Below are 72,089 nucleotides of genomic sequence, written 5' to 3' on the forward strand. Positions count from 1 at the left end.
GATATAAGCATAACATTAAAATACTCTGTCAGTGACATTAAAATAAACCAAGATGGGAATCTAATAAAACCAGTAGTTGAGTTTTACATACTTGTAACAGTTAAAAAATATATAAACGCTAAAATAAATATGACACTTTGAAAAACTTTTAAAAACGCCCAAAGTTTACTTGTGAAGAGGAATGTGGGAAGCATTGCAGCTGACCTTATGGGGATTTTTAAAAATGAAGTCGCTCTCTGATTATCAGTCCTGTCAGAACCTACATTAGAGTGTTATTTTGAGTATAAAACACAAGGGAATTGCTCAGAAGAATGCCCGGCATTTTATGTTTACTATTGTCATTAGTCATCAGGAAATACCACAGTGAGATAAAACTCCATACCTACTAACATGGCTGAAATAGGTGCTGGCAAAGATGTAGAACAACTGTAATTCTCATATATTCTAGGTGAGACTGTAAAATAGTACAACTATTTTGGAAAACTGATATACAATTAAACATATATTTATACTATGAACCAGCATAGCAACTAACAGGCATATACCCAAGAGTGGAGAATGTATACTATCACAAAAAGATTTGTAAACTAATATTCACAGCATTTCTATTCATAATAGCTAAAAACTGGAAACTACACAAACGACCACTGACAGTAGAATGAATATGTGTATGTTGTTATACTTTTACCTTGTCATAATTCTCAGTAATATATGGTATAATGTACTGATGCATGCAACAACACAGACAAATTAAAAAAAAAAACACATTATCTTGGGTGAATTCTTCAAAAAAAGCAAAATATTGTTTAATAATGAGGCCAGATAAAAAATATTTTATAATTCAATTCATATGGAGTTATAGAATAGAAAAAATGAAGCTATGATGATAAAAATCAGATCAGTGGTTATCCAGAAGCCAGGGCATTGAAAACAAAAGATAAGAAGAAGCTTTGAATAATTATAGAGGTAATTTTTATATTGATTGACATTGTGGTTCCACAGGCATATAAATTTGTCAAAATTCATCAGATTCTATTCTTAATATCTGCTTGTTTTAACTTATGTAAATTATGCTTCAGCAAATTAATTTTAAAATATATGAATACAACCCAGATGGAATGGATAAACATATATTCATATGATGAAATATTTCTTGGATGAAAAAATGAATGCACTATTGGTTCATGCAACAACATAGATAAATGTGACAAACACTGTGTTAAGTATAAAAATCCAGATAAAACAGAGCACATGGAAAGGCACCTCGGTAGCTCAGTGGGTTATGCATCTGCCTTCAGCTCAGGTATGGAGCCCCATGACTGGCTCCCTGCTTGATGGGGAGCCGCTTCTGCCATTCCCCCTGCTTGTGCTCTCTGTCAAATAAGTAAATAAAATCTCTAAAAATATATTAAAATAAAATAGAGCACATGGTGTATCCTTGCATCTGTATGAATTTCTAAAACTAGCAAACTAAGGTAAGGTGCTAAAAGTCTGAATAGTTACTGCAATGGGGTGGTATTAGGAGACTGGATAGAAAGGAGAAAAACAATCTCTGAGGTGATGACAAAGCTTGTCAAGTGTACAATTAAATTTGTAATTTGTTGATTTTCTTTCATGTTAATTATATTTCAGTAATAAACAAGAACGTATATGACTATGCATGTATATCAGAAATCCGGCCATTTGGCTGTTATTTCACTTTTTAAATATATTCTGGTATTTTTGGTGATATTAAATGCCTTGTATACAGGAAGAAAAAAATACAATAAAAATATTAAATAATCAAACTATGTTTGGGGTAGTCCTAAAGTAGTATGTAAATTAACCAATATTTCAACATGAAATTCAAGTTCTCTGACAATAAATTTAAAATTGTGAAGAGTAGAGAGGAAAAAACTCCTTTAGTCAAAGAAAACATGTATGATTCAAATTTTTCATGGAAATATATAAATAATAAAAAAGAAAATTTTCTTTCCTGATAACCAAATATATTGGTTTACTATCTCACGGAAATCAAAAGAAACCAAAATATAGTGCACCACACTTGCTTGATGTTTTCAGACTTTGCTTCACGAAGGCAACCTATTGTTTCATATATCAAGATCTAATCATGCAGCTCAGTGGCCTGCATCTGCGCCCTTACTGCTTGAGAGTGAATTTTGCCCATAACTATAACTAAAGGCTAAATTGGAACTCAACTCAATCTATCATCTGTTTAACTTTTTTTTTCACTCATGACGACATAAAAATCACTAGGCAGATAATGTCAAATTCTTCTGTAGTAGACTCCTGTGCCACTCTCTTCCATTTTATATGGTGGTGCTACAAACATGTTTACAAACCAACAATTTCCTTTCAACCTAACGTAACATTTTCTTTTTCTCTAATTTGTTATTATATTCACATTTTAGGGAGGAAGAAAGAAATCAATTAAAATTTAAGTTGGAAAACCCTAGCTTGCCTCACAGAGGAGTGTGAACAAGGCCAAATGTCTGTGAGTCCCATCTCTCCTTCCTGCTTCTTATCAATTGTATTCCACAATTTGAGACTCCCTTGTTATACTCTAATTTGTTGCCATCACCCGTTCATAATTATATGTTATATTATAATACTATACATACAACTATATGTGTAATATATATACATATAATTAACAAGTGTAAGACACTCAGTGGATCCAATAGGCTTTTCTGGACACCGGATTGAGAAATCTTTCTGAAGTAGGCCTCCTACTTGGTTTTACATACCACAGGCACTAATGTTTTGTTAGGTTCCAGATTTCTCTGTAGACCATTATATGAAGTAGACTTTTACTCAAGTTTTATGAAATTGGAAGGATTTATTAAGCACAACAAAATTTAAGAATAAATATCCAGAATAATAAATGATGCAGATTGTGGTTCTACTCTGTTTCTAGATTACTAAACAACAACAAAAAGCTATCATATGAAAACTGTTAAGGAACTAAAGGAAGTTTTGATAATAAAACCAGAGAACCAGGAATATTTTCCTCCCCCTGCTGCCCTAAATATAATGAAGTATTTTGTTCTTATAAAGTTGAAAAAGCTTTCAGCCATTTCATATAAGCAGAAAGAGAAGGTCGCCTTGCAACAGATCTTTGTTCTTTAGACACCTTTGGGAAGCTCTTAGTTTACATAAATTTAAATAAAATCTACATTTTGTGTAAAAAAATTATCAATAAACAGCATAACTACATTCTGTCTTGATATTAATATCCAAGGATCTGAAGGGGAAAGACCTATTTATTTAAGAAACCCAGAGATCTTCTTGGTCATAAAAGTGAGCAAGGAAGCAAACCAAACTCAATTTCCCTTTCCCTACGGTTCAAAGTTCTGGAAATCTGTCAGATGGATCTGGGTATTCCTGACCAACGGATCATATACTATAACCATTAATTGGCTGAGCATGAGAAAAGAAAGAGTCAGAATTGGTGATGTAAGCCTAACAAAAGGTAATAAAGGCCCTTACACAGCTGATGTGATCTGGGAATGATGTGTGGACCCTGAAGCTCCAAGTTGGGGATTATAGTGGTCTAAGGAGGGACCTTTGCTACCTACTACTGTTGCTTCTCTTATTGAACCCTGATAGATAGATTGGACACTGAAAATAAGTTCAGAGGAATAGACTCCTAAGGATGATCTCTCTGAACTGGTGCTGGGATTTATGGAATGAGTTCTCTGATCTGATTGGATATAAAAGCACTAATGACTCTGCTTCCAATGGTAAAGGAGACACTGATATGTTCCATGGCAAATGGTTACTCAAATTATCATGTTAGGATGCTTGTAATCAAACATCTACAGAGGCAAGGCTCTGGGTGATTATGCATTTGTTCCCATATAAAATTTTCATAAAAACCAACATAAAATGCAGATGATTAGTTGTTTCTAACTCTGCTAGAGAGTTTGAGGAAAGAAAATGATGAGCTTGGAGCATTAAATTCCTAGTTCATGGCCTTGAATAGGGGATGTGAAAACTTTCGTGACTTCCCTGAAAGAAAGTTTTATTCCTATAGCCACAGGGCCAATATTTCTGAAAACCAAAATCTAATCCAATAATTCTAAAAACCAAAACAAGTAAGCATACTTACTCTTTTGTTAAAGTAGGACATTGATTAGGAAGCAATGAGATTTTAACAATGAGAATAGGATTAGAGGACAAAGTCCAATGAATGGACAACCTGATGTTGGTGGAGAAAACTGCTCCACTGTGAACACATACGTTTCTGGAAAAAGAAAACAGGACTCAAAAGATCCCTGAAGGCAGAGCTCAGAATCATGGAGAATTACTCTCAAGCCCTGAGACCTTACAAGCAATTTCCAGCATTACTCAGCATGGATTTCAGAAATTCTATGGACCAGTGGTTCACCCAAATCTCCCTTTCCCTCATTTTGAACAGTAATGTCTATAGTCATTATCCTATATCTGAACCACGTTAGGGGTGTACACAGAGCCCATAACTCATGTATTCACTTTCACAGATCAAAAGAATTGTTCAAAGAGCTGTACTGAAGGAGACTACACCTGAGGAGACTCATCACATCTAGACCTAATTTGAAGTACAAGATTGTGAACATTGAGCCGACGCTTTAATAGAATAAGACTTTGAGGGGCCTTGGGAGGGAGAGAGTGTATTTTGTACATGGGAGGGATATGAACCATTGGAGGCAACATCTGAGCTGGCCCCCAGACATCTCTATGTCCAGGTATTCATTCTTCTGTATAATCTGCTCTCCTTGTGTATGGGCTGGTTGTAGTGATCTATTTCTAGTAAATAATATATAAGTGACAATATATCACATCTGAGATTGAATTATGAACATCTGAGATTCATTCTTCCTCACTCCCTCCTAGATCATTTGTTCTTCACTGTGTCACGAAGTAACCTACAGAAAAGCCCACGTGGAAAGGCCAATGGTCAGAGATGATATGATGCCCTCAACCCAACAGCCCACAGTGAAGTGAATTCTGCCAAAAATACTGCAAGTGGATCTGTAATCAGTCAGGTCTTCAGGTTACAATACAGGCCCAGCTCACAGTTTAACTACAAAGTCATGAGACACCTTGAGTCAGAATCAGCTTTCTCAGCTCATTCTGAACTTATGACCCATAGGAATTATGAGATAATTGATGTTTATAGTTTCAAGCAGTTTAATTCTGGGGTAATTTGTATAACAATATATATTTCTAAAGCAGTATTTCTAAAATGAATAAACAGAATTATAAAAGCTATAGGCTGTGGTTCTGATAGCAGTCTCTCAAGTTTGCTACAAGGCAACTGAAAAAGTAAACTTAGCAGCCTTCTTAAGAAAAGGTATCTTTTCTGTTCGGCTTTCCATCATATATGTTGCTCATTTTCACAGATTCTCTTTTGTGGATCTAAACATTCTTTTATTTCTCCATATCATCAGTATAAGAATTATACTTACTTGTTTTAATGTCCTTACTATGAAGTTCTTAGCTTTTGCATGTTCAATGCCACAAGTACATCTTAAGCACTGAGTCTTTATCAGTTGATTTTCAATGCTGCGTCTATTTCTAAAGTGTTTTACAAAATGCCAGCTCTCTGTCTACTTGTTAACCTTGGAAATAACCATACCCTGTTTGCCTGGCCCTGCAAGTCCTTCTGTAGCTTCTGTAATCAGTCTCCTTGAATTCATATTTTTCTTAGTCAGTTGTATCAGCTCTGCATGCTGGGGCAAATGTGAGTTTTTATTCTTACTCTCATGATAAGTAGTAGTAAAAGGAAGGAGAAAATATGCCTACAATCCTATATAGCTATGCAATAGCTCTTTTACTAAAAATGTATTTGGGACTGAACACATCTACAGATTGTAGTCCAATCTATGCCTTTAGTTCCAGCATAATTGTTAGCACTTCCTTTTACTCTAGAAAGCATCCAGATATAAATGACAACTTTTGAAAACTGCATTTATAATTCAAATTGTCCAATCTACCAAGGTCGTGTTCAGTTGTGATAAGGAATGCCATTCTGTCATCAGAATACTGTAGTTAAAATCCTAATGCCACCTTTTTTCAGCTTTTGCTCTTAGGCATATTATCTATCTGCTCTTCATCTCCAAAATAGAAAAAAAAGGAACTTATGGGTTTTTCACAAGTATTTAATAAGTTAATACATGTAAAATCCTAAGAGAACTAGCTGTACTATAGTAATTACTCATTAAACATGAGTATTCTCATGGTTAGCTTTCCTTGTTAACTTGATTAATCACGAAGTGCTCAGATACTGGTCAACTATTATTCAAAGTGTTTCTGTAAGGGTGTATTTAGAGGAGATTAGCATTGAAATTGGTAAACTGAGTAAAGAGTACTGTCCTCTTTAATGTGGGTGGGCCTCACCCAATCAGTAAAAGGCCTGTATAGAATAAATAAGCTGACCGCACACTGAGTAGGAGAGAATTGCTCCTGCCTGACTACATTCAAACTGGGACATTGGGTTTTTTTCTTGCCTTTAGACTTGAACTGAAAGATCAGTACTTCCTGAGCCTTGAGGCTACAGGCCTTTAGACTGGAACTATACCATCAGCTTTCCTAGGATTTCACCCTATAAATCTTGGGATCTGTCAGCCTCCATAACTGTATGAGCCAATTCCTTATAATAAATAAGGAAACAAACAGATATCCTATTGGTTCTGTTTCTCTGGAGAACCCTGACTAATACAACTACTAAATAAATTATGATAAAATTAGTTAATAATCACTTATGTATGCTAAAGATGATACCTTCTTCAACTTTTCCACTTGTAGTGTTTATTTGTTTGCTTGTTTGTTTAAGGAGGATTTAACACTGATCCTGAGCAAATAAAATTACAAAATGTATTTTTAAATTACATTAAATTAGAAAGACCTGAATACTATCCTTCAGAGAGTGGGTTCTCACAGTTTTGATATCATGATGAAGATGATGAGTATGAGTATGATTATGGAAATCAGAACAACTACTACACTCATCATGTACCTTAATACACAGCTACAGGGGCACCTGGGTGGCTCAGTGGGTTAAAGCCTCTGCCTTCGGCTCAGGTCATGATCCCAGGGTCCTGGGATCTAGTCCTGCATCAGGCTCCCTGCTCAGCGGGGAGCCTGCTTCTTCCTCTCTCTCTGCCTGCCTCTCTGCCTACTTGTGACCTCTGTCTGTCAGATAAATAAATAAAATATTTTTAAAAAAATACACAGCTACGAAGATTCGTATCCAGCTTGAGGGGGGCAATATTGAAAAAATTCACAGAAAAAATGCATTCCTTATCAATAAAATACAAATTATTCAAATTAAGGTAATAATGAAGCACAATTTAGCCTACAGAACAGCAAAGTGTTACATTTTCTTTTCAAATAACAATAACTGATTTTCAGTAGTATCCCATGAAATAGGTAGTTTCTTACGTTTAAACCAATTATAACCTTAGATTTAACTTTAAAGAGTTAAAGTTTAACTTTAATTTTAACTTTAAATTTAACTTTAAAGAGCTGAACTGGGAAAATAAGCACACAGGCACACCCAAAAACAAACAAACAAACAAAAAATTACTCTAGTCTTTTTAAAAAGGGTGAATAATTGAAAAAGCAATGATTATTAGAATTCTATCACATTATTTTAATAGAATGTTATGCAAATATTAAGATTATGTTCATGAAAATTTTCTAGTGGCATACCAAAATGTTAAATGACAAAAAATCAGGATGTAATATGATAGCAACCAGATTTTATTTTTTAATTATAGAAGTAGGAAATAATGTTAATTTTATTTCTGGAAAAGAAAAGAAAAGTATCCTTTAAATTTGCAAGATGATGTCTTTTAAATTTTTAAATATATTTTCCCAAATTTTCACCAATAAGCAGTAATACCTTAATTATATGAGGAAGAGGAAAAACAGCAAATATTATAAGCAAAATAAAAAAAAACAAAAATTTGCTCTGTTCATTTGTTCTATATTTTTGTGTTCAGCAGTATGCCCATAAGAAACTTATGGTCTAGGGGGAGCTGGGTGGCTCAGTCAGTTAAGCATTCAACTCTTCATTTTGGCTACTGTCATGATCTCATGATCATGAGGTCAAGCCCTGCTTTGGCTCCCTGCTCATCATGGAGACTGCTTGAGATTCTCTCTCTCCTTGTCCCTCTGCCTCTCTCCTCACTTGCCTGCGCATGTGCACACTCTCTATTCCTCTCTCCCAAATTAATAAATAAAATTTTCAACAACAACAATAAAAAAAGAAACAGAGTCTAATTGACAAATTAAATAAAATATCTCCTGTCACTCTGAGTGCCAATTTTGCAAACATAAACTTTTCACCCTCAGGAGTGAAGTAGGAAGTTTATCCCTTGCGTAGCAGCATCCATAATATGAACACTGGGGGAACTATAACTTGAATAAATGTATTAAAGTCCTAAATTATTATAAATGCATTATTTCTTCATGTCCACAGTATTGTGCCATTTCATTAAGCTTTAATATTATTAATGTTAATAACAATAATAGTGTTATTTTAAAAATTAAATTAATAAAAGTACAAGTTCCAACAATTCCAGTCCACTGTAATTTTCTAAGTGAAAGTAGTCCAGTAAAATCACCCATTAAGGACAACCATTATTAATAAATCATGTTTTTTCTTCTAAATGTCTCTCTAGGTATCATTGTTGGTCTGTCTGCATCTCCCTCTTTCTATCAGTTTCTATATTGGATTATGCTATGAAACTATATGACTTACTCATTAAAATATATATGCTGGGGCACCTGGCTGGTTTAGTCAGTTAAGCATCTGCCTTCTGCTCAAGTCATGGTCCTGGAGTCCCAGGATTGAGCCCTCCATCAAGATTCCTGCTCAGTGAGAGGCCTGCTTTTCCCTCTCCCACTCCCCCTGCTTGTGTTCTCTCTCTTTCTATCTCTCTCCCTCTATCAAATAAAATATTTAACAAATATAAATTATATATATTATATGTATATAATATATATCTTTTAAAGATTTATATATAAATTATATATATATATATATATATAAAGATATATATATCTTTATATATGTTCTGGACCTTCTGGATCTTTTATATATATGCAAATATATGTATATTTACATATATAATATATATATACACACACAGATACACACATGCACACATATACACATACATAATGGAATATTATTGTCTATATATATACATATATATGTATAAATACATATATACACACACACACATATATATACATGTATATATCTTCTTTATCCACTCATCTATCGATAGACACTCGGGCTGCTTCCGTAATTTGGCTATTGTAAATAATGCTGCAATAAACACATAGGGTGCATGTGTCCCCTTGAATTAATGTTTTTGCATATTTTGGGTAAATAACCAGCAGTTCTATTACTGGATTGCAGGGTAGTTCCATTTTTAACATTTTGAGGAAACTCTATGCTGCTTTTTACAGTGGCTACACTGATTTGTACTCTCACCAACAGTGCATGAAGTTTCCTATTTCCCCACAATCTCTCCAACACTTGTCTTGTGTTTTCTGTTTGTTTTTAATTTTGCTAAGAAAAGATGTGAAGATGATTTTGTCTTCTTGTTTTCCTGGTATTTCAACATTTCAGTTGAGCTTCACTACATCTATGTATTAATATATATATACATTAGAGATTTGAATTTGACAGCATATAACAGAGAATCCCCAGTACAGTTAAATAAACAAATGAGGAATTTAGTGATTAATTTCTTTTCCATAACAAATCAGGAAATAAACTGGTTTATGCAGCAGGTTCCTCTTTCAGCTAGAAAGATAAAAGCATGGGGTGGCATCCGAGGAAAGTGAACCTGTCTCCAAATGGCCAACACTTCTACTTATATATCTGATTGGCAAGAACACTCATATGATTAACTGCATGCTAGAAAAAAACCTATATTGCTGGGATTGGATCATTAAAAGTGATTCACATGACCACCCAGAAGAAGAGGAGACCTGTAGAGAAAGTACCAATTTTCTTAGAGTATCTAAGTGGTTGTGAACAGAATGTTGGGAGAAATATGGACAGGAAAGGCCATTCTGATGAGGTCTCAGATAGAAATGAGGAACATGTTATTGGAAACTGTAGGAAAAGTGATCCTTATAAAGTGGCAAAGAACTTGACTGAATTGTCTTTATATCCTAGTGTTTCATGGAAGGCAGAACTTGGACCAATTGGATTTTCAGCTGGTTATTTCTTTTTTTTTTAATTATTATTTTTTTAATTTCTTTTCAGCATAACAGTATTCATTGTTTTTGCACCACACCCAGTGCTCCATGCAATACGTGCCCTCCCCAATACCCACCACCTGGTTCCCCCAACCTCCCACCCCCTGCCCCTTCAAAACCCTCAGGTCGTTTTTCAGGGTCCATAGTCTCTCATGGTTCACCTCCCCTTCCAATTTCCCTCAGCTGGTCATTTCTAAACAGTGCTGAAAGTAAGGCTGAATTCTCTCGAATACCTATAGTAAAATGTGAGAACTGAAATGACTTAACAAGGTTTTTGTTAATCAAAAGGAAAGCTACAATTTAAAATTTGAAAAATTCTTATCCTATCCATATTGCAAAAATGAGAAAGCATGTTCTAAAGAGAATAGTAAGGGTATGGCCAAGCAATTCTTTGATGAGGAGAGTAATATCTGTGGAACCATGGAACTATGGAACTGATTGGCCACCCCAACAGAAAAACAACAAATGTGAACTGAAGGGGTAGCAGATAGGCAGGACCTAGAAGGCTATGGGACTTTTAGATTTTTTAGGATAAGGACCACTGAGTTATTTAGATGACATATTCTTCAAGATGAGGAAAGAGGGACTTCCAAAGGTGATTCAAGAATTATCAATAGCTGCCTCTTCAGTTTCAAACAACCAGATGACCCATAGCCAAAGTCTTGGAGCCAGTGCCATCCAGAGCCAAGGGATCAGGACCCTAGCCCAGCAGAAACATGTAGTTGGATCCACCCCCACAATCTCAGACTAGTAGACACTGGCCTGTGATTCCAACCAGGAACAATGCCATGGAAGCTGGAATGCCCTAATGTGTTCAAAGGCAGAAGCCCCACCCTAGTAGGTCCAGAAGGTAAGACCTCCACCCCAGAGAGCAGAGCTTCAAAACTATTCTTGAGCCTTAAGATTTAATGTTGTCTTGTTCAGTTTTGGGCTTTCTTGGGACCTATTTCCTCTTCCCTCTCTCCTATTATGTTCTGTCCTATGCCTGCCCTACAGTTGTATTTTGAAAGAACATAACTTGCTTGATTTCACAGGTTTACACGTGGAAGGGAATTTGCCTCAGAATGAATCATACCTTAAATCTCACTTATATCTGATTTATGTACTATTTAGATGAGACTTTGGATTTTAGATTTTTAAGTTGATGATAGAACAAGTTAAGACTTTTGGGAAAGCTGGGATGGAATGAATTTATTTTCATTTCAAAAGGACATGAATTTTGAGAAGCCAGAGGGGGAATGCTATGGTCTAAATGTTTGTGCCCTCACTCCCCAAATTTTGTATTGTGAAATCTTAATCCCCAAAGGTGATGATACTGGTAAGTCAGAACTTTGGGAGGTGATTAGGTCACAAGGGTGCAGCTCCCTCTATAAGAGTACCCTTATAAGAGAGATCCCACAGAGATCCCTTGTCCCCTCCACCATGTGAGGATACAATGAGAATTCTGCATGGTAAAGGGGACCCTCTCCCAACCATACTTGCACCCTGATCTCAGACTTCCAGCCTCCAGAACTGTGAGCAAAAAATTTTTGTGGTTTGTAAGCCACTCGGCCTGTGGTATTTTATTATAGCAGCCCTAACAGACTAAGACACTGCCCTGAACAAAACTGAGCTTTTGTTACAGAAAATGGAGAGAATTGAAATTAGATAGGTTATTAAGCTGTGTCACATTAGGCTTTTATACTTCTTTTTTTTTTTCTAAATCATCTCTTTATTTTTTTGTCCATTTTTCCATTCAGCTGCTCTATTTTTTTTTCTGTTGAGATTATTACATAGTTTGATACAATGGTGTGTGGTAAATACTTAACAATTAGATCTCCTTATAAAACAAAAGGATCTAATTCTAATTCATAGTATTTGTCAATATTTGTGGTATAAATACTCTAATTATGGCCAATTTTAAGCTATAAAAATCATACCATTGAATGGGAAGTTGGAAAGAGATGAGTAGTAACACACCAATTGGCTCTTACAAGCTATAAGCCTGTCTGTGATGTATCTATGCCTGTGTGTGAGAGTGCATATAGACTAGAACAATCCTATTAATTATAGTTTGTGTTCATATACTGGCCATTTGTATTTACAGGTTTTTAAAATTTTGACAAGTATTGATAGATGAGTGTTAAGATCTCTTCACTACTACTGAATTATATAATTCTGGCATCTTTACATGATATATTAAATGGGATTTTATTTTGCCTTGTGAATGATAATTACAATTTTTAAGTTTTCTTTAAGCAGTTTAAGTTCATAGCAAAATCTGGGAAAATATGTAAATATCTGGGTACAATCTGAATTCAATACTGCATATCTGATTGTCTGACAGTATGCTGGATATAGGCAAAAATCCTTCCTGACATGGTAATTATAATATGTAATGGTTAATCTGCCCAAATAGCCCCATTCTGAAAATAAGTTTGTATATAAGAAGGAGTCAGCATATAATTTTGAAAGTAAACCCACAAAATAAACACCAATTTTTCTGATAACACAAAATCTTTACATAAAAGCCACTGCGCCTAAGCAGAAAATGATGTGGAATTTTTTATATATATTTTATGTGGCTGAAAGAAAATACTTGTGTATTTGTTTCAATCAGGGTTTTTATTCCTAGATAAAATTCTGGATGTTTTGGCTAACCCTTAGATGGATGTGGATAAGTTACATTAGATTATAATTTAAGTGAGAAAAGTATACAGTCAGTAGCTTCATTAAAAAAAAAGAATGAGCACTGAGAATCTTAATTAAATAAAATTCATTTACTATTTTCATTAAATGTAACCTTTCCTTTTATATCAAGTGTGCAATCAATCTTTATTGAGTATATATGGAAGTACAGTATTGAGCATTTATATACAATAATGAAACAACAACATGCAAGACTTAACAAGGTCTGTATTTTTCTTCTTAAATGCATCTATCTTTGGGGTATAGCTCTTCTTCATGGTCTTCAGAGACCATGATTTAACTACAATTAAACAGCTACTCTTAGAATAATGCATAAAATTTTTAAGAAAAAAAAAGACTTTTATGCAGAATTCATTGATGAAAAAGCAATAGTTGTCAATATATGGTTTTTTTTTTTTAAGATTTTATTTATTTATTTGACAGAGAGAGATCACAAGTAGATGGAGAGGCAGGCAGAGAGAGAGAGAGAGGGAAGCAGGCTCCCTGCTGAGCAGAGAGCCCGATGCGGGCCTCGATCCCAGGACCCTGAGATCATGACCTGAGCCAAAGGCAGCGGCTTAACCCACTGAGCCACCCAGGCGCCCTGTCAATATATGGTTTTAACAGTTTGAATATCATGAAGGAATCCTTGTCCTTGTTTTTGTTTTTTTTTTTATAATAAAAATAAATGGACAAAAAGACAATCTGTATGCATGTCAACTTGGTGTAAATTTGCAATCTTTGATTTTTTTATAAAATGCTTCATGGATACCAACAGAAAATAATTTTCTTTTCACTTCTGAGATGAACCGGTAAGAAATAGAAATGATGGTAAGTTCTTGTTGTTTACAATTCTGTGTTATCTAATAGAGAGACTGCATCAATAAGCTTGACCACCATAGCATACATAGAAATTCTAACCTAGACTACAACAAAAAAATAAACTAAAACTTACTTTTGCTTCTTCAACTGAAGTCTAACCTTTCACCGTTTATTATGTAGAATTCAAAGAAGATATTGGGACAATAAAGTGTTACACTTCCTACCACCAACAACAATAAAATTACTTTCAGAATTCAAAAAATATTCATTTTATTTATATTTGATTCCACTTAAGAATGGTAACAAATGAGATCTCAATTAAATAATACTTCTTGTGTCAAAACAAATAAATTGTGAACAATAAATTTATTTTGTTAAAAAAATCTATAAATCCAAATCCATAATCTATAAATCCAAATCTATAAATCCATTAAATTAATAATGTTGGCTTAATAAAATAATTAACATATGAAGGTACTTATTTCTAAAATTTTAAAATGGTATTCAGTGAGCAGTCTAAAGTGCATATTATCAAATATTTTCCAAATATCTAAGTGATATACCAAAGAAAACTCAAAGAAATATCAAAAAATAGTCTAGAAGTAAATATTTACCAGAATCTGGGAGAAGTTCTATTAATCACTAACTGATACATTGGACCGCAGAAAACACTGATGGTCATGCAAAAAAGTAAAATGAAATAAAATAAAATATAAAAGCAAAACTAAAGAACTAGTTATGAAGGTTTTCAGTACTTCCTCAGTTATCTATCCTTAGAATAGAGGAAGTAATTTTACCCTACTATACTTAATTTTCAATATTCTGATGATGATAAACCAATTTTTATTTCTTCTTGAAATTTTTGAAGTATAGCACATATAGAAAAGTTCTATATTATATGCATATGTCCCGATGACTTTTTACAAATTGAATTCACCCATACAACCAGCACTCCTATCAAGAAGCAAAATGCTGATAACACTCCAAAAGTCCCTCTCCTACACTTTTACTCACTATTGCCTAAAGGGTAATAATTATCCTACTTTTAACACCATATATTAGATTGGTTAATTTTTTTTAACATTTTATATTTGGAAATACACATAAATTTTTTTTTTTTCCATTCAACTTCACATCATGAAATTCATCCATGGTGTTGAGTATTGCTGTAGTTCATTCACTTTCAATACTCTGTAGTACTCTAATGGATAAAACAGATGACAATTGATTCATATATTCTACATTTGGTAGTTGCCAATATTTTGCTCTTATCTCTGGGACTGTTACTCAAATGTCATTTGGATATATATTTGCATTTCTGTTGGGAATATACGTAGAAATGGAACCACTGGTTCATAGGTTATGGGTATGCTGCTCTTCAATAGATATTGCCAAAACATTTTCCTAAATGATAGAAGAAATTACTGTATAACATGTTTCTTCTCCATTTGGATATTCTTTTGTAAAGTGTTTTTCAAGTCTTTGACATAAACAATGTATATTTTTATATTTTTAATAAAAATGTGTTTAAAATGTAAAGAAATGTGGTTAAAATGTAAAGAATGAAATATTGTATAGTATTTTTTAAACTTCTTCAGCAGTAATTTTTGCCACAAGTTTATTGTATATCTTTCTAGATATAACCTACACAAATATAAAGTTGTGACAAAATTATTTGTCTACATGTATGCATATGTGTATATGTTTATAATATGCATAAAACCTATTTTCAAAAAAGCAAATGATAGGATTTGTGCTTCTGGGATGATGGAGTTATTCTTCCCACCAAGTATACCTAAAGACCCCTAGACATAAGAACACATACATATATTTATACATGTTTTATATATACATACATAAATATATTTATATTTCTTATATATGTTATGTTTATGTTTCTTTCTGTACATATAACAAACATAAGATTTAGAAAAGCAGAGACAGGCAGACCAAATAGGTAACTTGGGACCCAAGGAATGACATAGTGGTGAGTTTACTGGATTTTTTTTCCTTCATTCACCCCAGACTAAATAATGGAAAAGCCAGGGAACTAGAACACCAGCAGGGACACACAGAAATATCCCCCAAGGAAAATCTCTCTAGGCAGAGGGCCAGGAAAGGAGCAATTTAGCAAGACTGAAAACTTTCAAGTAACTAGTCTACTCCAGCCAAATACCACAGAAAAATTGTGGCCTCACCACCATCTCTACCAGCAAAGAGAATCTAGACTTTCACCCTTGCCAAGCTGTCATGAGGCAACTCCTGTACCCCACCCCACTACCAGTGTGGTATCAGAGAAGCCCCAGTGACAGCCAGGATTTCCATCCCATAGGAAGTAACAAGCTGTCACCTCCTCCCACCAGAGGGGTGTCAAAAGACATCTGCTAAAAAAAGATTTAAATAACATCTAGAGTCTTAATAATACTCAAAATGCCCAGGCATTAATAAAAAAGTACTCATCATACTAAGGACCAGGAAGATCTAAAACTGACTGAGAAAAAGACTATCAAAAGACATCAATATAGAGATGACATAAATGTTAGAAATATCTGACAAGTATTTTAAAGTAACCATTATAAAAATGCTTCAATGAGAAAATAAAAACACAATTGAAACATGGAAAAAAAAAACAGAAATCCTCAGCATAAGAAATGGAAAGTCTCAACAAAGAAATTAAAAAAAAATAAAGAAAGAAAGAATCAAACTGAAGTTGGAGATTAAAAATATGATAACAAAAATAAAATAAATTGGGCTCAATATCAGAATGGAGAGGACAAAAGAATGAAATAATGAACTTGAAGATAGAGTAATAGAAATTGTCCAATCTGGAAAACAAAGAAAAAATAAAATGGGGAGAAGAAGAAAAAGAACAGTCTCAATAATAAGTGGGACCATAGTAAAAAATTTAACCATTGTGTTATAGGTGTCTGAGAAGGAAAAGATAAAGAGAGTGGAAAAGTATTTGAAGAAATAATCCCCAAATTTGGTATAAATAGCCCCACATAAACCTACAATTTCAAGAATTTCGGGGTGCCTGGGTGGCTCAGTGGGTTAAGCCTCTGCCTTCGGCTAAGGTCATGATCTCAGGGTCCTGAGATCGAGCCCTGCATCAGGCTCTCTGCTCAGTGGGGAACTTGCTTCCCTCTCTCTCTCTCTGCTTGCCTCTCTGCCTATTTGTGATGTCTCTCTGTCAAATAAATAAATAAAATCTTAAAAAAAAAGAAAAAAAAAGAATTTCAGCAAATCCCAGGCAGGATAATCCCTAAGAAATTTATGCCAAGACATAACAGTCAAATTCTGAAATCTAAAGTCAAAGAAAAAATTATTAAAGCAGTCAAATAAATTGATATATTACCTATAGAAGAAAAACAATTCAAATGACGGTGTATATTTCATCAGAAACCATGCAGAAGTGGGGGGAAGGTATAATACAAATCAAGTGCTGAAAGAAAAGAAATGTTAACCTGTAATTCTATATGCAGAAAATAGATCATTCCAAAATAAAGGAGAAATCAAGACCTTCTCAGATGAATGCAAACTAAGAGAATTTGGTACTGGCAGGCTTACCCAAAAGAATAACTAAGAGTTCTCTGGAAATGATAAAAGTAGAAAACACAGAACAACAGAAAAGAAGAAAGAAAATTTAAGGTAAGAGTTTGATAAAATACAAGGAAACACTTTCTCTTCTTATTTGCTGGCTGAAGAAAAAGTTATTAATAATGTGTAATGTCCTCAATATACGTACAAGGAATATTTAGGTAGCTATATTTTAAGTGGGGAGGGATATAATGAGCAGTAGGTTTCTGTAATTCACTCTAACTAGTAAACTGTTGACATAGGTACACTTTGATATATATGTTATAAATATAATGTTTTACTTAAAGCAATCTCTAAAGATACTATACGCTCTAAATGGTGTATAGATACAATAGATACCCTCCAGTTCTATCCACATCTATGTAAATGGTAGGTATTCATCTTTTCTGATGGCTGTGTAATACTCCATTACTAAGTGAAATAAGTAAATTAGAGAAAGACAATTATCATATGGTATTACTCATATATGGAATATAAGAAATAGGGCAGAGGATCATAGGGGAAGGGAGGGAAAACAGAATAGGAAGAAATCAGAGAGGGAGAGAAACCATGAAAGACTCTTGACTCCCAGAAACAAAGTGAAGGTTGTGGAAAGGGAGGTGGGTTAGGGGATGGGGTAACTGGGTGATGGGCATTAAGGAGGGCACGTGATGTGATAAGCACTGTTATACAGGGCTAATGAATCATTGAACACTATACCAAAAACTAATGATATACTATATGTTGGCTAATTGCATTTAAATAAAATAAAAAATAAATAAAAAATAAATACAAATAAAACACTATAGATAAATCAAAATGGAATTCCTCAGAATATTTGTATAAATTACAGGAAGGCAAGAAAAAGAAAAAGGAACAACAGTGAAAAAAGAAAAAATAACAGTAGTAGACAACCCCTGACATATCAATAATAACATTAAATATCAGCCTTCTAAATATACCAATTAAGGGGCACCTGGGTGGATCAGTGGATTAAGCAACAGAATCTTGGTTTTGGCTCTGTTGCAATGTCAGGGTCATTAAATGGAGCCCCATGACTGGTTCTGCACTCAGTACTGAGTCACTTGTCCCTTTCCCTCCATCTCTGCCCACCCCCCTTGCTTGCATAGGCAGACACGTGTGCTCTCTCTCTTTTAAATAAATAAATAAACAAATAAATTAAATACATCAATTAGAAGACAGGTTGGCAGACTGAGCAAAAAGTTAACCCAATCATATGCACTCTAACAGAAACCTCAAATATAATGATAAACTTAGGTTGAAAATAAAAGGAAAGAAAATGTCATATGCAAAAGATCAATCCAAAAAATTAGGGATGGCTACATTAATATCAGATAAAATCAGGTTCAGAGCAAAGAAAATTATTAATGACAGAGTGACATTCTGCAATGTTAAAAGGGCCATCTACTAAGAAGATATGGAAACCTTAAATGCACATATATCAAACAATATGCAAAATATCATAAGCATATACTGATAGATCTGAAAGAAGGAATAAAACAAATGCACAATTATAAATGAAGACTTCAACACCCTTTTCTCAATGAATGATAGAGCAAGTAGAAAATCACAAAGGACAGGAAATACAATACTGTTAACCAACAAGATTCTAAACCATATTTATAGAAGAGTCCATTCCAAAACAAGAGAATATACATGTTATTTTCCTTTATTCCAGCATGGAACATATGCCAAGGATGACTATATTCTGTACCATACAACAAAACAAGTTTAGGTATTTTTCTCTGACCACAATGGAATCAAACAAAATCAAGAACAAAAAGATAACAGAAAAAAAAATCTTCAGGGGCGCCTGGGTGGCTCAGTGGGTTAAGCCGCTGCCTTCGGCTCAGGTCATGATCCCAGGTCCTGGGTTCGAGCCCCACATCGGGCTCTCTGCTCAGCAGGGAGCCTGCTTCCTCCTCTCTCTCTGCCTGCCTCTCTGCCTACTTGTGATTTCTCTCTGTCAAATAAATAAATAAAATCTTAAAAAAAAAATCTTCAAATACATTGAAACTAACTTTTTAAAAAATCATGGGTTCAAGAAGTATGATCAAAAAATAATGCATTGAGCTCTGAAGCTAGAACTCAATTACAAGAGGAAATTTGGAAAGAACCCAAATACATGGAGACTAAACAGCATCCTTCTAAAGAATGAATGGGTCAACCAGGAAATTAAAGAAGAATTGAAAAAATTTATGGAAACAAATGATAATGAAAACACAATGGTTCAGAATCTGTGGGACACAACAAAGGCAGTCCTGAGAGGAAAATATATAGCGATACAAGCCTTTCTCAAGAAACAAGAAAGGTCTCAGGTACACAACCTAACCCTACACCTAAAGGAGCTGGAGAAAGAACAAGAAAGAAACCCTAAACCCAGCAGGAGAAGAGAAATCATAAAGATCAGAGCAGAAATCAATGAAATAGAAACCAAAAAAACAACAGAACAAATCAATGAAACTAGGAGCTGGTTCTTTGAAAGAATTAATAAGATTGATAAACCCCTGGCCAGACTGATCAAAAAGAAAAGAGAAAGGACCCAAGTAAATAAAATCATAAATGAAAGAGGAGAGATCACAACGAACACCCAAGAAATACAGACAATTATAAGAACATACTATGAGCAACTCTACGCCAACAAATTTGACAATCTGGAAGAAATGGATGCATTCCTAGAGACATATAAACTACCACAACTGAACCAGGAAGAAATGGAAAGCCTGAACAGACCCATAACCAGTAAGGAGATTGAAACAGTCATCAAAAATCTCCAAACAAACAAAAGCCCAGGGCCAGACGGCTTCCCGGGGGAATTCTACCAAAGATTTAAAGAAGAACTAATTCCTATTCTCCTGAAACTGCTTCAAAAAATAGAAATAGAAGGAAAACTTCCAAACTCATTTTATGAGGCCAGCATCACCTTGATCCCAAAACCAGACAAGGATCCCATCAAAAAAGAGAACTACAGACCAATATCCTTGATGAACACAGATGCAAAAATTCTCGCCAAATTACTAGCCAATAGGATTCAACAGTACATTAAAAGGATTATTCACCACGACCAAGTGGGATTTATTCCAGGGCTACAAGTTTGGTTCAACATCCGCAAATCAATCAATGTGATACAACACATTAATAAAAGAAAGAACAAGAACCATATGATACTCTCCATAGATGCTGAAAAAGCATTTGACAAAGTAGAGCATCCCTTCCTGATCAAAACTCTTCAAAGTGTAGGGATAGATGGCACATACCTCAATATTATCAAAGCCATCTATGAAAAACCCACCGCAAATATCATTCTCAATGGAGAAAAACTGAAAGCTTTTCCGCTAAGGTCAGGAACACGGCAGGGATGTCCGTTATCACCAATGCTATTCAACATAGTACTAGAAGTCCTAGCCTCAGCAATCAGACAACAAAAGGAAATTAAAGGCATCCAAATCGGCAAAGAAGAAGTCAAACTATCACTCTTTGCAGATGATATGATACTATATGTGGAAAACCCAAAAGACTCCACTCCAAAACTGCTAGAACTTGTACAAGAATTCAGTCAAGTGTCCGGATATAAAATCAATGCACAGAAATCAGTTGCATTTCTCTACACCAACAACAAGACAGAAGAAAGAGAAATTAAGGAGTCCATCCCATTTACAATTGCACCCAAAACTATAAGATACCTAGGAATAAACCTAACCAAAGAGACTAAGAATCTATACACAGAAAACTATAAAGTACTCATGAAAGAAATTGAGGAAGACACAAAGAAATGGAAAAATGTTCCATGCTCCTGGATTGGAAGAATAAATATTGTGAAAATGTCTATGCTACCTAAAGCAATCTACACATTTAATGCAATTCCTATCAAAGTACCATCCATTTTTTTCAAGGAAATGGAACAAAGAATCCTAAAATTTATATGGGACCAGAAAAGACCTCGAATAGCCAAAGGAATATTGAAAAAGAAAGCCAAAGTTGGTGGCATCACAATTCCAGACTTCAAGCTCTATTACAAAGCTGTCATCATCAAGACAGCATGGTACTGGCACAAAATCAGACACATAATTCAATGGAACAGAATAGAGAGCCCAGAAATAGACCGTCAACTCTGTGGTCAACTCATCTTCGACAAAGCAGGAAAGAATGTCCAATGGAAAAAAGACAGCCTCTTCAATAAATGGTGTTGGGGAAATTGGACAGCCACCTGCAGAAAAATAAAATTGGATCATTTCCTTACACCACACACGAAAATAGACTCAAAATGGATGAAGGATCTCAATGTGAGAAAGGAATCCATCAAAATCCTTGAGGAGAACACAGGCAGCAACCTCTTCGACGTCAGCCGCAGCAACATCTTCCTAGGAACATCACCAAAGGCAAGGGAAGCAAGGGTAAAAATGAACTATTGGGATTTTATCAAGATCAAAAGCTTTTGCACAGCAAAGGAAACAGTTAACAAAACCAAAAGACCACTGACAGAATGGGAGAAGATATTTGCAAATGACATATCAGATAAAGGGCTAGTGTCCAAAATCTATAAAGAACATAGCAAACTCAACACCCAAAGAACAAATAATCCAATCAAGAAATGGGCAGAGGACATGAACAGACATTTCTGCAAAGAAGACATCCAGATGGCCAACAGACACATGAAAAAGTGCTCCATATCACTCGGCATCAGGGAAATACAAATCAAAACCACAATGAGATACCACCTCACACCAGTCAGAATGGCTAAAATTAACAAGTCAGGAAATGACAGATGCTGGCGAGGATGCGGAGAAAGGGGAACCCTCCTACACTGTTGGTGGGAATGCAAGCTGGTGCAACCACTCTGGAAAACAGCGTGGAGGTTCCTCAAAATGTTGAAAATAGAACTACCCTATGACCCAGCAATTGCACTGCTGGGTATTTACCCTAAAGATACAAACATAGTGATCCGAAGGGGAACGTGCACCCGAATGTTTATAGCAGCAATGTCTACAATAGCCAAACTATGGAAAGAACCTAGATGTCCATCAACAGACGAATGGATAAAGAAGATGTGGTATATATACACAATGGAATACTATGCAGCCATCAAAAGAAATGAAATCTTGCCATTTGCGACGACGTGGATGGAACTAGAGGGTATCATGCTTAGCGAAATAAGTCAATCGGAGAAAGACAACTATCATATGATCTCCCTGATATGAGGGAGAGGAGATCCAACATGGGGGGTTAAGGGGGTAGGAGAAGAATAAATGTAACAAGATGGGATTGGGAGGGAGACAAACCTTAAGGGACTCTTAATCTCACAAAACAAACTGAGGGTTGATGGGGGGAGGGGGTTTGGGAGAGGGGAGGTTATGGATATTGGGGAGGGTATGTGCTATGGTGAGTGCTGTGAAGTGTGTAATCCTGGCGATTCGCAGACCTGTACCCCTGGGGATAAAAATATATGTTTATAAAAAATAAAATTAAAAAAAAATAATGCATTGAATTAAATGAAAGTAAAAGTAACGTATATCACAATTTATGAGAAGCAGCTAAGTAGGGGCACCTGGGTGGCTTAGTTGGTAAAGTATCTGCCTTCAGCCCAGGTCATGATCCCAAAGTCCTGGGATCATGTATCAATCAGGCTGCTTTTTTCCCTCTGCCTCTGCCTGCTGCTCCATGCCTGTGTACTCTCTCATTCTGTCAAATAAATAAATAAAATCTTAATTTAAAAAAAAGAAGCAGCCAAGCAGTGTTAAAATGAAATTCATAGCACTAAATGTTTATATTAGAAAAAAAGGTTAAATCTCAAGTCAGTAATATAATCTCTCAGCTCAAGAACCTAAAAAGAAGAGTAAGACATTCCCAAAACAAACAAAAGAAAGAAAATATTACAGCAGATGTCAATAAAATTCAAAACAGAAACAATATGGCAAATTAATTTTTAAAACCTGAGCTAGTTTTTTGAAAGATCAATAAAATTGACATATGTATAAAATCTGACAAAGAAAATAGAAATAAGACACCTATTACTAATATCAGGAATAAAAAAGATATACCTCAGACTCTGTAGACATCAAAAGGATAATAAGGAAATAGTATCAAAAATTCTACATACACAAATTTAACAAATTAGATGAAAAAAAACAGTTTTTCAAAAAGCATAAATTACCACAACTCATCCAATTTAAAATAGAAAATTTGATTAGCTCTATAAGCCAAGTATACTTAAATTATTATTTTAAATCCCTCAATAAAGAAATCTCTAGTCCCAGATGGTTTAATTAGAGAATCTACCAAATGTTTAATGAAGAAATAATACTAATTTACACAGTTTCATCCAGAAAATAGAAAAATAATTTTTTAAATAGAAAAAAGAAAAAGTTTCTATTTCTAGAAATAGAAATTCATTCCAATTCATCCTGTGCAATTCCCAATTCATCCTATGCAGCCAGTATTACATAGATACTAAAACCAGACCAAGATAGTACAAAAATATAAATGTAATATAGAATGAAGTCTATACATTCTTTTTGGATTTTGGGGAGAGAGGTCTTTTTAAAAAGTTTTTATTTGAAGATAAAACAGTAAAATCCACAAGAAATTATTAATAGCACGTGTTTACACTTTATCCTGAATCAAATACGTTTGAAGAATGATTCACAGCTATAGGAAATCTAGAACAAAATCAAATATTTTATCACATCAGGTTAAAAAGTTGGTGAGGACTTTTTATCTTACTGAAAAGAATTTTTCAAAAATGTTTCTGTACAAATAAACTGCACTTCACCAGCTGACCAAAGATGCCAAGAGTGGCACATCCCTGCACAGTCCCCAGCAGTGCCCAGCAGAAGCTGCTCCCTCCTGGCCTCATACCCACTGATGGTGATGTGGGATGGGGGTGGGCAAAGGGAAAAATGGAGGAATGGGAGGCATGGCTGGGGCTTGCTCTCCACACTCTGGATCTGAACCACCCACCCACACAAGCACTGGTGTTGGGTTCCTCTAAGTGAAAAACACAAGCAGAGACGCTTGGCGTACATGCTTTCCAGGGGCATCATTCCATAATCTGAAGATGCCTCATATCAGTCAGTTTCCTTGGAACCTTTGTTTCTGCAGGTACAGCAAATGGCTAACATTTGGGGGAAATTTTTCAACTCAAACAACTGAAATAACTGAATTAAGGGCCAGCACATTTTAGAGGAATCAGGTTTCAAATTCTCACTGGGCTCCTCTTAGATCAACATGCCCTTCTCTAAAACTAAACATGTGGAGTAAAAATGAAAGCCCTGTGTAAACTTAGGAATGAAAAAAGTTTTGCTTTTCTGTTTTTCACCAGTACCTGGCCTGAGCTTTACCATCCACTGCACAAGGGCAGATATAGGCAGGCAGAGCTGGCCGGCCCCAAGCCTATCCTGGGCTGCCAAGGTGCTCACCCAGGGCCTCTCCCCCACAGGCCCCGACTGGTTTCAGTAGAAACTCAGATCTGACTATGGGGAGGTGTGAAATATCGGTGCCTTCAAATGTCAGGAATTCTTATCCAGGCCTGGAGGGTCTTGTGTTTCTCACTTCACTGTCAAGGGTAGTAAGCTCGTGGCCATGTTGGCAGGGGCATCGCCTGGTGGGAATCCTGCATCTACATTAGAGCGGTTTCCAGGTGGGCCTGGGCCTCCCAGACCAAAAAGCATGACATTCGTCAGTAAACATGTTATAGTCTTCCTTCTCTTTTGTCACTCCCCAAAGATGAAAACTGCATGAGAACTGAGGTGTCCCTACCATCTGTCACTGCCAATAAGCCAGAAAGGTCCCAACAGCCAATAAGGTGGCCAAGCATGGCTACTGGCCACGGAGCACCTACTTGTACTTGTCCCAGGCCTTAATGCAGCTCTTGTTCCTACAGTAGTTAGAAGGGTCATCCAGGGCCATGCCCATACCCTTATACTAGTCCCACTTGTCCTGGGCATCCTTCCTCCCCCTTGATAGGGTCCTGGATCCCTTGCTCTTTCACACCAAGGCTGCCAGATCCACTCCAGCCCATTTTCACCAGTATCTGATACTTTTTTCTCTTCCCTGACCTTTATATCAAGTACAGAAGGTACTGAAGTAGAACCCAAGAGGAAGGTGAGATGGTGCTCCTGGACTGAGACCTAGTTCTCTTTCCAGGACTTGGAGTGCAAATAGTAGCAGGAGCCTGAATAGCTTCAGGGGGAGCAAGACCAGTTGTGGCTCCTGGAGCAGAAGTCAGAATAGGAGTGAAAGCAGAAGTGTGATCTTGACCTGGAGTACGAGCTGAATGACTTGGATGACTTGAATGCCAAAATTCTTAACAAACTTCTATCAAATAGAATCTAGTACCATATTAAAAAATGATATACAATGAAAAGTATTCCAAGGCTATTAGACTGGTTCAATAATTAAAAACCAATCTATGTAATCTATTATATTAACAAGCTAAAATGGAAAAGTCACATGATCATATCCATTGATACTATAAAAGCTTCTGACATGGTTTAATACACATTCATAACAAAAACTTCCATAAACTAGAAATAGAAGAGTTTTTACTCAACTTGAAAAAGAGCATCTACAAAAAATCCTATAGCTTACATTATAATTAAAGCCTCAGTAATTTCTCTGACATCAGTCACAGCAACATTTTATAGATTATCTCTCCTAAGGCAAGGGAAACAAAATAAAAAACAAACAATTGTTACTGTATCAAAATAAAAAGCTTCTGCACAGCAAAGGAAACCATCAAAAAAATGAAAAGACAACTACTGGATGGAAGAAAATATTTGCAAGTGACATATCTGATAAAAGGTTAGTATCCAAAATACATAAAGAACTTACACAGCACAACATCAGAAAAACAAATAATCCAATTAAAAATGCGCAGAAGACATGAACAGACATTTCTCGAAAGAAGACATATGGATGGCCAACAGACACACAAAAAGGTCCTCAATATCACTAATAATCAGAGAACTGAAAATCAAAACCTCAACAAGATATCAACTTACACCTGTCAGAATGGCTAAAATCAAAAACATAAGAAACAACTGTTGGCAAGCATATGGAGAAAAAGGAACTCTGGGCTATTGGTGGGAATGTAAACTGATGCAGCCACTGTGGAAAACTGTATGGCGGTTCCTCAAAAAATTAAAAATATCTAGTAACTCCACTACTGGTTATTTACTCAAAGAATATGAAAACACTGATTCAAAAAAATACATATATTTATTGCAGCATTATTTACAATACCCAAATTATGGAAGTAGCCCAAGTATCTATCAATAGATGAATGGATAAAGAAGAGGTGATACATATATAAGTGGAATATTAGCCATAAAAAAAGAGAAGGAAATTTTGCCATTTTAAACAACATGGATGGATCTAGAGGATATAATACTAGGTGAAGTCAATCATAGAAAGAAAGATATCATATGATTTCATTTATATGTAGAATTTAAGAAACAAAACAGATGAAGAAAGAAAAAAGAGACAAACCAAGAAACAGACTCTTTACTATAGAAAACAGACCAATGGTTACCAGAGGGGAGGTCAGTAGAGGGATAGGTAAAGTAGATAAAGGGGACCAACAGTATACTTGTTGTGATAAAAGGAATAGAATTCTTGATTCACTATACCATACACCTGAAACAAATGTAACACTGTATTTTAATTACACTGAATTAAAACGAAATGAAGTAAAGAAAAAGCATGTTAACAAATTTACCACTGGATTTTTTTCTCTCTAGTTTTCTTGAAGTGAAAAATGCAGACACAGTGGCACAGAGATAGGTAGATAAATAGGTAGATGATACCTAAATAATAGATTATGATAGATAAATGCAAATATATGGGGGATATTATATATACATATGTGTGTGATATGTATATATGGATATACATCTATCTATCTATCTATATATATACACATATATATTTCCAAGATGTTATAAAGTATTTGGAAATTTTTCATGATTTCCCAAAAACTGAGTTTATCTGGGGAAAAAAAAGTGCTGTGCCAGACAAAGTGGTTTATTGAAAGGTCTCTAAGGATATAGAAATAAAAGTATAAGGATATAGAAATAAGAAAAATTTATCAATTCCAAGTTAAATTAGAGATTCATATATTTTCTTCTCATGATTCATATTTTTTCTCATTTTTCTTACGGTATTTATCCTTGCCTTACAATGTCTGAGAGGATCTTCATTATATTGCTCTTTTTATGTCTTTTGGTAAACAGGCACTTGGTGCCTCATACTGTTTTCTTTGTGTAATGGATCAGTTTAAATTGGCCTTACAGCAAAGGTTGTAACAAAGGTTACAGCAAAATGATGTTTAAGATACTCTGTAAAACTCATTAACTCAATTCTATCAATAACTCTTAAAATGTTTATTTCTAATTCTCACTGTTTTTTCTAGTTCTATTCTCTTCTAATATTTTACATTATTTTTTAATTTAATATCTCTATTCCATTGAGAAAAACTTACATTCTTCTACATTACTTCAATTTTTTTTAATGGGCTTCTTAAATCTAGTTTTGTTTTTCTTTTTGCTATTTATTTTCTTTCCCTAGTGTTATAGTGTTTAACTTCCAAAGCTATTATCCATTCAAATTTATCACCATCCCAGAATAGTGTCATGTAGATTATCATCCTTCTTTAGTTAGCTTTTCCTTTGAACAGAATTTTTTTCAATTTTAGTAACTAACATGTTAATTATTAAAATGTGTTACATTTTCTTGACTCCTACTATCCCTTCCTTTCCTTGCTAACAATTAAAGGGCACTATTAATTTTTATATATTCAACTACAACTCTTCTCAACATTTATAAAAAACTAGAAATAAGTCATATAGTCAATGTCAAATAACCTTTTATTTTCTCCTTTTCTTTTATGCTAAATTTGTATTTCTTTGCTTTGCAAGCAATTGAAAATTATTTCCAGTTGGGTCATAAATATTTGGAATATTTTATTTATGCACTCCTTTTAAGTCCTTTTTTGGAATAAATGTAAGTGTGTGTGTGTGTGTGTGTGTGTGTGTGTGTGTGTGTAGGAGAGGGAGAGGGAGGAAATCTCCCTATGTGTCTCAGCCTGTGCTTATATTTTTTTTAAGCTGTTTACTAGTTTTATTATGTTATAAACATAGTATAGTGACTGCAGTGTTAATTATTAGAATTTTGAAGGTTATTTTAACCTAAAGTAATTTTTTAAATGTTATACCTACATGTGTTCAAAGTAAAAATTTAAAAAGTTCAGATATTATTGAGACATATTAGGATACAACTGAGAAAGCAGAAGAAAATTCTTAGTTTTAAATGTTTACATTTCTAAAAAGGAAAAAGAGCATAAATTAATTAAACACTCAATTCAAAAAATTAGAAAAATAAAATGAACCTAAGAATATTTGATGAAAGGAATCAATAAAGAAAAATGCAAACATTAAGAAACTGGTAGAAAAAAAGAAAGAAAGAAAGAAACTGGAAGACAGAAAAAAAATTATAGAAATAATCCATAAAACAAAGTGCTGGTTGCATACAACAAAAGGAGATCATAGGATAGATAAATTACTAGTTCGTTTAATCAAAAGACAAAAAGCACAAACATGGAAAATAAAAAGAGGTACACATTTTAATTTATATGAGAAAAAAAGCAATCTTAAATTTTTCCATTCCTCAATTCAGAATGAAAATGAGATGGCAATCTACTGAAAATAAACTTACTATATTCTGTAACTTCCAGAATTTCAAATAACCAGTCTATACTAAAACTGAGTATGTTATATAACTCAAACATTTTCTGCATTGTTTATTTATACTCAAGGTCCAAGGCAAATCATAAAATTGAGATTAGAAAGACAGCCCTGGGAATTATAATAAAGTGCAGATCACAGAACGCTAAAGTTAAGAGCACTGATTTTGCAGAATGTTTAAGAGTCATGGAATTCAACCAAGCGATATCAAGGAAACAATGAAACTGATTATGGGCAGCATCAACCTCCTCACACTGAGCTTGCTTCTGTTTAGATAGGCTTAGTTCGAGCTCTTTGGTATCCTGAATTTGTCATTGTTTCGACTAGAAACAATATTTAGTTTCATGAAAATATAGAATAAATCACTTTATGACTGAGGACAGGGTTCAGACTGACCTTAGCATGGTCTCCAGAAACCCTCTGGTTCAGGAGTGAACAATCAGGATTCTGTCGGTGCTGTGAGTAACATAACTGTAAGTATTGTAGCATGAAGTATTCCAAAACCAATTGTTGAAGCCATCTCATAGTCCAAACAATCTAAATAAACCTAGTTTGTAATCATGCTGCCCATTTCTCTTCATCATTCATCAATGGAGAGATTTGGAATTCAATTTTACTGAGTCCCTCAACTAAAAATAATAAAAACAAAGGTAACAAGAAAACCCTGAGAAATATTGATAAATATCTAGGGGAAGCTTTACAGTAGCAGAGCATAGATGGCATTATGGCAGTACCCTGGGAACCCCAGAACCTGACCCTCTGTCCTATTTCCCTCAGAGTCATCATGGAGTGCTGTCATCGGAGCAGGTAGGCAATGGAAAGAGACACAGAATAGAGAGCCAATTCAGACCCCCCTCCCCCCCCAGTCATCACAGCACTATACATGTGTGCCCACAAACATAAACAAAATAAATGCATATAATATCTCACTCCTTATTGAAAAATTATCAGGTCTAAAAAATGGCAATGTGAATGAAAAACAATGTATAAGAAAATGTAAATTATGTATATCACACATGCACAGATTTACTTTAATTTTTTTATTTTTTATTATTGATGGCACAGAACTAGAAAATTAGACAGGAAGAATTATTTGAAAAAGTTTTTAAAGTTGGTCTATTTTGATAAGGCTCAAAGAAAACAAGGATTATTTAGAGACCGCTCATTCTCAGAAATTAGTACCTCATTACTGAGATATGCATTGATTCTTTGAGGAAAAAAGAGAAAACCCACAAATTACGTATATTTAAAAGTTGATTTATAGAAAATATTAAAACTGGGGTGAGTTACTGGTATAATTTATTGTCAACCTACTAATTCAACCACATTTAACTTGAGATAATGTCTATATCAAAGTTTAGATAAGAATCTGTGTTTTGCAATGCCTCAGTGTAATTATTTAGTTTTAATTTTTAACCTATTATTTTTTTAGTTCTGTTTAAATAAAAATTGGCCCTTAAAAACAGCGTCTAGGGGCTCCTGGGTGGCTCAGTGGGTTGAGCCGCTGCCTTCGGCTCAGGTCATGATCTTGGAGTCCTGGTATCGAGTCCCACATCTGGCTCTCTGCTCAGCAGGGAGCCTGCTTCCTCCTGTGTCTCTGCCTGCCTCTCTGCCTGCTTGTGATCTCTCTCTGTCAAATAAATAAATAAAATCTTTAAAAAAAAAATAGCATCTAATATATTCAAGTCTGCATATGTCAGTTGGAGGAAACTGTTTTTATTAAGTGTCAAACTGTTTTTTGAATAATACATGGGATACTACAATTTTACTGAATTAATAATGAAAAAATGAATTTTGGAAAGTTTTCCTATGTATCTCACTAATCCTTGTGACAGCTTCATTTAATTGTTGCTGTCCATCTCTCATTTTCACTTCCCTTTATACGGTGATTGTGAAAGTACAGACTCAGTTCATTGTCTTCACCTGTAAATGAAATGTGTCACTCATGTTCACATTTTATTGGTCAAAGCAAGTCATAAGTCATATCTAATCTTAAGGGAACAGGTGATGTAATTCTACCAGGTAACCAAGTAGAGAAGAACCAGACATTGAAGAACCAGACATTGACGAACGTAGTAATAGTTCAAACTCTGGTAACCAAATATGAGGAAACTTTCCTACCTTCACACATTATGCGTTCTACTCCTACCCAAAGTATAAAACCCCAAAAGTTATTCTAATATTGCAATCATCTTCAGTGCCCAGAATTCTTCGATGAAGAGTGATAGTCTGTCTCTCAGTTAAATATGGCAATTTTTGATTCATTGTCTTATGAACTCTAATGGTAAATTACCTGACCCATGTGCAGTCAATAATCAATATTTCAATGCGGTTGGTTAATCACAATAAACATTCCCACTCAGAGAGGGAGAGACACGTGACATATATCAATGACTGTGATAGATAATTTTATGTGGCAACTTGACAGAACCAAGGGTTCCTAGCATTTGGTCAAACATCATCCTGGGTGTGTCTGTAAGGGAGTTTCTAGATGAGATTAACATTTGAATCTATGGGCTAATTAAAACCAATTTGCCCCCTCCATAATGTGGGCAGGCCCTAATTAGTTGAAGGCCTAAAAAGAACAAAAGGCTGAACATCCCACACATGAGGAGAAATTTCCTCCAACCTGACTGTCTTGAGCTGGTTGTATTAGGCTTTTATTCCTTGAGTTGGTTTTTAATAGGTTTTATTCCTGCCTTTGTAAAACACTGGTTTTTCCTTGGTATTGAGCCTATAGGACTTCGTCCAGAACTACACCATTGGTTTTCCTGGATCCCTCACTTGTTAACTGTAGATCACAAGATTTGTCAGCCTCCACTATCATGTGAGCACATTTCTATTTCTATTTCTATTTCTATTTCTATTTTTCTACTTAAAGTGGAGTTTTTAGAGAAACCCAAAGACACTAGGGGAGACCAAAAACAAACGAACAAAAAAGAAATTGGAATTTAAAAAAAAAAAAGACATTGGAAATCTCTGGCAACTACAGGTATAGCAACCATTAAACACAGTACAATCCCTACCAAGATTAACATAAAATTTCACATTAAAGTCCTTTTACCTCAGTTGTAATGATCAAATGCAATATATCTGGTTTTCAACAAAAAATTGTGAGGCATGAATAAAGCAAGAGAAAACACAATATGAAAAGACAAAAAAATTAAAACCAAATTCGGATATGATGCATGCTTTATAATATCAGACAGGAAATTTAAAGTAACTATAATTAATATGTAATTGACTCCAACAGGAAAAGTGGAAATATAAAAGATCACATAAATTACCCAATGTAGAGAAAGATAAAAACTCTAAGAATGTATAAAAATTGTAGAAATGCAAAATATTATAGCAGAATTAAATAATTCCTTTGATGAGCTCAACAACAAACTGGACATGGCTAAGGAAAGAATCAAATGACTTGAAGATATATTAATACAAACTTCCCAAATTAAAAATCCAATAAGGGAAAAAAGTAAAGAAAAGGCAGTTGCAAAAGGTATAACATAATAGGACTATCAAAAGGAAAAGAAAAAGAACATATTACAGAAGAAATACTTGAAGTAATAATAACAGAATTTTCCTAAATTAATGACTGACACCAAACTAAAGATCGTGGAAGAGCCAAAAACAAAAAGCAGAATAAATATGGGGAAAAAAATATCCAGGTAAGCCTGATGTGTTCAAACTGAAGAAAATCAAACACAAAGGAAAAACCTTGAAAGAAGCCAGAAGAAAAAAGTACCTCACCTATAGAAGAACAAAAATGAAAACTAGATCATACTTGTCTTTGGAAACCATGCAAGAAAGAAGAAAGAGAAGGGAAATACTTAAAGTGTTGGGAAAAAAAAAAAAAAAACACCAACCTAGAATTCTGACTAAATTAAATTCTCTTCAAAAGACATGGTTTTTCTTTTTTTTTTTTTTTTAAAGATTTTATTTATTTATTTGACAGAGAGAAATCACAAGTAGGCAGAGAGGCAGGCAGAGAGAGAGGAGGAAGCAGGCTCCCTGCTGAGCAGAAAGCCCGATGTGGGGCTCGAACCCAGGACCTGGGATCATGACCTGAGCCGAAGGCAGCGGCTTAACCCACTGAGCCACCCAGGCGCCCCAAGACATGGTTTTTCAAATAAACAAAAAACTAAGGGAATTTGTTGCTAGTAGACCTGCATTGTAAGACACATTAAAATAAGTTTTTCAGAGAGAAATAATATTGTTACAATACCAATCTTTCCAACTTGATCCATAGATTCAGTGCACTCCCAATAAAAATCCCAACAAGTTACTTTGTGGAAATCAACAGAGTGATTCTAAAGTTTATATGGAAAGGCAAAGATCCAGGATGTCTAACACAATACTGAAGAAAAAGAATAATCAGAAGGCGGTCATTACACAACTTCAAGACTTATTTTAAAGCTACAGTAATCAAGGCACGGCAGTATTGGTGAAAGAGTAAGCAGATCAATGGGACAGAATAGATAACCCAGAAAGAGACCTACATAAACACAGTTGACTGAAAAAAGGAACAAAGGCAAAGGCAATAAAAAATAGTTTTTTCAACAAATGGTGCTATAACTGGATATCCATGAACAAAAGATGAATCTAGACAATAACCTTACACCTTTCACAAAAATTGACTCAAAATGGGTCATAGATCTCAATGTAAAACACAAAACTATAGAACTTCCAGAAGATAACATAAGAGAAAAATCTAGGTGACTGTGGGTTTGGCAAAGTTTTTAGACACAATAGCAAAAGTATGATCCATTAAAAAAAAATTATCTATTGGATTTCATTAAAATTTAAATTTCTCTCTGCAAAAGACAGTGTTAAGAGAATGGAGAGACAATCTATAGACTGAAAAGAAATAGCAAAAAAACAAGTATCTGATAAAGCTCATATATCCAAGACATACAAAGACTACTAGAAATCAATTAAAAAAGCAACCCAATTAAAAAGTGGGAAAAGATAAAAACAGACACCTCAACTGAAAACAGATGACAAATAAGCATATAAGGAGATACTCCACATCATATGTCATCAAGGAACTGTGAATTTAAAAAAAAATGAGATACCACAGCACACTTATTAGAATGGCTAAAATCCAAAATACAACATCAAAGGCTATTGAGGTTGTAGAGCAAAAAGAATTCTCATACCTTGCTGGTAGTAATGCAAAAAGGAATAGCCAACTTGAAATACACTTTGGCAATTTGTTAATGATACTAAGTGTAATTTTACCATGTTATCCAGTAACAATGCTCCTTGATATTTACCCAAAATGAGTTGAAAACTTATTTCCAGACAAACATCTACACATGGATGTTTACAGCAGCTTTAATTCATAATTGCCAAACCTTGAAAGCCACCAAGATGCTCTTCAAAAGATGAATGGATAAACAAACTGTGCTAACCTATTCAATGGAGTAACAAGAAATAAGTTATCAAGCCATGAAAAGACATGGAGAAACCTTAAATGTATATTGCCAAGCGAAAGAGGCCACTCTGAAAAGACCACATACTATATGATTCCAACTATGTGGATTCTGGAAAGGACAAAATTATGGAGAAAGTACGTTGATAAAGAAATTAGAGAAGATGTAAGAGAGAAAACAATGGAATTACATAAAATACTTTTTTTAAAAGATTTTATTTATTTATTTATTAGACAGAGAGAGAGAGATCACAAGTAGGCAGAGAGGCAGGCAGAGAGAGAGCGGGAAGCAGGCTCCCTGCTGAGCAGAGAGCCCAATGTGGGGCTCGATTCCAGGACCCTGAGACCACGACCTGAGCCGAAGGCAGAGGCTTAACCCACTGAACCACCCAGGTGCCCCTGGAATTACATAAAATACTTACTCAAAACCAGAAAGGGCAGAAAAAGAGGAAAAGGAAAATAAGAAGCAAAGAAGATACAATCGATAGAAAATAGTTACAAATATGGTAGATATTAATGCAATTCTTTCCATAATCACTTTAAATGCAAATGGTTTAAATATGCCAAAGAAAAGACAGAGATTGTCAGGGTAACAACAGACCCAAAGACCTAGATAGAAAGACCTAACTCTATGCTAGCTGTAGAAACCTATGTTAAATATAAAGACTCTGTTAATAGATTAAAGGTAATGGGATGGGGAAACAAATATCATGTTAATAATAATTAAAATAAAGATGAAATAGCTCCACTTATTTTAGGCAAAATAGACTTCAGAACAAGGAACACTATGAGGAATAAAGAGGCATTTCATAATGATAAAGAGATCAATTTTCCTTAAAGACATAACAATCCTTAACATGTACATACCTAACAACAGAGTGTCAAAACACATGAAACAAAAACCAATAGAATTGCAAGAAGAAACAGAAAATTCACTATTATAGTCAGAGATCAGCAACCTTCTCTCAGTAAATGATAAATCAAGCAGGCAGAAAATCAGTAGGGATATAGATGACATGAATAGAACTATAAATCAACTTGATCTCATTGACATTTATAGAGTATTCCATTAAACAACAGACTACGTATCTTTCTCAAATTCACATGGAGCATTTACCATAAGAGACCACATTATAGGGAACAAAACATACTCCTTTAGCAGCTTAAAAAGAAATAATGCAAAGTATATTCTCATACCACAATGAAAATGAATTAGAAGTCAATAATTATCAATAACAAAGTTGGAAACACCCCTCCAAATATTTGAACATTAAACAACACACTTATAAGCAACACAGTCTCAATAAAGAAGTTACATAAGACATTAATATTTTTTAACTAAATTTAAGTGAAAATATAATTTACCAAAATTGGTAGAAAGCACTTGGTAGGAAGTGGTAGGAATTGGTAGGAAGCAGTGTTTACAGGGAAATGTACAGACTTAAATACATAAGAAAAGAACATCTAAAATCAATAATCTTAAGTCTCTACTTAGGCACTTGGAGAAAAAAGAGCAATATGTCTTTTCTGACAATGTTTCAATCTTTTCAAGCTAAGCTAGCAGTATTTCTGATAATATAATTCATTAAAAATATCATGATCTCCTGTGAATGTGTTTCAGCCAACCACACAAATCTATTTGAGATAAGTCCTTCTGTTTGGGCTTTTGCTGAGAAGACTAAGGAACAACAACTTTAAGCTTAAAAAGCCCTTTTTGCAATTGAGAGATTCTGAGGAATACCCTTTTACAGTGTTTTGTATAAGCCATATTTTAAAAAATGATTTTACAATCATACCTACATATAATCATAAAGCTTAAAGCTTTATCATGCTTTCCTAAGAGTTCGCTGGATTTGCTCTTTCCTTGGAAACCATTCTTTAATTTTAGCATTCTTTGCCATCTGAAAAAGCTATAATCTTCAAAATCAGCAAGTCCCACCTTTTTTTTTTTTTTAATTTAATGGTCCTTCCATTAGCTTATCTTTCTCATTTTGCATTTTACTATCTTCAGCAAGAAAAACACAGGGGACATTTTCAACCCTGCAGTTATAAATTTCCTTAGCTATATCACCCAGTAAATTTGAGCACATTGTCTAATTTGCACATTACTATAGGCAACAAGGTTGATAAAACTTTCTACCACTACATAACAAGGATCCCCTTTCTCCCGATCTCCAGTAATATTTTTCTCACTTTAAGTCCTCACCAGCAGCCTCCTCAGAATTCTGAATTTTATAAAAAGTGTATTCAAGGCAGACTCCAAAATTCCATAAATAGTGTGTTCAAGGTATTTAATCATTTAACTTACAGTATTATCAAAATCCTTAAAGCTTTTCTCAGTTATACTCAACTGCCTGATTCCAAATCATTCCCACATAATTCTGTTTTTGTTAAGTCAGTACTCAAAATTGCCTTCAAACTTAGTAGTTTAAAATAATGAATACTTATTACCTTATACAGGATCTGAGAAGCAGAATTGAGAGCATACTGTCCTGGGTTGCCTTCGCTCAATGTCTCTTACAAGGTTGCTGTCAAGCTGCTAGCCATGTATATTATCTCTAAAAACAGGACTGACTGGTCCTAAAGGATCCATTCCAATCACACTCATGTGTTTGTTGTCAAAAAAGTTGCGGTTCTTCACTTGGTGGGTCATTCCATAAGGCTGTCCAAGAGCTGGCTTCCTCAAAACAAGTACAGAAAGAAAGAGAAAGAAGAGAGTAACAACATTTTTATAACCTAATCTTGAAGTGACATACCACGACTTTTTTGTATTCTGTTGGTCACACCAAAAAAAACCCAGGTACAAGTGGACAGGGATACACAAGTAACTGTAATGACAGAAGTTAGACTCATTGGAGGCCATTTTGGGAGGCTGTCTCAGCCAGATATGTGAGTTCCCTTGAAGACAGAATACTAGATTTTGTTGTAAAAAGAAATAGTTCACTTTTATTATTTTTTTTCTTCAATATGCAGAGTCATTAGTTGAGAATGAATAAAGCAAGATAGTCACTACAGTTTTGTAAGAAGACATAAATGTGTAAGAAACTCTTGGAGAATGGGAATAAAATAAGAGTATCTGTTAGGGCTGCTACTGCCACTTATTCTTAGCAATAAATTTAAAGTGCATAACGTGTTTTTCTCTAATAATGTTCTGTTGCTTATTGGTCTTCTCAGTTTAAATAAACTGCAGAAGTTTAAACAAGGTGGAGTTTTGCAACAAAAGTGTTATAAATAAGAAGGTTTTTTTAAGTTGTAGGAAACCAAAAGTATTTGATGAGAAATTATTAAACACAATTAAAGAGTATTTGTGATGGGTAAATCTTAGGGAGTAACAAAAGTGAACTACTTGAAAGAAAAGGGTTGTTGTCTTTAGGAATGTATTAATGTTTTTTCAATTGTTTATATGTGAGTTATTAAGAAGTAATTTGCTATTATGCTTATAGGAATTGCTTTGAGAAATTGTTTTATTAATTAAGAAAAATAAATAAATTTAAATAAAAATTTAAGAGACATGACAAAAAAGGGACTAGGTCTCAAAAAAATTGTCACACAAAATTGGTTAATGTATAATTTAAGCTATGTATGCATACTGAGCACAACTGTATTTCTACTTGTCTTAGAACTGATAGACCAGAAACAACAAAATCTTCATTATTTCCATTTAATCTACTGTTTATAAATATATCACAAATTCAAAAATATTACCTTACTTAATTTCCCTTAAGTCTATTTTTAGCACTCACAAATGCTTGTGTATTGGAATAAAAATTTACTACTAAGGTTATAAATTTTGGTATAATGAAAGTATATCCCATCACTTAGTAAATTACGTAATCTAACCGAGCTTGAGAAGATCTGAGAAAAAAGTAGATTTTTATATTATCATATTTTATGTATGAATGAGGAAGAGACTTATCCTCATACTGAAGGAAATCATCTTTTCTTAATTGACTTCACAAGGACAAATAATTTTAAGAAATAACTTAAATTTTAAAAGTGATTCAGTAGAAGAAGAATCATGCTTAATCATATATTTTTTAGATTTATTTTTTATAAGGAATTCAGGTGAGAAAAGCATGCTTTAGTCTCTTATTTGTTAAATATGTCAGCAACAAAATAAACATATTACTTTAGCTACTTGGAGGGAAAACAGTGCTAAATTCTAAGTTATTCTCTTTCTTTTAAAAAATAACATTTTTAAATTATAAAAACTATTCCAGTAATAAAGAAATTATATCAGTAAATTTCTCTTTAAATATTCTTCTTTCTTTATACCACAGAAAGTATTTTGATTATCATTCAGTCTTAACTATTTCTAAATTTCATCATGATTAATTATTTGGCACATCTTTTATAAAGAAGTGTGGATTTACCCTTCCAACCCTAAGTGGATTTTCAGTTATATTTTTATTATTTAATTATAGTTTAATTGCACTGTGACCAAAAAATTGGTCTCAATTTTGGGGGGAATTTTTTAGGTTCCAATACACAGTCAATTTTTAAATGTTACCTGTTTGTTTAGAAAGAATATGTATTCTGAAGTTCTAGGACAAGGTGATAGAGATAGACAGAGGCTAGATAGATATATCTATATGTATCTATTCATATTGATCCATAGCTGGGAGGTCAGTGCAGATACAGAGACAGATATGGAGATATAGAAATAAATTTGTGCATAATACACCTATACTGGATTAATTACTTTCAAAGTAATTATATTCATAATTTCATAATATTTTTATATTCTTAACTGATTTTTGAATCTGAATATGCTAACATATCTCTTCTGAGAAGTAGTTAATTTCTCCTGTTTAATTCTGTCCTTTTTGCTTTACATATTTTCAGGTTATATTATGAAGTACATACTACTTTAAGATTGTTATGTATTCCTGGAAATTTGAATCTTTCATAAACAGACTGAATTTTTAAAATAATTTCTAGCAGTACTTTCTTTTTTTCCAAAAGATCTATAGGTGAACAAACTTATTTTTGGTTAGTCTTTTCCTCGTATATGTTCCCCATGCTTTCATTTTCAACTTTTTTCTGACCGTATTATACTTCAGGCATGATTTTGTTAAATTGTTCAAAAATCACATCTTTTGTCTCATCCAACTTGGTTATTTTTATCATCTATTAGGAGGGTTAATCTATTTATATTGAATGCTGATGGATATATTTGAATTCATTTCTAAAATTATATTTTATGCTTTTTATTTAATCCACTTTGCACATTGTTTTTGTTTTTTTCTTCCAATCTATTTTGCACATCTTTTTTCTCCTCTCTCTCCTGACTTTTTTTACATTATGGAATTATGTTTCTTTTCTCTGAAGCCATCTTTTCCCTCCTTGCTTTATGTGAGATTTTTTTATATAGCCTCCTATCCACATCCTTGCCCCTTAGAGAATGACTCATTAAAATCAAGGCTTTCTTTCCAGGTTCCTGAGCAAGTGGCTCATTAAAACCAAGCAGCTAGGCCATCAAAAATAAACATGAAGAGTATTGATGTCATATCTAGAGATTTTTTTTATTTAGGATCATCAGACTACGTTGTGTAGTAAATACCGTTAAACTACCTGATTTCAGCAGCAAGAGGAAATATAACCCAGGCTCCATGAAATAAACATACATCCTTGGAGAAAACGTAATTCCTTATAATTCTACTTAAAGACGATGTTTATTTTTTGCAACTCATTCACCTAGATTATTTGCAATGTGCATACAGTCTCCGAAAGTGCTAGTTTATGCTTTGTGTTTCTTACTCTGAATTAATGAATCGTTTAGTATCCCATCAAGAAAGAGAAACCTCTCTAGATATTTCAAGCAAGAGACACATATTACAGGGAATTGGATAAGGGACTAGAGGAGCAGAGGTAAAAGAAAAAAATCATGAGGGAATGGAGAGCAAAGGGGGAAAAAGAGATCTGGAAGCTGCTTCCTCCTTCAGGCTGGAAGTAATGAGACTGCATGTGTCACTGAAATGCCAGAAGTGATGCCTTTGCTCCTGCTGCATTTAAAACTGGACTGCTGTCAATTCAGAAGCCCTCAGTTTTATTGATGCTATTGGAATTACCCTGATCCTGAGGGAACATGGATCCTATTTTCAGTCACCTGCTGCTACTACTGCTGGCAATCACTGATAGAAGCAGAATATAAATAGCTTCTGCCTTCTTTCTGCCTTTCAATCTTTCATCTGTATGTTCTCACTGGCACAAGCTAATCAGAAGACAGATGATACGCAACTCTGGAGAGTGTATTTTGCAGGCTTCTTGCTCCAATGAGGAAGAGAGAATGGGGCCCAGGGAGCAGCAGAACTGTGGCAAGATTCTCAGGGGCAGAGCAGCGCAGGTGCACACTGCAGGAGTCTGCAGGGTTTGGAGACTTGAAATAGGATCACATGCCTGAGACAGAAATACCAGGTCATAGGCTGGGAGAGCACAGAGTGCAGATGGAGACCAGGGAGACAGGAGTAATTGATTGCTTTCCCCTGAGGGCTCACTGAGGAGTGAGGAACTGGGCTCTCAACTCTGGGGCTGGAGATTGGGAGGCTGCAATTTTCATTCACATCCTCTAAAGCTATGCAGAGAGCCTTCAGAGAACAAAAGCCACACAAAGTAATCCACAGCTGTGGATTAGCTAGCCAGCCTTAGCTAGCTACCTGGCCTAGATTAGCCTAGCTCTCTGGCAAGCATGGTGCAATTCGGCCTGGTACAAAGACACCTGAGAATCAGCATGACAGGCCCCTCCCCCAGAAGATCAGAAAGAACAACCAGCTAAGACCAAGTTTACGGATCATAGAGAACTGCAAAACTCCAGCACTAGGAGAAAATAGTGTATAGAATTTATGATTTTTTCCCCATTATTACTTAGTCTTTCAATCTTAATTTTTTTCTCTTTCATTTTTCAACCAACTTCTTATTTTATCAACTTCTTTAGCCTTTTTTATTTTCATTTTTACAGTTACATTCTATCCTTTCATTGTATTTAATTTTATATTTGTATTTATATAAGTTTTTCTTTCTGATCATATTCTCTCACTCTTTTTTCTTTTTGTTAAAGACTTTTTTAATTTTCATTTTTACAGTTACATTCTATCCTTGCAATGTATTTAATTTTATTTTTGTATATATATGTTCTTCCCCATTTATAATTCCGAGATGTAGTTTCTTCTAATAAATGGACCATAATACGCTCAGGATATAATGTATCCTTCTGTTATGTTCACCTGTCTGTTTATATTAGTTGTTTTTTTATCTTTTAATTTATATTTTTACATGAACATTCTATCTTTTCATTATATTTAATTTTGTGCTTGGACATACATAAGTTTCTCTTCCTTTACAATTTTGGGATCACTTTTCTAACAAACAGACCAAAATACACAAAGAATCCAGTGTATTTCTCCATTCTGTTCAACTGTCTGATTATATTCTCTTTTTAAATTTTTTTTCTGTTTTGGGTATCCTCTGATTTGTTTACTGTATATGTCTCTGGGGTCATTGTTGTCATTTAGGCATTTTGTTTTCCCATTCATCTATCATTCTGTGGGAAGAATGACATGACAGAAAAACTCACCTCAAAAAAGAGAACAGGAGGCAGTACTGACTGCCAGGGACCTAATCAGTTTGAATATAAGTAACAGGTCGGAAATAGAGTTCAGAATAACAATTACAAATATACTAGATTGGCTTGAAAAAAGCACAGAAGACACAAGAAAATCCCTTTCTGGAGAAATAAAACAACTAAAATCTAATCAAGTCAATCAAAAAGGCCATTAAGGCGATACAATAAAAAATGGAGGCTCTAACTACTAGGATAAATGAGGCAGAAGAGAGAATTAGTGGTACAGAAGACAAAATGATGGAGAATAAAAGAGCTGAGAAAAAGAGAGATAAACAACTACTGGATCGTAGGGGGAGAATTCAAGAGATAAGTGATACCATTAAGCAAAAACAATATCAGAATAATCAGGTTACCAGAAAGAGAAGAAAGAGAGAGAAGGGGGCAGAATGTATTGGAGAAATTATAACTAAGAACTCACCTAATGTGGAGAAAGAAACAGGCATTCAAGTCCAGGAAGCAGAGAAAACACCCCTCAAAATCAATAAAAATAGGTCAACATATAACAGTGAACATATAACAATGAAATTTGCAAATCTCAGAAACAAGGAGAAAATCCTGAAAGCAGCTTGAGACAAGAAGTCTATAGCCTACAAGAGTAGAAACATTAGAGTGACAACAGACCTATCCACAGAGACCTGGGCCAGAAAAGGCTAGCTTGAAAAGACTAGGGTGCTAAATGAGAAAAAGATGAAGCCAAGAATACTTTATCCAGCCAGGATATCATTCAAAATAAAAGCAGAGATAAAAAGTTCCCAGGACAAACAGGAACTAGGACAATTTCTGATCACTAAACCACCCCTGCAAGTAATATTAAAAGGGATCCTTTAAATGAAGAGAGAGACCAAAGTATCATAGAACAGAAAGGAATGAAGACAATATATAGAAACAGTGACTTTATAGTAATACAATGGCACTAAATATCTTTCAATAGTTACTCAGAATGTAAGTGGGCTAAATGCCCCAATCAAAAGATACAGGGTATCAGATTGGATAAAAAAGCAAGACCCATCAATATGCTGTCTGCAAGAGAGTCATTTTAGACCCAAAGACACCTCCAGATTTAAAGTGAGGGGGTGGAAAACAATTTACCATGCTAATGGATTTCAAAAGAAAGGTATAGTACCAATCTTTGTATCAGACAAATTAGATTTTAAACCAAAGACTGTAATAAGAGATCAGGAAAGACACTATATCATAATTAAAGGGTCTATCCAGCAAGAGATCTAAGAATTGTAAATATTTATGCTCCTAACATGGAGGCAGCCAATTATATAAACCAATTAATAACAAGCTTATAGAAACTCATTGATAATAATACAATTATAGAAGGGGACTTTAATAGCCCACTCACTGCAACGGACAGATCATTTAAGCAGAAGATCAACAAGGAAACAAAGGCTTTGAATGACACACTAGACCAGATGGACTTCACAGATATATTCACAGCATTCCATCCTAAAGCAACAGAATACACGTTCTTCTTGAGTGCACATAGAACATTCTCCAGAAGAGATCACATACTGGGTCACAGATCATGTCTCAGCCGGTACCAAAAGACTGGGATCATTCCCTGCATATTTTCAGAGCACCATACTTTGAAACTGGAACTCAATCATAAGAGGAAATGTGGAAAGAACTCAATTACAAGGAGGCAAATAGCATCCTACTAAAGAATGAATGGGTCAATGAGGAAATTAAAGAAGAATTTTAAAAATTAATGGAAACAAACAAAAATGAAAACACAACTGTTCAAAACCTTTGGGATGCAGCAAAGGTGGTCCTAAGCAGGATGTTTATAGCAACACAAGCCTTTCTCAAGAAATAAAAAGATCTCAAATACATAACCTCACTTTATAACTAAAGGAGCTGGAGAATGAACATGAAATAAAGCCTAAACCCAGCAGGAGAAGAAAATTAATAAGGATTAGAACAGAAATTAATGAAATAGCAATCAAAAGAACAGTAGAACAGCTCAATGAAACTAGGATCTGGTTCTTTGAAAGAGCAAGATTAATAAATCCTTGGCTAGACTTATCAAAAAGAAAAGAGAAAGAACCTAAATAAATAAAATCATGAATGAAAGAGGAGAGATCAAAACTCACACAGAAGAAAGACAAACAATTATAAGAACATTTTATGAACAATTGTATGCCCCAAAAAATAGGTCATCAGAAAGAAATGTAATGGATTCCTAGAGACTTATAAACTACCAAAACTGAAACAGAAAGAAATAGAAAACCTGAACAGATCCATAACCAGTAAGGAAATGGGAGCAAAAATCTCCCAACAAACAAGAGTCCAGGACTGAATGGCTTCCCAGGAGAATTCTACCAAACATTTAAGGAAGAATTGAAACCTATTCTTCTGAGACTGTTCCAAAAAATAGAAATGGACGGGAAACTTCCAAACTCATTCTATGAGGCCAGCATTGCCTTGATCCCAAAACCAGACAAAGACCCTACAAATAAGAATTACAGACCAATATCCCTGATAAACATGGATGCAAAAATACTCACCAAGATACTAACCAATAGGGGCGCCTGGGTGGCTCAGTGGGTTAAGCTGCTGCCTTCGGCTCAGGTCATGATCTCAGGGTCCTGGGATGGAGCCCCGCATCGGGCTCTCTGCTCAGCAGGGAGCCTGCTTCCTCCTCTCTCTCTGCCTGCCTCTCTGCCTGCTTGTGATCTCTCTCTGTCAAATAAATAAATAAAATCTTTAAAAAAAAAAAAGATACTAACCAATAGGATCTAGCAGTACATTAAAAGGATTATTTACCACAACCGAGTGGGCTTTATTCCTGGAATGCAAGAGTGGTTCAACATCTGCAAATCAATGAATGTGATACACTACATTAATAAATAAAAGGACAAGAATCATATGATTCTCTCAATAAATGCAAAAAAATCATTTAACAAAGTACACCATCCTTTCTTGATTAAAACTCTTCACCGTGTATGGATATAGTATCATCCATCAGGAACATAGCAAGGATGTCCATTATCCAAAGAATTCAAACTTTCACTCTTAGCAGATGACATGATACTCTATGTAGAGTGTAGGGATAGAGGGAACATACTTCAATGTCTTAAAAGCCATATGGGAAAGCTCACAGCAAATATTATTCATCAGGAACACAGCAGGGATGTCCACTTTTACCACTGTTCAACATCATTCTAGAAGTCCTAGCCTCAGCAATCAGATAACAAAAAGAAACAAAAGGCATTCAAATCAGCAAAGAAGAATTTGAACTCTCACTCTTTGCAGGTGATATGATACTCAGTGTGGAACACCCAAAAGACTCCATCCCAAAATTGCTAGAACTCATACAGAAATTCACCAAAGTGGCAGGATATAAAATCAATGAAGAGAAATCTAACAATAAAACAGAAAAAAGAAAAATTAAGAAGTCGATCCCACTTATAATTGCACCAAAAACCATAAGATAAATAGTAACAAACCTAACCAAAGATGCAAAGGATCTGTACTCAGAAAACTATAGAACACCCATGAAAGAAACTGAAGAAGAAACAAAGACATGGAAAAATCCGTGCTTATGGATTGGAACAACAAATATTGTGAAAATGTCTATGCTACCTAGAGCAATCTATACATTCAATGCAATCCCTATCAAAATACCATCACAACTTTTTTCACAGAGCTGGAACAAATAATCCTAAAATTTGTATGGAACCAGAAAAGACTCCTAATAGCTTATGTGATTTTCCCAGGGGATCACACAGCAGAGAAAGCATAGACAGGATGTGACCTGGAGGCTTTCTCTAGCACTTGAATCTTAGCCACCATTTCTAGAGATGGGATGGTCAATGGTCACCTGCCAGCTGTCTGGGTTTATGTGGAATTCTCACTGAGTGGAGGTGGAAAAAATGGCTTTGTAGTTTCTCTGAGATATGCTGATGCCTGGGAATTCTCATGGCTCAGATATGCTAGTGATTGCTTCGGCAGACAAGAAAGTAAATAGTGAGAATATATATTAAAAAAAAAAATTCCTTGGGCACCTTGGTGGCTCAGTGGGTTAAGCCTCTGCCTTCGGCTCAGGTCATGGTCTCAGGGTCCTGGGATCGAGCCCGGCATCGGGCTCTCTGCTCAGCAGGGAGCCTGCTTCCCCCTCTCTCTCTGTCTGTCTGCCTACTTGTGATCTCTCTCTGTCAAATAAATAAAGTCTTCAGGAAAAAAAAAAAAAAAGCAAAAATCTTTAAAAAAAAAATTCCTTTAGCTAAAGGAATATTCAAAAGAAAACCAAAGCTGATGGCATCACAATGCCAGACTTGAAGCTATATTACAAAGCTATAATCAAGACAGTATGGTTCTGGCACAAAAACAGACACATAGATCAATGGAACAGAATAGATAACCCAGAAATAGACCCTCAACTCTATGGTCAACTATTCTTTGACAAAGCAGAAAGAAATATCCAATGGAAATAAGACACTCTCTTCAACAAATAATGTTGGGAAAATTGGACAGCAACATGCAGAAGAATGAAACTGGACCATTTCCTTATACCGTACACAAAAATAGACTCAAAATGAATGAAAAACCTGAATGTGAGACAGGAATCCATCAAAATCCTAGAGAAGACCACCAGCAGCAACCTCTGTTACCTCAGCTGCAGCAACTTGTTAGACACATTTCCAAAGGCCAGGAAACAAAATCAAAAATGAACTATTGGGACTTCATCAAGATAAAAAGCTTTTGCACAACAAAGGAAACAGCTGACAAAACCAAAAGACAACCTACAGAATGGGAGAAGATATCTGCAAATGTCTTTTCAGATAGAGGGCTGGTATCCAAAATCTATAAAGAACTTATCAAACTCAACACCCAAAGAACAAATAACCCAATCAAGAAATGGGCAGAGGACATGAACAGACATTTTTTCAAAAAAGACATCCAAATGGCCAACAAACACATGAACAATGCTCCACATCACTTGGAATCAGGGAAATACAAATCAAAACCACAATGAGATACCACCTCACAATGGTGAGAATGGCTAAATTTAACCACTCAGGAAATGACAGATTTTGGCCAAGATGCAGAGAAACAGGAACCCTCTTACACTGTTGCTGGGAATGCAAGCTGGTGCAGCCACTCTGGAAAACAGTGTGAAGTTTCCTCAAAAATTTTGAAAATAAGAGCTACCCTATGACCCAATAATTGCAGTACTATGGTTTTACCCCAAAGATACAAATGTAGTGATTCAAAGGGGCATCTGCATCCCATTGTGTATAGCAGCAATGTCCACAATAGCCAAAGTATGGATAGAGCCCAGGTATCCATCTACAGATGAATGGATAAAGAAGATGTAGTATATATATACAATGGAATACTACTGAGCCTTCAAAAAAAAAAAGAAATATTGCCATTTGCAAAAACATGGATGGAACTAGAGCGTATTATGTTAGGCAAAATAAGTCAATCAGAGAAAGATAATTATCATATGATCTTACCCATATGTGGAATTTAAGATACAAAACAGGATCAGGAAGGGAGAGAAAAATAAAACAAGATGAATTCAAAGAGGGAGACAACCCATAAGAGACTCTTAATCATAGGAAACAAACTGAGGGTTGCTGGGAGGAGAGGGGAATAAGCGGATGGGGTAATTAGGTGATGGACATTAAGGGAGGTGTATGATGTAATGAGCATTGGGTATTATATAATCACTGTCCTTTATCTGTGAAACTAATTATACATTATATGTTAATTAATTGAACTTAAATTTTAAAAATTATCCTAGAAATCCACATGTTCATTAAAAATATATGTAGAAAGAACAAAATTTCAGAAGGCTGTTTATATATAATGTAAATATAGATTATAAGCTAATAATGACTCACTACATGAATAAATAATTATAAAATTTAATTTAAAAATACAAGTCACAAGGAGTGGGGATGGGAATCCATATGCAGAGCTGTTCCAATATGTTATCTAAGATGTACACTTTCCAACAAAACAAACTACAACACATGCACATAAATAGTAACATATGACTCAGAAAACCACCAAAACAATCTTGCAAAAGAGCAAAGTTGATAACTCATACTTTCCATTTTCAAAACTTACTACTAAGTTACAGTAAGCAAGACTTTGTGGTACTGCAGAAGAATGGCCATACAGGATGATGGAATAGAACTGAGACAGACCAGAAATAAAAACTCTTACATTTATAGTCAATTGATTACAAAAAGGATGCCAAGACCATCCAGTGGGTAAAGAATATGATTTTCAACAAGTGGATCCATGACATTGGATATCCACATGCAAAAGAATGAAGATGGTTCCCTATCTCATTCTATATATAAAATTTAAAATGAATCAGAGACCTAAATATAAGTGCTAAAAATATAAAACTCATAGAACAAAATACAGCAGTAAATTTTTGTGACTTTGAATCCAGCAATGGTATTACAATCTTAGACATGACCCAAAAAATAAAAGTTAACCAAAAAAATAGGCAAATAGGACTTTATCAAAATTTTAAAGTTTTGCACTTTAAAACATACCACAAGAAAGTATATAGACAACCTACTGGATGGGAGAAAATATTTGCTCTACTGAATTTTTTTTAAAGGCACTTTAGAAAATGAAAAGAAAATTAAGAAAGTGAAAAGTGTAAAAAGCCTCTGAAAGGTAATAATTTTTTTCAAAGAAGTACAACATAGGTTAATATGAAATCTGTACATATAAATGACAAGGTTTGTATTATGCTTCAGTAGACAGAACTAGAAAATGTAAAAAAAAAAAAAAATGCAGAAGGCTTTGATGAAAATGAGCTGCCTTAAAATAAAACCTTATAATTTTAACCAATCTTATTGTGACATTTTGATTTCAAGGGAAATTTTTTCATCCACAGGAACCCAAGATACATATCAGAGTGATAAAAAGCTTGGCTTCAGTGTTCTCAGCATGCCAAGAAAATTGGAAGCATGTCAAAGTTAAGGACATTGGAGGATATCTAATAAAGGTAATAAAACAAACTTTTCTCTGTTTAAAAAAATAAAAGGAACATCATAGCCTTGCAAGTAGAAATATTCTGTTTTTTAAAAAGCTGCTATGAGTCCATAATCTCATGAAGCAATCAAATCTATAAATTACGTCCTGTGAAAATACTGTTTAAAGTGGCAATTTGGATATGTTATGGGGTATTAATATGTCCTATGTAGGAATATTGCTAAACTGCAGATATTATGTTATATATAGACATCTTTATGACTGAGGCACCAATGAGGAAATCCTGCCAAAATAACATGTGTTTAAATTTCCTGCTTGTAACTCCTCCATAGAAAGGAGGATTCAATCCTAGGGTTGACTCGGTAATAAATGATAAGTTCTCTAACCTTTGTTTTATAGACTCTCACAGTTTATAGAAAGTAGCCACAGAATCACCTCACTTTTCTAACTATAATGTACCTAACTTTGTGGAATTTCCAGTTATTATAATTTTTTTATTCTGGTCTCTTGATTCATGAGCTATAACACAGTAATAAATTAAAGCCATTTAATAAAGGAAAATCACTCCAAATTGAAAGGATAGTAGGTTGAATATTGCAAAAGAAATAAGAAGGGTAAGAAACTAAAATACTTTTTAAATAAGAAAAACGAAGATTTCACATCTGCAAATGTAATTATACTACAGTGTGGCTCTATAATATATTCCAGAAATTACCTAACTGCTTGCAATATCATATGGTCTCCTATAAACTCTACCTTCAGAGGATGGACCAAGGTGACCCACTTATACACAGTGGAATGGGAATAAAGCTCACCTGGTTGTTTTTCTCTCTATTAAATGATGTATTTTTACATGTGATAAAGTTTCCTGTTCTATTACTGTTTCATGATATCGAGAATGACGATTGTATTTAGCAAAATTTATCATGTTCTCATGCCTTTCACTTTGTGAAAAATAATACATAATTCTGTGGTCCATATCCAATGTCAACTCACCAGAGAAATTATTCTACCATATACTTTGATAAATAATTTCATTTTATTCAGTGTTTTGGGATGGCATTTATTGACTTCCCCAAACTACAATAATTTAAAATGTTTCTTAAATTCATATAAGGAGAAAAGTGTCTATTAAAAAAAAGGCTTTTCTGTAGTTTTATTCCCAATATTTTATTTTAACCTTAAATCGCTAAAGCACCATGTAGTCATAAAGAAATTTTTTCAATTTATTTTATTTTTTAAAAAACAAAAACTATACACCTTAACTACAGCCATCTATCTTCTAGTTACTACTTGCTCAGATAATTTTTTTTTTAAGAATTTTCATTATTTGTCAGAGAGAGCGAGAACACAAACGGGGGAGTGGCAGCAAAGGGAGAAGCAGGCTCAGGGAGAAGCAAGCTCCCCACCGAGCAAAGAGCCCAATGTGGGCTTCAATCCCAGGACCCTGGGGTCATGACATGGGCCAAAGGCAGACACTTAACTCCCTGAGCCATCTAGGGTCATAAAACAGAGGGATAAAAGTGGCCTTGTTTGCCATGCCAAGATACTGGAAAATTTGTGCTTTCCATTCTTGGTAATGTTGACTTAGAGGGCCTGGTTTCCAGAAACATATTATTCACACCACAGGAAACAGCAAAATTCTCATTAAGTGGTAGCTGTTGATAGTTACTTCAGGTACTTTGTGCCAAGAGAAGAACAAGCAATGAAGGGAGTCACTATATTAGCTGGTGATTTAACCTTGATTAACAAGAGGAGATAAGAATGCTATTATATACTGGAGGCAGGAGAGAATACAGTGTCTCCCTGGAACCCACTGCGATGTTTTCTTAGTACTCCCACCTTGCCTATTTGGGGCAGCAAATAGACAAGTGCAGCAGCCCCAGCCTGAAAAGACCAAGGCAAATAGGAGTTCAGACCCCCCAGGTATGGAGGCCTGGGTCATCCCATTTTATAAGTCACCTAGATTAGAAGAGGTCCTAGCTGAGGGTTAGGGAATTTAGAATGAGTCATAGATGAGAGATAATGAGCATCACTTGTATCCTCAAGACCAGTTGCAAATATTGGAAGTTGAGTTCTTTCCACTAGCTACTCCTTGCGAATACCTAGGGAAGGTATTTTTGATGGGCTGAACTTACTACATGATGTAAATGGAATTGAATAGCACAGTTAAGATTATACTAAATGATATGATGCACCACCAAAACTGTCCTTCAGGCCTGAGGCCTCAATTACAAGGGATATTGTTTGCTGACATCACACCTCTCCAAGTGTTGCCCTCAACACAGATGGCTTCCCTTTCCTTCTTCCTATACCCAGTGATTGGTTTCAGCATCATACTAAGATCTGACCCTCTTTCACTGATCTGGGACAACTCTGTAAATCATCCACCTCTATATAATTGGCTCCCCATACAATTTTTTTGCATCAGTTTAGTATCTTTTCTTCCTAATTCTGCTTCTCTTATTTCCAGAGCTATTTTCCCCCAAAACACTCCTGTGAAATCTCCTGCATAAAAATTTCTGCCTCGGAGTCTTAGATTGGAATAATTCAACATAACACAGTACAAAATTACATGATTAAGTTGAGTATTTTTTAGCACATTGTTAAAATGTGCCAAGCAATTGTGGCTGGAAAGAGTATGGAAATACCAAATAATGATAAACTTTAGAAAAATGAAGTTAAGGATATGTCTTCCAACACAACAACAACAACAAAATGAAAGCTATGAAAATACTGAGAATTTGGGCAATAAAGTAGTGTTTCTGTTGTTCAATAAACATCATTTAATCTATCTAATCAAAATGGATTGATAAAATTGGAATATCCCCATTTTGTGATTCATAATGAAAATAAAATGGTCTAAGCAATGATCATCAACAGCTGTCAACATTACAAAAAGAGACAACCAGATATATGTGCTTCCTGATGGAAGTACCCAACAGCATCTTTGAAGTACTTTCCTAAAAAAATAAATATGTAAACCTGAATTATACAGTCACTAGATCCAACCACTAACTTACAAATTTATAGGAACACATTAAATGATGCTGAAGATATGATCCACTAAATTCAAACAAAAGGAACTATAGCACAAACAAAGCTTTTTTTAAAATAAATTGAGAAAATAAAAGAGAGAGGTATATACACAATCACGAGGATTTGAACATTGATGACATTAAGGAATTACTGTTAACTATATTTTACACATAATAGTATTATTATAATTAGTTCAAACTAAGTTTCTGAAACTTTTAGAAATATTTGCTGAAGTATTTACTTATAAAATTATATGATGTTAAGGATTTAAGTCAAAAGAAATCCAGTGAAGCATGAGGAATGGATTAGAGTTTGGATCAAAGGAGATTGAACATAAATTATTAAAGCTCAGTGAAAGGTGAATTGAGGTTCATCTTATAGTTCTCTCTACTTCATCTTATATTTGATTTTGTCCATGTTTAACAGTTAAAAAGATTAAGCCCATAAAAAAATGAAACAACAGAGAAAATATCCACCATCTTGTAACTGACAAGATATGCTGTGACTGTGTATTTCATTTAGCATATTGTTATTGTGATTGGAGCTTTCAAGTACAAGATAAAATTGATTTCTTAACATTAATATTATACCCAGCATCTTGATAAATCTATTTTCTTAGATATTCCAAATAAGCATAATTTTTACATTCCTAACTTAATAGAAATATATCTATTATTTTGCATTAAGTACAATTGTGGGTTTTGGATGGGCCATGTGTATATTTTATCACATTTAAATAAACATCCAGGTATTCCAATTTTATTAAATGTAATCAAATATATTATTGGCACTTATGGAGATGACTGATGATTTCCTAATATGGATCATCTTTTCATCAGTGAATAAACTTAACTTGCTCAATATTATTATTCTTTCGGGTGCTTCTTTTTTTTTTTTTTTCATTTGTGTAGCAGAATTCAAAAAATTAGCTTGGTTTCTGGTTTTCTTATATGGTACTATCTTTCATAGGCCTTGGTATTTACAAAAAGAATTTGCAAATGTTTCTTTTTTAAAATATTCTTTCTTCCTGGGGCACCTGGGTGGCTCAGTGGGTTAATGATCCCAGGGTCCTGGGATGGAGCCCCCACTTCGGGCTCCCTGCTCAGCAAAGACCCTGCTTCCTCCTATCTCTACCTGCCTCTCTGCCTACTTGTAGTCTCTGTCAAATAAATAAATAAAATTTAAAAAAATAAAATATTCTTTCTTCCTTTACCTCTTTTTTTGGTTTGAATGAATCTTTGAAAATGTCTTGAGAAGTATTATTTTACAAATGGCTTTTCCCTTTTTTTTTTCTCTTTTTTCCCTTTTTTCATACAGAAAGTGCTCTGTTTGGATTTTGTATGTCTTTTGGTACATGCATTTTATCTTATCCTAAATATTTACCCATTCCAACCAGATTTTCATATTAATTTGAATAATTTTGAGTAAAGTGAGCTTACTATTTATTAATACATTTAATACATTTAAAACATTTAATACATATTTATACTTAAGCATTACTTTAACTGTTCTCCATGTATTTGAATATGGAATGCTTTTGTTCATTTAATCAAGGTCTTTTACAACAACATCTTTGATTTATTCTGTGGCTCAAAAGTCATAGGCCTTTTATTAACATATTTTGTTTCAGGTTGGTAGAAATTTTTCCTAGGCAAGCTATATAGAGATTAAAAAAAAAAAAATAAGACTTCAAAGAGGTTGCAGCATTTGGGCTGTGGACATAACCACACACAGACATTAAAGCTGTATTTGGAGATGGGGTTTCTGAGGAAGTACCTAAGGTTAAATGAGGTCATGTAGGCAGGGCCCTGATTTGATAGAAGTAGTGTCCTTACAAGAAGACACACCAGAGAGCTCTATTGCTCTCTTTTCACAAGCCCACAAAAAAGAAATCCTGTGAACACACAGCAAGATGGCAGTTGCCTACACGCTCAAAGACGCCTCGGAATGAAACCTACCTGGTAAGCATCTTGATCTTGGAGTTCGCAGCCTCCAGAACTATGGGAGATAACTATTGTTTAAGCAACCTAGTCTATGATGTTTTGTTACAGCAGCCCAAGTAGACTAATATAGTCCTTTATTGGATACTGGGATATAAAAAGAGGATGTGGGATATCAGAGAGAAGAGAATACATACAAAAGGAAATGGAGGACTTTTTGATAGACTGATCAAATAATGAATGCATTATCAATACCAAAATATATCCAATTAAAAAAACGGGCAGAGAGGTGCCTGGGTGGCTCAGTGGGTTAAAGTCTCTGCCTTCAGCTCGGGTCGTGATCCCAGGGTCTTGGGATCGAGCCCTGCATCGGGCTCTCTGCTCAGCAGGGAGCCTGCTTCCTCCCCTCTCTCTGCCTGCCTTTCTGCCTACTTGTGATCTCTGTCTGTCAAATAAATAAACAAATCAAAACAAAACAAAAAATGAGCAGAAAACATGAAGACACAGTTCTCCAAAGACATAAAAATGGCCAAAGCCACACAAAAAGGTGCTCAACATCACTAATAATCAGAGAAACACAAATCAAAACTTCAATGAAATAACTACCTCACAGTTGTCAGAGTGGCTAAAACCAAAAACACAAGGAACAAGTATTAGCGACTATGAAGAGAACAATGAACTCTTGTACACTATTGGTAGGAATGCAAACTATTGTGTAGCCACTGTGGAAAACAGTCCAGAATTCCTCAAAAAATAAAAAAATAGAATCATCATATGATTGAATAATTCCACAACTGGGTATTTACCCAAAGAATACAAAAACACTAATTCAAAAAGATAATTGTATTCCTATGTTTATTGTGTTATTTACAATAGCCAAAATGTAAAAGAAAGCAACCCAAGTGTCCATCAATAGATGAACTAATAAAGAAGATGTGATATATCCCATACACACACACACACACACACAATGGAATATCACTCAGTCATAAAAAAATAATGAAGTCCTTCCATTTGCAACAACATGGATGGATCTTAAGTGTATAACCCTAAGTGAAATAAGTCAGTTGAAAAAGACAAACACCATATGATTTCACTCATAGGTGAAATTTAAGACACAGCACAAATGAACAAAGAGAAAAAGGGACAAACAAACAAAAAAAAAAACCAGACTCTTAGCTATAGAGAAAAGAACTAATGGTTATCAGAGGGAAGGTGGATAGATGATGGATAAAATAGGTGATAGGCATTAAGAGTACCCTTATGGTGAGTACTGAGTAATGTATAGAATTGTTCAATCAGAGTGCCTGGGTGGCTCAGTGGTTTAAGCCGCTGCCTTCGGCTCAGGTCATGATCTCAGGGTCCTGGGATCGAGTCCCACATCGGGCTCTCTGCTCAGCAGGGAGCCTGCTTCCCTCCCTCTCTCTGCCTGCCTCTCTGTGTACTTGTGATCTCTGTCAAATAAATAAATAAAATCTTTAAAAAAAAAAAAAGAATTGTTGAATCACTATACTGTACACCTGAAAATAACATGACACTATATGTTAATTATACTGAAATTTTTAAAAAAATAAATTTTAAAAAACAATGAATGCACTAAAAATTTTAAAAATTATTTGCTCTTGAGAGTGTTCTACATCAATGTAAAATATATGTTAGTGAAATACATAAATCCAATTTATTAAATTGGTTAGTATTTATATCCATATAATTTTATTTAAAACAGCAACAGGATATATATCATTAATTTCAAAATTCTAGTTTTAAAATATTATTATCTTTGAAGGAGGAGCTAAATTGGTAGTGTAGTAGGAGAACCCTTGGCTTACCTTCTCCTTCAAACACAACTTGATAAATTTCAAATCATTCTCAGTACCCAAGAAATCGATCTGAGGACTGACAGAACAAACTGCACTACAGGGAGAGAAGAGGTCACATCATTGAAAGTAAGAGGTTCAGAGATATGATCTGGGTGCAGGTGCTGCAGTAAGGAGGGAGCCCTGGTCACAGAGAAAGGGGAGAGAGAAAGAGAGAGAGAATAGAGTACACAGGGATTATGCAAGGAAAACACTTCCACAAAGCTATTGACTGGGGCTGAGAGGGGCTGATTTTCCTGTTTTTACAACCAACAGTGTTCAAAGACTTGATCTTTAGAGGACTGAGGCAAGGCCAGTGTAAATCCCTGAGGACATGGTAGTGTTCTTGTGGAGGAGGGGGGAGAGCCCACGAGTACAGGTGATCTGCAGGTCCCCTGGGATGCACTGAGAGAGAAGGTCCCCCCTTCTTGGGGTGCATCTGAGAAGATGGCATTGCCTCTCTGGGGACAAAAGAGCCAATGCACATCATTACTCTCCCCTGCCCCACAGTACAGGTGCAGAGATACTTGTTGAGAATGGATAACCTGGACACTGGCTCTAAACAAGACTAACAATTGTAAATTGTAAATATTTATGGGAGCACTCAAATACATGAAACAATAACAAACATAAAGGAACTCATTGATAAAAGTACAATAATAGTAGGGGACTTTAACACTCCACTCACAGGAATGCACAGATCTAAGCAGAAAACCAATAAGGAAACAATGGTTTTGAATAACACACTAGACAAGATGGACTTAACAGATATATTAAGAACATTTTATCCTATAGCAGCAGAATATACATTCTGTTTGCATGTGGGACATTCTCCAAAATTGATCACATACTAGGTAACAAATCAGGTCTCAACAAGTACAAAACAACTGAGATCATACCATGCATATTTTCTGACCACAACACTTATGAAACTTGGAAGTTAACCATAAGAAAAAAATTGGAAAGGCCACAAATACATGGAAATTAAAGAATATGCAACTAAAGAATGAATGGGTCAATGAGGAAATTAAAGAAGAAGAAAAATACATGGGAAAAAATAAAAATGAAAACACGATGGTCCAAAACCTTTGGAATGCAGCAAAAGTGATCCAAAGAGGGAAGTATACAGCAATACAGGCCTACATGAAGAAGCAAGAAAAATCTCAAATATACAACCTAACCTTACACCTAGGAAAAAAACAAGTGAAGCCTAAAGCCAGCAGAAGAAAGGAAATAATAAAGATTAGCACAGAAATAAAAGATAAAGAAACAAACAACAACAATAAAACAGATCAGGTTCAGTAGGTTAAGTGTCTGACTCTTGATCTCAGCTCAGGTCTTCATCTCAGGGTTATGAATTCAAGCCCCATGTTCGGCTCCATATAGGGCATGGAGCCTAAAAGAGAGAGAGAGAGAATTACAGGCCAATATCCAAAATACTGATTTGTAGGGATACATGCACTCAGATATTTATAGCAACAATGTCAACAATTGCCAAATCATGGAGAGGCCCAAATGTCCATTGACTGATGAATGGATAAAGAAGAAGTGGTATGTACACACAATAAAATATTACTGAGCCATAAAAAGAATGAAATCTTGCCATTTGCAATGACATGGATGGAGCTAGAGAGTATTATGCTAAGTAAAATACGTCAGAAAAAGAAAAATACCATATAACTTCACTCATATGTGGAATTTAAGTAACAAAACAGATGAACATAGGCAGAGAGAGAGAGAGAGAAGCAAACCACTAAATAGACTTTTTTTTTTTTAAGATTTTACTTATTTGACAGAAGAGAGAGATCCCAAGTAGGCAGAGAGGTAGGCAGAGAGAGGAGGGGAAGCAGACTCCCCGCTGAGCAGAGAGCCCGATGCTGGGTTCGATCCCAGGACGCAGGGTTCGATCCCAGGACCCTGGGATCATGACCTGAGCCGAAGGCAGAGGCTTAACCCACTGAGCCACCCAGGTGCCCCACCAAATAGATTCTTAACTATAGAGAACAAACTGAAGTTTACTGGAGGGATGTGGATGGGGAGATGGGTTAAATCAGTGATGGGGATTAGGGAGGGCACTTTTGATGAGCACCAGCTATCATACATAAATGATGAAATCACTAAATTCTACTCCTAAAACTAATATTATGCTGTATGTTAACTAACTGGGATCTAAATTAAGAATTTGAATCTAAAAAAAACAGAAACTATATTATCTTTTTAAAGTACTCTTAAAAAGTACTTTTTGAAGTATTTTATTTCTGATGCTGTTATCTTATTTAGTTGATAATGCCTTCACGAACTCTCTGAATACCACAAGCCAGTAAGTTCTTATTTCCATGCCTCTAACGAAGCTGCTCTTGCTTTGAATGTCATAGGAGCACGGTAAGTGAATTACTTGAACCATTTACTACAATAGAATTCTAGATATTCCCACCAAATAAACAGAAAATAAATTATAATCATAAGTCAAATCTACTTTTACAGGTCTTACCATGTGTGCCCCATATTAAACTATTAATTTAACGGTATGAATCACCCTGCTACAGGGAAAGATGGTCATTTCCACATATCTGAGATGTGTTAGACATGTTATAGAGGCTCTTAGACATGGTATAAAGGCTCTTCATAATCCTTAGACTCACATCCAACACACGGTCTAAGGTAATGCCTGTCCATCCCAAACATGCTGTCAACAAAGGGACAGTGTGAATGCCCTTGTGGGCATGCATACACACATACATACACAAATCCCTCACTCTGAATGAGAGTTAACCAACAGAGGTTTACGTTTTAGATTGTTAAAGAGAGCCTTGGACAGTTGTGACACACTTTCAGTTTAATCAGTTATTAGTTCAAATCCAATAGAAGTGATATCTGAAATTGGAATCTCGGGAATAAGACCACATAAAAAGGCAATTTTGGAATGCACCAAAAAGAGTTGGCTTTTTTTTTGTTTGTTTTTGGTTTTTGGTTTTTGGTTTTTTTGGCGATGTTGATTTTCATGAACTCTTCAGTCATTACACATTGTATTTTGTCAGTTTCTACACCTGGGGAAACCTTTTCACCACAGGTAAAATTGTTTTAATGTCACATAGAGTAGTTAGTGTACAGTGTCTTAGGTTATACAGTCTTGGCAATAGGGAATCAGTATGAATAGTCTGCAAAATGAGAATAAATGATGACAATGTGAAATCAATAATTTCTTAAGTCTCCAGGTATCAGTGCCTGGGGGTACTGACAAAGGTCATTGTCCTTCAGGATCCTTATAGCTTATGGCCCTGAGCACAGCCCTGGGGAGTGAGCAACTAAAATGCAGGAAAGAGCTCTACATCACCATGAGAACAAATAAGAATATAAGGAGTACTAGAAATGCTGAAGAATTTAGCAATGCACTTAAAACTCCATTCCTTCTTCTCTTTCCTCTTTCCCCCTTCCTTTCTATCTCCTCTTGTCTCTCTCCCTGTCTCTTTTTCTCCAAGAGTAGTGTGAGGGTACACACACATACACACACACACACACACACACACATACCACACTGTCCCTATCCCGCTCTTCACTGACACTAAAATAAAAGAGGATAAGATTACTGTATTCTTACAAACAGAACCTAGCCTTTCAAAATCCCTAATCTTCCCTTCTCAACGTCTGGTCTCACTACATGTTCAGTCAATCTATAATTGAACATAACTTTCTAAACATCATCAAGAATTAAACAGAATATTTTAAGCATCTTATAAAGCAGGGACCATATGTATCCTGTTTAATTTAGTATTTCCAGCCCAGTGGGACACCTGTTGTGAGCCTGTAAATGTTTGTTGTTTAAGCAGAGGATCCAGTGATCCTGAGTCCTTAGCCACACCTTTACAGTGGACCTTGCAGATTTGTCTGCCCAGCTCCCTCCCATCATCTTGATGGGAGCAGTAAACAATTGTACAATTTGGCCCCAGGCTAAGATTTAGACGGAGACTGCAACTCACCAAATGAACCCCTCCTCTGGGTAACTTATTTTCGGAACCAAGAGATTCAAGAATCAGTCTACTTTCTCGAAAGGAGAAAAGTAAGCTGAGAAGCTGGGAAACAGCCGATGCTTGCCTGTGAGGATAGAAATGAATGAAGCTGATATGCAAAGACAAAAAGAGATAGGAAAGCAGACTTCAAGAGAAGCCCCCTGTGAAGCACCCTTTCTTCCTCCAAGGCCCTGGCTCTTGTCCATTCCTGGTGCCTCCCCAAACCCTTGCTTGGTTCCGTGAGAGAGGACTGTATCCTTAAAATAAATTCCTCTTTTACAAGATAACTCAAAAGGAGTTTGGTTGTGGTTTTTTTGTTTTGTTTTGTTTTGTTTTTTTAATTTATAACCTAAAGAGTCTTAATCAGTCCCATTATCATCTGTAAAGACTTTTCAAAATAAAAATGACAAGGCCCACCCCAGGAGATTCAGTCTCAGCTGTAGACTAAGTGGAAATGGATGGAGATGCTGGCCTCTCTCACTATATTTTTAAAAGCTTCACAGATCATTTTGATGCTCAGCCAGGGTTGAAAACCACTGCACTATACAATGTGTTATAAGAAAATATAAAGGAAAAAGAGGACAGTAACCCAATACTGCAGAGATTTTGGATTTCCTTATTTATACTGGACACGTATATGTAAATAATACTTAAGCATGCTTTCAAAGGAATGTATCAAATGTCTGAATTATGTTTAAAACTAGTGAATGAATAGGGAGAGAAACAGGACATTGGAATTATTGCAAAATGTTTCTTTTGGAAATGTGCATTTATCTCAGTATCAAAAGTACCTTTCAGAACTATACATCAGAAAACTTTAATCTCTTAATAATACAAAAAATGGTAGTCATTTATGTTAAAATGACATAATTTGGCATTAAATAAAAGTTCAACTGTTCAAATCATGCAAATAAACTGTAAATTAGGACTAGATTCTTGAAACGTTAAGACCATAAAAGTGAAGTTTTTATTTGCTTTATTGCCAGATGAACCCATTCTATGTAAATTCTGTATATCTGCTCCAAGCCATCTTCTCTGAATTACATGCTATTCATCATTCTGACAATACTAAAATAGCATAAACCTCTAATAATAAAGATAATACATTTTTAATGTCATTACTGATACTCCCTTTAAAATCTCCATGTACATAGGAGATTCCTAAAAATTAGCAATGTGTAAATAATGTAGACACCAACATTCAATTTGATCCCAGAGAAAAACCATAAATGTATAATAATTTTCTCCATTAAAACAACATATTTATTTTTCATAACAACTCTCTTGATAGGAAGGAATATAAGAGATGTTACTTACAAGCCTAGAACCACACAGTGAAGTCTTCACTCCTAAGCCACTGCTTTCCACTTATGCCTCTATTTAAGCATTCATTTTTATTCATTTCTTCTGGTTGGTAAGAAAAAGAGACATTCTAGATTTCCCTTAATTCTACCTTGTAACACTGAATAATGTCATGCTTTTGTGGCTTTTCAATAATTTTTTTGAAATGTTAAGATCAGTCAAAAAAATTTTCCCTTCCAATCAGATGTTATTGCTGTTTGTAAATTTTACCCTATAAAACCCAAATGTACAATTAATTAATTAGTATTAGTTTGGGTGCCAGAAGATATCTTTCCTAGATGAGAAGGAGTCACTAACTCCCAGGTTCTAGTTCTCAACCTTACAGGCACAGAAATGAGATGTTCATTCCTGAGCATTTTTTCCAAGTTTATCACTCATATGCAGCACAATTTTTCTGAACTGCCTATTCAATTTTTGCCCCATTGTTTGTTGCACCTGTCAGCATTTTATTATTGATTTAAAATAATTTTGCTTTATAAATATTTATCATATGCGTTGGCAATATTTTTTCTAGTTTTTCATTTTCCTTGATTTGGTGTTTGCTTTTTAGTTTTCAGAAGTTTAAACATTTTTGTCATTCAAACTATTGAGGATTTTTTGTTATTGACTTCTGTAGCCTGATCACAAATCAGAATATTACAGATAACAAAGTAAATATTTATTAAAAATAAAAAGCAGGGGAGCACCTGGTTGGCTCAGTGGGTTAAAGCCTCTGCCTTCGGCTCAGGTCATGATCCCAGGATCCTGGGATCAAGCCCCACGTCGGGCTCTCTGCTCAGCAGGGAGCCTGCTTCCTCCTCTCTCTCTCCTCCTGCCTCTCTGCCTACTTGTGACCTCTGTCTGTCAAATAAAATCTTAAAAAATAAAAAATAAATAAAAAGAAAAAGAAAAAACAGGACTATAATTGGCTAGATCAATGGGGGTTTTGTCAGTCATCTTTCTTGTTTCTTGGCAGCACAGAGCATTCCTTTCTTGAAATGTTTTCTTTGTTCCCATATTAATATAGTCTTCTGGTTTTCCTCTTTCCCCTCTTGCCCCACTCTTCTATTTTCTTCATAATTCCATCTACTTTACCTGAGAGTAAATATTGCAATTCTTTAAGATTTGAAATGTGTCAGGATGCCTTCCAACATCTTTTTTATAGTCACCCTTGGATGCCTTGACCATATTAATGAATTTAACCGCTATGTGGGGCTCATTGATTTACTCATATCTTTATATCTCCAACCCAAGTCACTCACCTGAGCCTCCTATTTATTCAACTGTCTACTTGATGCACCTACTTATAACCTCAAAGGTACCTGAAACTCAGTATGTACAAAACTGTTCTTTCTTTCCTTCCCTCTCTTCAAGATGATTCTCTATCAATATTAACTAACTTAGTGAATGCTGTCAACATGCACCTGAGATTCAGAAATTTAGGAGCTATCTTTGCAATCTCAATGCATTATGGAATAGAAGTATAGTTATACCTACTGGATTCACCAATTTCTCTTTATTTTGTAAGCTGCCATCAGCAATTACCTGGATCACTGAAATAGCAAAAATCAAGAGTCAGTCAAGTTTTTCTTTTCTTTTCTTTTTAAATATTTAATTTCTTTATTTGACAGACAGAGATCATAAGTAGGCAGAGAGGCAGGCAGAGAGAGGGAGAAGCAGACTCCCCCACAAGCAGAGAGGCCAATGCAGGGCTCAATCCCAGGACCCTGAGGACATGACCTGAGCCAAAGGCAGAGGCTTAACCCACTGAGCCACCCAGGAGCCCCTCTTTTCTTTTCTAAAATAAATATTATAGACTTTTTGAGCTTTGTGACTTAACTCTGAGGTGTAGTGACATTAGCAGCCATAGACAGTACACAAATGTATGAGCACAAAATATGGTCCAATAAAACTTTATTTATGGACACTAGAATTTGAACTTCATATAATTTTCATCTGACATAAAATTTTATTCTTCTTTGATTTTCTTTCAAATGCTTAAAAATGCAAAAACATTTTTTAATTAATGAGCTTTAAAAAATTAGATAGATGGTAGATAGATAGATGATTGATAGATAGATAGATAGATAGATAGATGTGACGGGTTGGATTTGGTCCACAGATTCCTAGTTTGCTAATTCCAGTCTAAATGGCCTTCCTACTTGAATGTCTTTTACATTTATTTGTAACACTAAAGACAGAGGGATCTTGTCTGAATTTAAATCTGATTATGTCATACTCCTGTTCAGTGACTTTTCTCTGCTTTTAAGGCAAATGTGAAACTTTCTGACATTGTTTCAAGGCTCTGTAGGGTCAGATTCCCACCTTTCTCTGTTCTCACACAATCTTAAACATTCCATCTCATACTCAATGCATTTCTCTCACTAATAATTTTTGACTAGTACTTTTTATTAATGTAAGATAGAAACCTTGATTCTTAATTTTTATATCCTACATCACATATAAGACATGATTACCAAGTATATGTTACAAAAAGGTCATCAAAAGCTCTCTTACAAACCATAGAAAATGAATTTCACATCGTTGCTCTCTTGAGTTGCAATTTAAAAACAAAATATATATTTTCTGGTTGTCAGATACTATGTGATGATTGTGTGGTGTCAAATAATTATAATCTTCAAGACAGCTTCTATTTCGTGTATTTCAGAAAATCATGCTAAACACCTAACAATCAAAACTGAGCATTTTTAATAAGACCTTGCAGTGGAACTTACTTAGAGTCACTCATGAAGTGTAACAAAACAAAAACGCTTATTGCTCCAATTAAATGTTGCTTTCTACATGAATAATCTGGACTGAATGCCATTTTTCAAATCAGTTTATTTAAATTAATTTTGACAAGCTATTAAATAATATCCATAAGCTAGTAAGTCAGAAATCTGAAATTGTTATTATATCTGACACCTGACTCTGTTTGGTGAACCCTGTACAATTTAATCAAAAGAAAACTTGCCTTGCTTCTATACCTACACTGACATTTAACCGTGCCAATTAAATGGGTTATCTATGCCAAGCCTTATTAATACAATTAGCACATTCAATGGTAAAGATATCACTGGTTTTATAAAAATGAATCTCTACAGCAAAATAATAGTAATAATGACATCCTGACTCTTCTTAAGTCACACTTCATTGTTCTTACAAAAAGAAAACTGAACCAACTCTGAAAGTTATAAATTGTAGTCTCTCACAATGGCCATCCAGTAGGCTAAAAACATATATTATGAGTCCTGGACAACTTAAGAGTGGGTTACCATTACCTAACTTGATTTAAAGAAATATTTTAGAGCTAAAAGAACTAGTTACTTGAATTCAAGCAAGTCACTTAAACTTAGTCTACGATACATCGCATGTAATGGACTAATTGTAGCAACCTTATCATATATATTGAATAACAGTGTGTGTAAACATTATCATACACATATAAGGTATTATGAAGTTCACTTTTCCATAACGCATTTGCCTAGAAGATCAGTCAGCCTTTTATCGTTGAATTGTTCTAAAGTATAATGATGTATCTGATACAAACTGAATACCCCTTTCAAAGTAAGACTGCTCTATCATATTTTAAACTGCCAAAGAATATACCTAGAGTACCCCATACTCACAATCTACTTTGCTTGTTATTCCCATAGTGTACACTACTTTTTTATATATATTTCTTTTCCCTTCTCCTCGACTATATTCTAAGTATTGTGAGTGATGAGTGCCAAAACATTTTCCTATACACTGCAGGGTAGAGAACAATGTTTATCACATAGTATGCACTTAGAAACTATTTATTCAATCAATGAATTGATGAACTTAATACACTTTGACTCTGATGAGTTCATTACCCCACTTAGTTCTAAATATTTACTTCAAAGCCTCTAAAAACCAACTTCTTATTCCAGTTGCATAAGGTCCCATTGACTCAAAAGACATTCCTTTAAAGCCAGTTTATTTCTCTATATTTTCTGATCTATTCTATATTTAATTTTAGAAATGTTAATGATACAGTTATAAACATTTCAATTGACTTTCTAAGAAAGCAAATAGGTGTTTCATCTAATCCAATGGGAGCATTTTTGTAAATCAATGATTTTTCTTTTTTCTTGAATATTTGTTCTACCAGGGAAATAGGTTGTCATAGTATCTGCTGAATTTAACAAGCACAGATCATCCAATAAAAATTATTCATCTTAAATTATAGGATACAATGACATGGTGGATTAATTATTTTAAAGCATATAATGACAACATTCATTTTTCTTTTTTCATTTTGGCAACACATTTCGATTACTATATAAGAGACAGCTATTTTAGAAGATTTAAGAATACAAAGTGGCATAGAAGAGTCCCTGGGACAAAAATTTTAAGCCATAATTCACTTTTGTGGGAGATATTCACCAATAATTACAACATTAGAGAAAAATTCATTCAGGGAATGTCTAAGTCTCCAAGTATACAACTGGTCAATAAATGCAATAGGTTCAACCCATTCAGAGTATATACTAAACCACAAGTCAGTGCCAAGGCTTAAAAGTAATTCAGAAAATAGCAAAATTTGCAAACTTCCAAATGTCTTCATTGCTCCTGAAAGTAGGCCCAAAGGTACCTTTTCAAAAGACATATGTACCCTCTAAATCTCTATTCAGATAGGTAAAAATATTTAAATGAGATGAAGAATATATTTTTAACTTTAAAAGACAAGTAATAAGAAAAAGAACAATTATAAAGAAAACCAAAAATTCAGGCATTTAGTCTATTCTTGCCCTAGAAGTATATCCAGGTTCTAAAACAAGAAAACTTTAAACAAATATCTCAGAATTTGTCCCAGTGTTACTTATTTTTAAATTATTGGATCAATAAATAGACATGACTATTAATATAACAACAAAACAAAATCAGACATTCTGCCTCACCTCACCATTTACCTGTGTTTGAGCACTCCTTATAATGAAGGTAAAAAATAGATTTATACCCCCAGATAAATAGACAGATAGATGATAGATTAGATTTGCTTATATATTACATAAATTTTTTTAAAAGATGGATAGATGATAGATCAGATTTGTTTATATCTTGTATATTTTTTTTTAATATTATTTATTTATGTGAGAGTTTATTTATTTATTTGTGGGGAAGGGCAGAAAGAGTCTCACTCAGCCTCTGCACTGAGCCTGGAGCTCAACACAGGGCTTGATCTCACAACCCTGGGATCACAACCTAACCCAAAACCAAGAGTAGATCACTTAACTGACTGTGTCACTGAGGTGCCCCTGGAATACATTTTTCACGGTAAACATATTGACTGTGATGGTTTGGGGAGCAAGTAGAATTTTAACTCAACTGGATAACAATGAGGAAGATATAATACTCTGCATAACAAAATATACCAACTCAAGTTTTGGTATTTCAACATTCAAGTACCCATGTTCTTTCTATGGTTTCCCTCAGCTATTCCCAGATGGCCACAGGGCAGCTTCCATGGGCCCAAGAGTCCCTGCAGATAGGATGACATGTAGGGAATAAGACACGTTTCCTATTAAGAGTAAGGAAATAGTTCTTAGAAGCCAATCAGCATGTGTCACCTCACATCCTACTGTCCAGAAAAATGTCATATGACTGTTCAAAAGAGCATTATTAGCAAACAGAATGGTGTTATGCTAACTGGTTATATGAAACCCAGGGCCTTGAAAAGGCATGGGTTAGCTGAACAAAATGAGAGTCTGTATGAAAAGAATGGAGGATGAGGAGAGTTCATCAAATATTATATGAGCATTCAAAATGTCTATTATATTGATCATTTATTTGGATGTATATGTGAATATTTATTGAAAGCCCACTATGCTCCAGATACTGTGTATTAGGCATCAGAAATAAAACCAAGAACAAGAAAAGCAAGATTTCTACCCTCATAGTGTCTGCTTGTCAATGAAAAAGATAATGTCAGTATGATGAATAATAAAACTGAATATAGTGAATATTATTAGATAAGAGTAGATGAATATAAGAAATATTTTAAAGAGATGACTGTGTGTGCTGAAGAACAGGATGTGAATGGTGAGAACAAAGTAGAAATCTGGGTGGATGACTGCATTTACTGAGATAGTGAAACATGCTGAAGACTGATTATGTGAAGCATGGGGGTATCAACAGTTCTGTTTTGGCCACGTTGTTCCAGGTAGACATGACACATTCCAAGTGAAAATATTGAAACTTAAGCTCCAAGGAGAATTTCTCTGAAAAGATTATATATTCTGTAGAATTACCTCTTGTTCTCTGGATATTTCTTATTTTTTTATAGAGTTTATAGTGAGAATGAAAAATGATACAGCCACTTTGAAAGACATTTTGGCAGTTTTTTACAAAGCTAAACATATTCTTATCATACAATCCAGTAACTGTGCTCCTTGGTATTTACCAAAATGAGCTGAAAACTTAAGTTCACACAAACACTTACAAATGGCTGTTTATCAAAGACTTATTTATAAATGCATAAAGTCTGAAGCAACCAAGATGTCTTTCAGTAAGTGAATGGGTAAACTTTGTACATTCAGACAATGGAATACCATTTAACAGTAAAAACAAATGAGCTACTTAGCTGTGAAAAGCCATGGAGGGACCCTAAATACATATTATACATAAGTAAAAGAGGCTAATATATACTGTATGATTCCAACTATATGTCTCTCTGAAAAAGGTAAAACTATGGAGACAGTAAAAAGATCACTGATTTCCATGGCTACTGGAGCTGAGTGGGGAGAATGAGTAGGTGTTGCATGGAAGATTTGGGGGCAGTGACATTATTTTGTGCAATATAGTAATAGTGGATACATACCATTAGACACTTGCCAAAACCCATAGAATATACAACAGCAAGAGTAAACCCTAATGTAAACAAGGGACTTTGGGTGATACTGAAATGTTAATATAGATTTGTTGGTTGTAACAATTATACAACTTGAGCATGCATGTTAATAGTTGGGTATGCCATATATGTATGGAAGCACAGGGTATATGAGAAGAGCACTTTCTGTTCAACTTTTGAACCTAAAACTGCTCTATAAGGAAAGTATATTTAAAAAAAAAAAAAGCAAGTTGCAGAAACTTATTTTTTTAAATGGCCTCTACAGGGAGAGATGCAATAATTTGAAATTATAAAGAGGAATTCTATCATTTAATACCCCACTAAAGTAAGCCAAAACCATCACTTCAAATTGATTATAGGAAATGAAAATATGAAATACTGGTTAAAAATGTCATTTCCAAACTGAGTTATCTGTAGATGTGTTCTTCTTTTAAAAAATTACAGGCCACAGAAGTTCATCAACCCTGCTTCCAGCAGATTTGCTCTTTCTTTTTCTTTTCCTAAGAGCTCTGGGGTCTTTATATAAATTGCTTTTGCAAAATTTGCAAAGCTAATTCCTTTTTTATTGACAGTCAATGAACCTGTTATTGAAACCTGCACAGTTTCTAAAGAGGATGTGCCCCTTTCCTTGCAACAATGTATAACACTTGTTAGTTATTTTACCATATCAGATTTTTCTTACAAAGAGACAATTTCATGAACAATGGTATATGATTGTACCAAACAACTCAAAATTTAAAAATTAATAAGAAAAGTAAATAAGAACTTAATTCCAGGAAGTTGAATACAAGTGATATATCCAGTTGATGAGGCATTTATCATGGTGGTGGACAGGGCACCATACTACATGTCTTTTGACAATATACAATGATAAAAAGGCATAAGCAGTATAAAGGCCATATGTATCAAAAAGAGGCAACATTAAAGAAACTTACTTTGATCATGTTGATAATAAAATGCTCATATGGATTACTGTAATATATATCAAGCCAATTCTAATTCTTAGTCAACCTTAATCACTTTCGCCAATGTCAAGTATTTACACAACTCGGTCAAATTACTTCTTAAAGTTCTTGCATGTCCATGAAATCTATTATTTAATATATTATTTGGATTTATTGTTATATCTTCTGCATTCCTATGAGATTAAAATTAATATATTTCACACAGGCATAAACATGGTCTCCTTGTTCAGTACTAGGCCTTTGCTTAATACACATTTCCTTAAAAAACATCTGCAAACTAGAGAGGAGTAATGACCTAGGCAAAACTTCCTCTGAAAAACCTGGATATTTAGAAAATTATTTAAAAACTGTTTTCAGAGACTGGAAAAGAAGCAATTCAGAGCTGTGATTCCTGAGACAAGGGAAACAAATGAGATGAACCATAAAATTATCATGGAGGGGGAACACAAACAAATGTTGGTGGTCTAGTTGAGTTAAGAAAATAGTGAAGTTTGAACTACTTACAAAGGTCTAAAAGGGGGGCACCTGGGTGGCTCAGTGGGTTAAGCCGCTGCCTTCGGCTCAGGTCATGATCCCAGGTCCTGGGTTCGAGCCCCACATCGGGCTTTCTGCTCAGCAGGGAGTCTGCTTCCTCCTCTCTCTCTGCCTGCCTCTCTGCTTACTTGTGATTTCTCTCTGTCAAATAAATAAAATCTTTAAAAAAAAAAAAAAAACAAAGGTCTAAAAGGGTCAAGGTTTAGTAGTACATTTCAAGTAACCCTTGAGTGAGCCTATTCTGGACCTACCCTAGCAGATCTAAAAAAGTAGATTTAAAGGGAACAAAATAATCTATAACAACTTAAATCTCTGTCCAAGCAAAGAGAAATAACTTTTTAAAGGAAGACAACAAAATCCCTACACTGAAAAAGGTAACTGACAAAGTCAAACATACAGTAAAAAATTACTACACATGTCCAAAAACAGAACAGTGTAACTTACTCCCCGAAGAAAACATCCAATAGAAACAGAGTAAGGAATTATAGAGATGATTACACTAGCAGATGAGGGCATTCAAAAAAGGTATTTTAAATATGTTCCTTATGCTCAAGAAGGTAGAGAAACAGATAAATATGAAAAGGAAAGAAACAGGAACAACCAAAAAAATGGAAATTCTAAAGATTAAAAATACATTATCTGAAATGGAATTACCTCTGGATGAGATAACACTGAAAAGGAAAAGATCATTGAACTTGAGGCCATAACAGTGAAGAATAAAGGGGAAAAAAGCATCAGTGCCTTCTGCTCTGATGCCTTTCATTTCCTGCATTTCTTAAGGAAATAAAGGAAATACTATATAGAGAAGATAAAGGTAAGGATTAACACAGACTTCTAATTAGAAACTATGTAAGTCAGAAATCATGAAATTACATCATTATATGCAGAAATTTTTTAAAAAAACTTGTAAACATAGAATTCTATATCCACATAAAAAAATGACCTTTAAAAAAAAAGAGCACGGGGGCGCCTGGGTGGCTCAGTGGGTTAAGCCACTGCCTTCGGCCCAGGTCATGATCCCAGGTCCTGGGTTCGAGCCCCACATCGGGCTTTCTGCTCAGCAGGGAGCCTGCTTCCTCCTCTCTCTCTGCCTGCCTCTCTGCCTACTTGTGATTTCTCTCTGTCAAATAAATAAATAAAACCTTTAAAAAAAATAAAAATAAAAAAAATAAAAATAAAAATAAAAAAAAAGAGCAAAATAAAAACTGTTCCAGAAAAACAGAAGCTGAGAGAATTCTTTGCCAGCAGCGTGACTCCACAAGAAATGTAAATAAAAATTCTTTGGAAGAATAAAAGTGATTACAGATAGCAATGAGGATTTTATGCAAAGAAATAAAAATCACAAGACATAATAAACATGTTGGTAAATAAAAAAGATTACTTTTTCATTTTTAATTTCTTCAAAGAAAAATCTTGTGTATATCAAAAATTTTAAAAACTTATGTGCGGTTTATAATATATGTAAAAGTAGAATGTGTTACAAAAACAGCACCAATTACAACAAGGAATAAAATGGAGATGTGATCTAATAATATTACATTCACAAAGTGGTCGAAGCTTTCTGAAGGTAAACTTTGATATGATAATGTTGTATGTTATAAATCTAACAGCAACCACTACAGAAATACAATAAGATATACAGTCACCAAGCCAAGAGTAGGGATAACATGGCAGGCAAAAAATTACTTTATTAATCCAAAAGAAAGCAGAAAGGCAGAAATACAGAATAGATAGTACAAACAGAAAACAAATAGCAGGGGCACTTTGGTGGCTCAGTTGGTTAAGGGTCTGCTGTCCACTGGGTTCATGATCCTGGAGTCCTGGGATCGAGCCCGGCATAGGGATCCCTGCTCAGTGGAGAACCTGCTTTTCACTCTGCCCCTCACCCCATTTGTGCTCTCTCTCACTCTTTCAAATAAATAATTAAAATCTTTTTTAAAAAATGGCCTAACAGTATACTCAAGAGACATAATTCTTTGGGTTGATTTTAAAAAAGCAAGATCTAACTATATTATGTCTATAAGAAATTTATTTTAAATATTAAGACAAATTCATTAAAAGTAAAAAGATAGAAAAAGATACATCATGCCAAAATTCATCAAAAAGAAGTGTAGACAGTAATATAAGACAAACGAAGTTTTAGAAGAGGGAATATTATCAGGAATATATGTGAGCATTTAATGATGAAGGGGTTAATTCAACAGGACGACAAAAAAGTCCTAACTGTGCATGAACTCACTAATAGAACTCCAAAATACATAAAGTAAAAACCAAACACAACTGAAAAGAGAAACAGCCAAATTGCTGTAATCTGAATGGAGAGAAGTAAAACCTAGCTTTACGTAATATTTTAAATTTTTATAAAACAACTGACATACGTACTACAAATGGGTTATCAATCATTCATTTA

This window comes from Lutra lutra, chromosome 3, assembly GCF_902655055.1.
Source record: "Lutra lutra chromosome 3, mLutLut1.2, whole genome shotgun sequence".
Classification (NCBI taxonomy): domain Eukaryota; kingdom Metazoa; phylum Chordata; class Mammalia; order Carnivora; family Mustelidae; genus Lutra; species Lutra lutra.